At 45.9% G+C, this 71,848-nt stretch overlaps 3 long non-coding RNA genes across 5 annotated transcripts in view; 2 read left to right on the plus strand and 1 right to left on the minus strand.

The window, feature by feature from the left end:
* LOC132653174 (uncharacterized) overlaps positions 1–18,618 on the plus strand; it is a 20,900-nt gene extending 2,282 nt beyond the window's left edge. Inside the window, exons 2-3 of one of the 2 annotated variants that reach the window (XR_009590920.1) lie at positions 16,076–16,179; positions 18,323–18,618. This is a non-coding gene — a long non-coding RNA (uncharacterized LOC132653174). Of the gene's footprint in view, positions 1–16,075; positions 16,180–16,349; positions 16,465–18,322 lie in introns of those variants that run through there. The other variant, XR_009590921.1, reaches the window with a different exon arrangement.
* A 12,586-nt stretch (positions 18,619–31,204) lies between these two features.
* Positions 31,205–35,722, plus strand: LOC132653175 (uncharacterized). The gene is made up of 2 exons (XR_009590922.1): positions 31,205–33,496; positions 34,077–35,722. It is a non-coding gene; the product is annotated as an uncharacterized LOC132653175 (long non-coding RNA).
* A 568-nt stretch (positions 35,723–36,290) lies between these two features.
* On the minus strand, positions 36,291–44,376 carry LOC132653173 (uncharacterized). 2 transcript variants are annotated; one of them, XR_009590918.1, is made up of 3 exons: positions 43,794–44,376; positions 41,994–42,376; positions 36,291–37,016 (listed from the first exon to the last, which is right to left on the minus strand). It is a non-coding gene; the product is annotated as an uncharacterized LOC132653173 (long non-coding RNA). The 2 variants fall into 2 exon arrangements; XR_009590919.1 differs by lacking the exon at positions 36,291–37,016 and adding an exon at positions 37,877–39,374.
* Positions 44,377–71,848: the final 27,472 nt, after the last annotated feature.

Below are 71,848 nucleotides of genomic sequence, written 5' to 3' on the forward strand. Positions count from 1 at the left end.
GGCCTGGGAGTACAAGCATGTGCTACCATTCTTGGCTTCCAAAACCAAATATTAAAAGCTATGTTCTTCTGGGTGTGGTGGTATATGCCGATAATCCCAGCACTTGGGAGGTAAAGGCCAAAGGATCAAGGCCAGCCTGGGCTATACAAGAGCTTGCTTCAAGCGGGGGGAGGGAAACAAAGCTCATTCTTTCTACAGAAAAAGACTAGAATTTTTTTTTTTTTGGGGGGGGTAGAGGGTGATTTGAGACAGGGTTCTTCTGTATAGCCCTGGCTATCTGGCTAGTCTGGAACTTGCTCTGCAGACCAGCTGGCCTCCAACTCACAGAGATCTGCCTGTCTCGCCTCCTGAGTGCTGGCATCAAAGGTGTGGGCTACCACCTCCTGGTTAGACTTAAGAGACAAAGGTCATGCTCTTGACCATTAGAGTGTAGTATTTATTTCCTGCAGAGGTCTTTTTGCTTCTCTTGTCCCAAGGATTAAGACAAGTAGAGGGGACAGAAATTTAATAATCAGATTCTCTGCAAGCAAAGTGAGTTCCTAGATAAAAGGGCTAAATTTCATATATGAAGAGTAGAGGTCAGGACTGGACATGGGCAATGCCAAGTTCAGTGTTTTAAGAGACCAACAGACCAGGGAGGCAGTCTTTCATGGCCGTGACTGGAAGAGCTAAGACTAGGGATCCACTGGCTATCAATTTGTATAATCTTTTGTCCTTAGAGAAAGGATGAACTGGCCCAAGGCATTTTGGGGTTATGAACATCCTGAGCTATTTCACACCCTAAGTAGGAAGGAGCCAAGCACAGCCGCTTAATTTTCTGTCAGCCGGTGCCTTAGATAGCCAACGATCAGAGTGCAAAAGGGTATTTTCTACGCGGTTCTGGGGATTGGGCAGGTTAAGTATGAATTCATCACTTGTGCTATGACTTAGGTTAAAAAAAAAAAAATCACAAGGGTGCTTACTCTGCATGGAAGTGTCTCTTGGTCCAGCTGTGACTTCTTCCAGAAACTTTATGCAATGGCTTCTGTGCCGGCCTTAAAGGGCACAGAAGCAGATGGTCTGGGGTGTTTTTCTTTTCTATTTGTTTCCTGGAAGTTGCTCTGTAGACTAGGCTGTCCGAAACTCACAGAGATCCTCCTGCCTCTGACTCCTAGAGTCCTGAGATTTAAAGGCGTGCACACCACCGCCCTGCTGGTGTGTGTGTGTGTGTGTGTGTGTGTGTGTATGGTGGTGGTGGTGGTGGTGGTGGTGGTGGTTCTTTTGTTTCTCTTTAAGCGAACGTCAGCTACTGCCGCCGCTAAGGCAGGAGTGCTCAGGAACCCTTCAGCTATCTCGGTAGTCACGGAGATGGCCTGGGCCATTCCATTCGCTCCAAGCAAGGGATATACCTGCTGCTTGGAGCCGGCTGTGGCTGGCGGATCGCCCCAGTGGAGGCAGAGCAGCCGTCACGGCGCCGGGGATGGCCTACTCCTCCTTTCTGGTCTCCGGGAGCTGAGGGCGGGCAAAGCTCGAGAGGACACGGGGCTGTCCTGGCGCGCTACCTACGGGACACTCAAGGCCAAACCCTTGACCCTAAGGCCGAGGCCCCGAGCGAGGTACACTGTGACCGGAAACCGTGAAACCTGGTGGGGCGGGGCCGTAGACAGGCAGCCAATCCAAAGTAGAGCTCAGCTAGCATCCAGCCAATCCCAGAGAAGAATCGATTGCGCAGTTTCCGGGTCTGTCCATTGGCTGCCGGGACGTTCACCCCGCCTCTCCTCTTCCGGCTTTGTCTCCGCTCTGAGGAGAAGTCGGGCGTCCTGTGGAGTGTTTTTTTTGTGGATGCCCCACCGCCAAGCCGGATCAATCCGCTTCCCACTTAGGGTGTTGGTGGATTTGGCCCCCTCCGCGTGTCTTCCCGATTGCTCTGTTCGCACCTTTGCGCCTAGCGGAGGCGTTGAGTCCGGCCTCCCAGCTTCCGGAGGGTCTGTTTCTTAGGCCACTGAGCGCTGAGTTCCATCCTCAACACCACATAAACTAGTAGTAATGGTGCAAGTCTACAGGGTGGGCGGAGGCGGGAAGATCCTGAGTTCAAGGGACCCCTAGTCATGGCATCTTACCCATAGTTCTGATGCTTGGGAGGAAGAGACGGGGTCCTCGGGGTAAACTGGCTGGCTAGGTTGCATCTGTAAGCTCCGAGTTCAAATGACAGATGCTTTCTCGTGTCTTTTTGTTTGTAAGCCTAGCTTTAACGGCTAAACCATCACTCCAGGCCCCCACCCCCAAGTCTCCTCTCAATATATATGGTGGATAGTTACTAAAGACACCCAATATCAGTCTCTGGCTTCTATACACACATGCATACACACCGAAACTCCCTCCCCCCAAAATGGAGTAAGACCTGAAATGAGAGGCGTGTAATTATGAAATAAAGTAAAGGGGAGAAATGCCCTTTTCTGTAGAAGTGGCAGCATTGTGTTGGGATGTCAGTGCATTACACAGCATGTGGAAACATAGCAAATCAGCCTGACAGAGAACAGTGAAACAGAAGTCTGGCACATTGACCCAGGACTGTGACTGGGTGGACAGCTTGGAGGACAGACATGAATACAAACCCCTTTTTAAGGATGTAAAACTATCACTCAAACAAGAGATACAGGAAAATGGAGAGATGGCTAAGCGGTTAAGAGCACAACCTGCGCTCATTTTCCAGCACCCACGTGGCGGCTCACAACAACTCTAGTCCAGGGTCTAATGTCCTCTACTGGCTTCCTCGGGCAGCAGGCACTCACGTAGGGTACAGACTTATACATGCAGGCAACACACTAATGCACATAAGATAAATATACGTTAAGAGGTATCACAGCGAGGGTCAATGACACCCCCAAGCCTGAGAAGGAATGATTAAGTGGAAAACCGAAGATGAGTCTGTGAGGCAAAGGAGAGGAGCCTAGGAGTCTCCTTTCCAGTAGAGGGAAGACCAAGACAGACCATGCTCCAGGAAGGAGCTTCATACATTAGTGGAAGTGTAGAACAGATGCTGAACCTTCTGCACAAACAGCCAAGGGCTAGGCTAGCTGACGTGTGATGGAGTGTGAGGGTGGCTGAGATGCTAGGGTTGCCAGACTACACTCAACGTGGTTGAACATATTTAGAAATCTTCAGAAACAAAGCTGGCCAAGGCAGAACACTGCTATATGTAATGTCACTTGGAAGGCTGAGGCGGTAGGATTGATGAAAGTTCAGGCCAGCCCAGTCTACACAAGAAATTCTTAGCCAGCCAGGGCTACATATTAAGGCTCTGCTTCAAACAACATGCTCTTAAATGATGTTCAATCATAGTACGTGGCATAAAATACAGAGCAAGAAGACATTGGTACTTACATGACCAGGATATGTTCAGGCAAGCATATTAGATAGCAGTAGCTGATCTTTAGTGCATACTCATTATATGCTCTTTAGCAGCTCTTTGCAGATTATCTGGAGCTGGGCCTGGTGTCAGATACCATCCTAGCCTTTAGAAGACTGAATGTAAGAATGGAGAATTTCAGGCCACTCTGGGCTCCTTGATGAAAATTTGTCTCAGTCACAACAAAAATAAGTCAAGTGCAGCGCACGTGCCTGTAATCTTCATGAGACCTGATAGCTGGGCACAGGAGCTGGAATTCAAAGTCATCTTCCACCACGTAATGAGTTTGAGGTCAGCCTGTGCTACAAGAGACCTTGTCTCAAAAACAAACAAACAAACACAACAAAAAGTCCAGTGCTGATCACATTTATTCCACCAATTACTCTTCCCAGCATGAGAACTGAACTCATTTTAACCCGAGGACACATGTATTGCCAATATTTTGTGTAAGCGATTTGACTGCTTGGTTTGTGAACACAGTATGGATCCTAAGCACACACAATCAGCGAAGCAGACCAGCTTCGCTGATTGTGTGTGCTTAGGATCCATACTGTGTTCATTCCGCTTCTATACCTGCGCACTCACGTGTACAAACAGGAGCTTGGGAACTCTGAAATAGCAAGAAAGTAGGCACAGGGTGGAAGGCAGACAGCATGGGAACTCCCGTTCTTACACGGTCCGTACTGGTATACGCCATTGCTTTTCCGAGGGCTCCAACACCATGGCCAAGGCAGCTCATAGAAGAAAGAGTTTATTTGGGGCTTAAAGATCCAGAAGGTTAGAGTTCATGATGGTGGAGTGGAGGTAGCAGGTGGCCGGCAGGCATGGTGGCTGGCGCAGCAGCCGAAAGCTCACATCTTGAAGCACAACCAGGAAACTGAAAGAGGGTACTTCAAGTAGCATGAGTATTTTGGAAGCTCAAAGCCTGTCCTCCAATGACACACTTCTCCCAGCAAGGTCCCACCTCCTGTGCCTCCTCAATGGAAACCAACTATTCAAATGCCTGGAACTTGTGAGGGAAATCGTGTTCAAATCACCACACCATTGAAGATCTTTTGCTTAAGGGTGATCATAGGATAGAAATTAGAATCCCCCAAAATTAAGACTTCTATAAGGGTAGCCATGTTAGAAGTTGCCTGTTGACCAGATGGACCTAAGCCACATAGCTTCCTCTCTAGTACTCAATTATATTGGATTTGAATCTTGTTTATGTTTTTGAAGACCTTTCCTAAAATGATTGCTGACAATCCATTATGCCTAGCATCCAATGTACCCAGTGGTCTTATAATATTTGGCTGGTCAGTTAGGCTAATTAGCATAAAATAGCTGTTTGGTTAGGAAGAAATCATTTTTGTTGTTACTGTATTGAGAAGGAAGTCTTACATCTAGATAGAACCAGAGCTCGCTACGTAGTTGAAGACAACCTTGAACTCCTGATCTTACTTCTACTAAATGCTGAGATTATAGACATGTACCATCACACCTGGCTGAACTGCTTAATTCTGTAAAAGAAAAGTGAGTGACAGGAGAGATCTGATTCTTCTGTAATATGATTTAATGAGGCTGTTTGAGCCGAGAGCTGTTCTACATCAAACAAGGAACACAAGTCCCCCGGGGTTCTATTTCTGGCTCTACCGCAGATTTTGCTGTTATACCCCGAGCAAGATGGAACCTGTTAGTTCTTTTCCATCTGCAAGATGTAGGCGATGCTTTTAGCCTTTTTCATGGAGAAGCAGAATAAGGGAGCACCACGAGTGACCTTGCCCTATTTTGTAACTGCAAATGCATCTTTGTTGCTGTAATTTCATGAGAAATGAAAATCATCTCATGGCGGCGGGGGGGTGGGGGGGAGAGGGGATCTGACAAGTTAATATGAAGCTAAAGCTTTAAAATCCAGACCAGCTGCTCTTTAAAATTCCACTTTCCAAATGTGAATAAGAAAAAAGATAAATATATCTTTCCAGTAATGAAACTAAGATGGAAGCAAAAAGATGCCTTCTAACTTGGGGTCAACCTGTTTGGGGGAATGTATTCTATTTTTAGCAAGATTGGCAAGAGCATCTGAAATACATTATTAAATTTTAAATCAAATGAGGCTGACTTGGACAAAAATAGTGTCGTAGTGAATTTCTGTGTCCCTGGGGATGTACATGGGAAGTTAAAAGGTTATTCTCTAATCCCAGCCCTCAGGAGTTAGAGGCAGGCAGATCTCTGCGAATTTGAGGCTGTCCTCGTCTAATTGGTGAGTTCCAGGCTAGTCAGGGCTACATACAGATCATCTGTATCAGAAAGTTAGCCGAGAAGACTGTGGCAATGGGCTTTGGGGTGGCTTGATCGCTCTGAGATCTCCTCGGCAATCTCAGTTCTGAAGTGGGTAGTAATAGATAGGGCATGGCTACAGTCTCAGCTCTTGGAGGCTGTTGCAGGAGGACCGCTATGAGTTCTTGGCTAGCCTGAGCTCTAGAATGATTTTTCCAGCACAGCCTGGGCTATAGAGTAAGACCAACTTCAACAAAACAACAGAAAATGACAACCCTCCCTTGAGAAGACCATACCCATCCTCAGGGATGGTTCATTCTTTCCTGGAGTGTCTCTCAACACTTGGACTGTTGTTGTTTGCTTGTTAGACAGGGTCTCTCTACATAGCCTTGCTGTCCTGTAACTCACTAAGTAGACCAGGATAGCCTTAAACTCACAGAAATCTTCCTGCCTCTACCTCTGCTTCCCAATGTTGGGATTAAGAGTGTGTTCCACCACATCTGTTCCTTGTTCTTAAATGTGCTTAAGTATGTCTCTTAATGAACTTCAACTCTGGAAAAAAACGCTACCTTAACTCTGATACTGAGGATATGAGTACTAGAAGTAAGAAATGCTCTAAAATTGAGCCATTTTGCAGGGCTTGATTGATTCTTGGGTCTGGAGTCTAGAAAGGCACCAACATTTGCTCAGCTCTGGTGGGAGTACCACACTGCTTCCCTTGTGATAGGGAGAAGTGGGTGAGGGCACAAGGGCATGTGTGTAAAAAGATTAATAATAATCCATGAGTGAACATTTTCCACAACACATCTGTGCGTGGAAGTAACTGATAGCTCGGAAGATACCTGTCATATGTTGGAGATGGCTAACTCTGTCTCTCCTTTAAAGGGTATTCTTACCTTTACTTATGAGTCTGTGTGAGTGCATGCCACATGTTTGTGCCTTCAGAGATCAGAATTGAGATCAGATGCCCTGGACTGGAGTTAACAGTGAGCTGCCTGACACAAGCAGTAAGCACCCTTAAACCTCCCCCCAACACCCCCAGCCTTCTCCCCAGCCTCCAAAATTCCTTTTTTTTTTGGTAGCCCTCCCTAGCTTGGAACTTTGCTATGTATGCCAGATTGGACTCAAATTCCAGGAGATCCTTCTGCCTATGCCTTCAGAGTGCTGGGATTAAAAGCATGCACTGTAGCCCAACTTTGGCTACTTTATTGGGTTATTTTTCCTACCTCCCTACACCTCTCCACCCCTTCCACCACACAACACCAGATAGGAGAGGAAAAAAGGTTAGAGGGGAAAGGGTAGTTTATATCACTAGATTACTTCCTGCTTATTAGGGACATGGAGTTCCTTGGGGCAAGTTTAATCTTCATTGGCAGGATAGCTCCAACCAACAAATATCAATCCAGCAAACAGCAACAGCGGGAGCAGCAGTCGCCACTTCTCTTTGGGCTCTGGCATTTATATACCCTCTGAAGAGCCCCCAGAATTCCAATCATAAACTATTTTCAGCTAGCAAAATCACACCACTGCTAGAGCACTAGACAAATCATAGTCAGCTGCTGTGGATGATCTGAAGCAGCCCCATATCCCACACCTGGGATCAAAACAAAAACACATTCTCATAACATTTCGATATTTTTAAAAGAGACCAAAAATTCTCACTATAGTGGCTCATCACCCCCAGGCTCTAAGTCAGTCTCTAGGTAAAGACTTTAACCCATTCGTCAGAGTGCTGCCCCCATCAGGCCACCCAAAGGATACCACCACCTGAGAGACCATTTTCCACAAGAGTATGGGAGAGCTCAAGCAGAATCATTCTAAATGGCTGACAGGCCATATTGGTGAGGAGAAATCCACTCTTATGTCACCTGTGTGGTGTGACACACAGAGTAAGTTTACTTGGTCTTTGAAAGAGAGTTTAGGTTAGAATCAAAAGGGAGACATCAAATACTCTCAAATATTGAGTTTCAGCGGGGTGGTGGCTGCACACATCTTTAATCCCAGTACTGTGGAGGCAGAGGCAGGCAGATCTCTGTGAGTTTGAGGCCAGCCTGGTGTACAGTGTGTAAGTTCCAGGACAGACAGGCGTATGCAGAGAAAGCCTGTTTCAAACCCCCCCTAAAAAAAAAAAAGAAAATAAGGAAGGAAGACAGAAAGAAAGAAAAGAGAGAGAGAGAGAGACTAAAGGAAGGAAGGAAGCTGAGTTGCAGCACTGTAGAGACGGCTCAGTAGTTGAGAATACATGTTGATCCTGAAGAAGAACTGGGTTCTGTTCCCAATACCTACATGGTAGCTCAAAACAAGCCATAATTCTGGCTCTAGGGAATCCACTCAAGCACATGATACACATACATACATGTAGGCAATACCTCACACACATAAAATAAAATATCTAAATCTAAAGAAGAACTTTTGGGAATTTGAGATGGTATGTGGGCAGTGCCACTTTCCACGAGTGTGGGGATTTCAAGAGCCTTTTTCTCGTAGGAGACAAGTCAGCCTCTGCACCTTCCAGCTTCTTCCTGGGAAAGGAGGAGAGCTCCTCTGGAGAGTCTGAAGAAAGAACAGAGCAGGAGGCAACCTCTTTCCTGCCTCTGAGTAATGAATTGTTTTCTGTATTGGACAGCTTTCCCATGTACTCGCTTGATGCTCTGCCTTGTCCTGGCCACAATGTCGTTAGCATTCATTATTTGGACTCTGGGATGAGGTTTACAAAGAATGAAGATGGGAAAGCTGGAGAGCTGAGTCAGTGGTTTAGAGCACTGGCTCCTTTTCCAGATGGCCAGGTTTGATTCCCAGCACCCACATGGCAGTTCACATAGGGTTTACCTTAGACTTGAGACAATTCCTCCTCCTCCTCCTCCTTTGTAACTCCAGTTCCAAGAGATCTGACACAGACATACATGCAGACAGAACACCAATGCACATAAAATAAATATAAGTAAACCATTTAAAAAAGGAATGAAGATGGAGGCTATAGAGGGGGCTCAATGATTAAGAGCACTGGTTGCTCTTACAGAGGACCTGGATTTGGTTCCTAGCACCCACATGGTGGCTCACAACTGTCTAGTTCCAGGGGCTCTCATGCCCTCAAGAGCACCAAGCATACACACGGTACATGTGTAGCACACACATGCAGGCAAAATATGCACACACATAAAATAAACTTTTAAGAATGAAGATGATCTACAACCATACAGTTCCTCAAATCAGCACACTTTTATTCACTAACACAGAAGGGAAATCACCCTTTTTGTATACTGGACTTTAGATGTAATTAGAAAAAGAAATATCTGTATTTTTGCTCTTGCTTACAGCCTCCCAAACTTTTAATTCATATTATATTATATTATATTATATTATATTATATTATATTATATTATATTATATTATATATTATTCATTATACCATAGTATATTAATTTTTTGGTGTTTCGAGACAGGGTTTCTCTGTAGTCCCAGTTGTCCTGGAACTCACTCTGTAGACCAAGCTGGCCTCCAACTCAGAGACCTGCCTGCCTCTGCCTCCTAAATGCTGGCATTAAAGGCATGCCCCTCCACCCGGCCTCCCATACTTTTAAAGACAGATTTTCTCCCATGTGGGCAAGGCTAGCCTCACACTAATGATCCTCTTTCTCAGGTTTCTTCTGCACTATGGGTGGCAGTGTTTTAGAGGTCAGAGTGAATGGGAAAATATAGTGTTTTTACTATTTGAAACTAAACAAATATTTGTTGACTCTGAATTATTAAATTCAAATTTAAATATATATTTACTTTTTGAGATAGGTTCTCACTGTACAGCCTTGGCTGACCTTGTTGAATTCACTATGTAGTATGAATTCAATTATAATTAAAATATTTATTAATTAGCTGCTTGTAGGATGAATGACCTATGAGCCAAATTTGAGATTGCCCATGAGGATGGGTATGGGAAAGTACTTTTTTTTTTTTTTTTCATCAGTTACATTTTATTAACTCTGTATCCCAGCCGTGTCCCGATCTCTCATTCCCTCCCAGTCCCTCCCTCCCTCCCTCCCTCATCTCCACCGTGCCCCTTTCCAAGTCCACTGATGGGGGGGACCTCCTCCCCATTCATCTGATCCTGTTTTATCAGGTATCTTCAGGACTGGCTGCAAAGCCCTCCTCTGTGGCCTAACAGGACTGCTCCTCCCTGGGAAAGTACTTTTAAAGGGGGAAAAAAAACCACACGAACACCTTCAATAACTATGCAAGCAAGTGAAAACTGTTTTGTTCTACCAAATTAAGTGGTCATAGAAACTCAAAACAATATTTAGGTATCTGCATAAACAAGTTACAGAAGCAAAAAAGCAGTTATTCAAATCATAATAAGTAGGTAGTCATGGCTGTACATTTTTTAGTAGGGTCACTGAATCAGGATTACTGGGAACTTATCTCCCAGGGACTGGAGTCAGAGACAAAGAGTTGGTGGGTACCAACATGGATGCCTAGCCTAAAATGGAGCTTCTTTAGCCACAACAGTAGACCAGGCTGACCTTAAACTCACAGCGATCCACCTACCTCTGCCTCCCGAGTGCTAGGACTAAAGGCATGCACATCGTGCCCACCTTCATAAATCATTTTAAGGCACTTCATTACGCACTTAATCACATAGCAGTGGCAGAGTGTCAGCTCTCAGATAACCCATGTCTGATGGCCCTGCTTTCACAGTAAGGTAGCCCCAAGCACTGAGGGACACAGAGACAAGGCATCAGTCCAGCTTGTGGCAGAGCCAGAGAAAGGCTACCTTCCCTGAGTTGCTGGGTTCTAGAAGAACACCAGCAAGCCCTAGACTCCGACTTTGCAAAGATAACCTATTCCTGGGAGAGGCAGGGGTGGAGTGGGGTGGGTGGAGTTCCATGTGGGCTTTGGAAAGGAAGGACAGTTCTTAAGACATCACAAAGAACGTCAAATGGTGTCAAACAGACAAACACCACTCACATATATTTGTGGTCAGGACTCAGCATCATTTTAAAATTGCTCTGAGGAAATCCTGATGAGCGGGGGTGGGGATGTTCATTAGCTAAAATTTCTTGTAACACACCAGGATAAAAACAGTGGGGATGTGTGTATATGTGTGTATGTGTGTTGCAAGTATTTTTACACTACTTTAAAGGAGAAGACTTGTGGTTTCTTCACAAGTCTGCAGCCTCAAAAAGCACACACCTGTTTAGACAGGCTGAGGGGGGAAAAAGCCTGATTGACAGTAATCTCAAACTACTATGGCTGGAAAGGTGTTTTTCTTTGGTGGCTTTGAAGTAAAGATCAGAGGTGCCTTCTTTGTCACCCACAAAACTTTGATGTGTTCCTGCAGCTACCGTTCACAGCCAAAAGTCAAAGCCAACGTGCACCATCATTTCATGATTAGGTGGGAGATTTGTTAGGGAGAATACAATTTGTTAATGCTTAGTTGTGACTTTGAAATGCCGGTGGGATTCCAGGACGGAAGCTAGCTCAGGATCAGAATCATTCACATCATCCAGTAAAAGACTGCGAATGCCTTCATCCACTTGCCCGAGGCTGGAGAGGGAGCAGGGCTAAGCCAGGAGCTTGGAAATGCCGAACCCAACTTTGAATCCTGACTTTGGCACTGACTGGCTGTGTGCCCTCAAGCACACTCCATCCTTTCCAGGCTCTTCATAAACAACAAGAGGATAATAACATTCTGATTAAGGCGAAGCACAATTACACCTTTAAGGGGTGCAATATGTAAGATATATTATTAAGCTTGAGCAAAATTTTCGTTTCTTAAAAATCACAATGAAGTCTCAAATGAATGCTTTATTTCTTAATATTTATTTTTGTTTTTGTTTATGTTGCTACTGGTGATGAAACTGAGAGCTTTCAAGCCCTCTACTACTAAACTGTCCCCAGCCTTGTGTTTACTTAAAAAAAAATTTTTTTGAGAGTGATTCACCAAGTTAATCAGACTGGCCTTGAGCTTACTGTGTAGCACAAATAGGACTTGAATTTGGTTCTCTTCTATTAGCCTCAGAAGTAGCTGGGACTACAGACCTGCATTGCCAGGACCAGCTCAATTTTAATGTAAAAAAAAAAAAATTCCCCCAGTGCCTGATCTACTGAAGGATACATATGTGATATGACAGGCAAGTCTTCTTTTTATATTAATACAACAGTCTATGGTCATTGTTGGCCATGTCTCCTTAATTTATATACCATAATATACGTAAAGGATGCAAAACTAGTGCAATAATTTAATTAGCAGTATGCTCTCCCACCTGTAAGAAATCCACTGTGCCATGAAGCTTCTACCAGAAAAAAAAAAAAAAGGTGAGTGGTTAAGTAGGAAAGGCCATGCCTGGCTCGTTTGCCCAACCAGGTTCATCTCTCCACCCACTGTCCATCTCTCCATTCATCTATCTACCCATCCATATCTTTCCATTCACCCACTCACCCACCCACCTTGAGATCTTGATGAGGTTTGTGGGTTTGGCCAGTTAAAGAATTAAAAATCAGGATAAATCTTTACGTGCAACAATTAGCAGTAGGGAAAAAATCTCAGACATAGAAAACAGAATCAAGTGGTGAGGAGTGAGCAAACACACACAGAAAGCCCAGAGAGAGGAAGATCCTCAGAAAAGCAGAGTGAAGGACTCAGGAGGCCAGAGTTGAGCCTGTCCTCCGGGACCGGGTATCCTCCAGCTCTCTGAGGGATCTTTGGGCAGTCTAAACAGAGACATGGAGCCTGACAGGCCTACAGCTTTGTAGTAAATCTGGCCTTGTGGTAAATTTGTCCCAATCAGGTTTTGAACTTGTGAGATGGGTCCATTGGTAATGGGCCCTATTGGCAGGAAAATAAGCTTGCCAGACCTTTATCTTAGGTCAAGAGTGTGAGGAAGAAGCCAGAAGTTTACCATCCTGATTATCTCTGTGGCCCTGTCTACCTCTATTCCTGTCTACCAGGGATCTGTCTAACTCATAGTCCCTCAAAACCACTCATCCATCTGCTCGTTACACCCCTCTACCTACCTACACATTCACCCGTCCACCCATAGACCCACCCACCCATCCATCCATCCATCGACCCACAGACCCACCCATCCACCCACAGACCCACCCATCTACCCATCCATGTACCTACTTATGTATTCACCACCCATCCTTTACTAAGGCTAAGCAAATGAAGTCACAGTGTTAAACAGAGACTCGTCCTCACAGTTCATAGCCCGTAGATCTACAATAAAGGAAGGTTAGCAAGTAGCAATGCTTCTGCTGGTGAGCCAGGCTCCAGCTTTCTCAAGTCACTGGGAGAGGTGCTAACTGCTTCAGTCCTTTCAACCATGTGCTTGGCTTTTACGGGTTCCCCTCAAAGGTCATTTAGTTAAAGGAGTGGTGCCAGTGTTGTGCTTCTGGGAGGTGGTGAATCCTGTAGAAGGCGGTGAATCCTGTAGGAGGCAGGGCCCGAAGGGAGGACTTCAAGGTCATTGGGAGCATGAACTTGAAGGAGACACTTGCCAGCAACACGTGAGTGGTTTAGTTCCGCCTGTGTCTATGAGGTGCTCTTGCCCTAAAGTGCTGCCATAGGCCCAAAGCCATGGGGTCAACCAAACTCCCATTAGAACCTTTTACCTACTTCCTGGGACTTAAATGACAGGCATCCGACTAAAGCCATCAAATAGCTTTTCTATCTCCGTACTCCTATATCCAATAAAGTTTCATCACAATTTTTTACACAAATTATATATTACACAATCATAAATACATATTCAAAGTTTATTTCTATTTATCTTATTTATGTACCTTACTATGTACCTAATTACAGTGAGAACATTACAATTATGTCATGGTTGCAGAATCAGGTGATTTACCACAATCAATTTTTTGTTGTTGTTGTATAATTTTTTATCTTTCCCTTTGCCCCACGCCTGCCCTGGCTTCATTTCTTATACCTCTTTCTGTTTCTCGTAAGGCTACCAAGAGTAAAATCCCACGATAAGCAAAGCCAGGATCTACAAAATCTTCAAGCCAGTAGAGATATGAACTAGTCTCTTCCTGCTGAGACTACAAAGTTAAGGCTACGAAGAAAATTATTTGTTTCTACCACTACATTAAGTGGGGAAAAAAAATTCTCTTACGTAAAACTTACAACACCTCAACTCAAAGCGCTGAGATATAACATTGTGTAATTAGGGCAAGTCCAACTGGAGTCTTTCAAATAGTTTACCGTGGTCAGAGTGGACAGGTTTCCCGAACGTGGTGAAAACAAAGGCAGAGCCACGCAGAAGGGAAGCTTCCGGTCTGGCCAGCCAGACTTTCTGAAGATCAAGTGGGACAGACAAGAAGCACACAATCAAATATTAGCGAGCACACGAAGAGGACTCATTAAGAATAAAAGTAAAAAAAAAAAAATGATAAAGAGGAGTACATATACCAGACCAGTGAGATGTTTCAAGGGACGAGCCTTTGCCACGTGTCCTAGTTACTTTTCTATTGCCATGATAAGACACCATGTCTAAGACAACTTCTATAAGAAAACATTTTTTTTTATATAATAAAACATTTAACGGGGGAGCTTCCAGTTTCAGGGGTGAGTCCACTATCATCATGTCAGGGGGCATGGTGGCAGGCAGGCGGGCAGTCAGGCAAGCAGGCAGGCATGGCACGGCATTAGAGCAGTAGCTGAGAGCTCGTATCTTGAAACAACAGCCATGAAGCAGAGAGAGAAAAGCAGAGAGAGCTAACTGAGAACAGTGTGGGCTTTTAAAACTCCAAAGTCCACCCCCAGTGACATACCTCCAACAAGGCCCACTTGAAACCATTATTCAGACATGCCAGCCTATGGAAACTGTTATCATTCAAAGCACAGTACCAAGCAAGCCTGAAGCCCTGCACCCGCATGGTGGAAGGAGAGACCGCCATAAAGTTATCTCCTGACCTTTACGTGTGCACTGGGACATGCATACTTCATCTTACACATCACACACACACACACACTAATAAAATCTTAAAAAACTATGCGTACAAAACATGACGAAATAAAAATTGAGAAAGTAAGCCGGGTGCGCCGGCACACGCCTGTAATCCAAGCGCTCAGGGAGGCAAAGGCAGGCAGATCTCTATGAGTTCAAGGCCAGCCTGGTCTACAAAGTGAGTCCAGCACATCCAAGTCTACACAGAGAAAGCCCCTCTTGAAAAATCAAAAAAGAAAAAGAAATAGAAATCAAGAAAGTAACAGAAAATGTTAAAAATTTCTTTCTTTCTTTCCCTTGAGAAAGAACCAAGAAGTTCTAGAAAACATGACCACTGAAGTTAATTCTGTTTATCTCCTTCCCCGATCAGTGCATGCTTTCCTTGATGACACCGCTTGCCCTGTGGTCACTGCAGGACAGGCTCCTTCCTCCCATTGCTTCTCCCTCTGAGCTTGTAGATGGGTTACTGGCATTTGTGTTACCGGGGACATCACTTACAGAAGGGATTAAGGTTTTCAAAAGAATGAGATGTCCCATCGGCGACCCAGGCTGTGCCCTCTGCTTTCTGGCTTTTTGTCATATGATCACTATCTCTCATGCATGTTCTTGCTGTAATGCCATCCATGAAGTGACCCAGCTAGGGACACCATCCCCAGAGCCTGTGCCACAGCCAGAGAGACCATCCCCAGAGCCTGTACCACAGTGATTAAACATTCAGGTTCTCAAACTTATATATATATATATACTTTAAAGATATATATTTATTATATATTTATATATAAATATATTATATAAACATAATATTTATATATTTATTGTATTATAATATAAATATATTCTATAAATATATATTTATATATAATTTAAATATTTATTTAAGTATATATTTAAATTCTTCATTAAAAAGTATTTTAGCTCCCAATTCATTGTTACCTCTCCAGTACTACTCTTGTCTTAATTCATAATATATGAATATCTATTTGAACCATTATTTTTACATCATAGCCTATCAGTTCTTTTTCTTTTAAGATATTTTAGTTTTAGTTATGTGTACATATATGTGTCTTTGTGTTGGATATGTGCATGTGTGAGTACAGGTGTCGACAGAATCCAGAGGAGGGCTTTGAACCCTTTGGAGCTGGATTTACAGGTGGCTGTGAGCCACCTAACTTGAGCGCTGAGTCCTCTCTGTAAGAGCACTCACCCTCCCAGCCATCCAGCCCTCCAGCCCTCCTGCCCCTTTTCCCTTTCTCTCTTTCTCCTCTGACCCCATGACAGAGTCTCACATAGCCCAGGTTGGTTGCAAACTCCTTATGTTGCCAAGGACAGGCCTGAGCTCCGGATTTTCCTGACCCCATCTCCTTAGTGCTGCTGGGATTACAGGTCTGCCTCAGTATGCTCTGCTAGGGGCTGGCTTTTGATTGCTGGGTGGGATTTCACTGTACGGTTATACTATTATAGTTTATCTACTCACCTACAGGAATCTTCAGGCTGCTGCCAGTTGTTACGGCCATTTTAAACAAAGCTGCTACAGACCTTCATGTCAGTCTTGGTGGTTAGCTACAACCTCCAACAGGCCCTGAGGTATCTGTGGGATTCTGCTTTTCCTTCCCTCTTTGTTTCTAGCTCCTCATTTGATACCCAGCCCTGCTGACCACTAGTCCCTCCCTCAGCGCACTGCAACAGGCTTGGTCGTTACCCAGGGAGCAGCCTCCTGGGTCCCTCTGAGCTCTCACGGCAGGGTCCTATTTCAGAACCGAGCATGGGAGCTTCCCAGGCTTTGAAGATGTGTCACCCGTATTTGCGGGCAGAGCAGCCACTTCTTCTGATCGCCAGTTCCACCTTTAGTCTCTCCTCACCCAGCTCCCCCAAGTTCTGAGGAACTAAATCCTACGGTGAGTCTCCATCCCTTAGCACTGACAGTTGTTTCCCCGGACCAATGCCTCCCAACAAAACTAGAGCCCACTTCAGTTCTTTAGAATCAGGTTTATGAACATGGTAGAAGGAGGTAACTGACTCCCTATGCTTCGTTTGGCTTCCACACGTGTGTTACGGCACATGTGTGAGTATGTGTGTAAATATGTGCACACGCACACAGTAGAGTTTTAAAACTTTAAGTTAAAAAGCAGGCCTTGGAATGCCATCAAAATAATGACTTATCAAAATGAATGAGCACTGGTGAGACAGCCTAGCAGATTGTGGCTTGCTGCAGAGCCTGATGACCTGAGTTTGTCTGATCCTCAGGACCCACACGGTAGGAGAGAACCAACACATGACACACACATGCAAATCAAAGCAAATGAAGGCTTACGTTATGGTCATATCACAGTTGACAGAGTAGCTTTACAACCTCCATGCCCTGGGTTCTACCTGTGGGGCACACCCAGAATTGGATTCTGCACTTGGCTTACCAAGCAGGTCTGACAGCTTTTGAACTGAACTGGCCTAGACCCTGGTCAATGGGATTTGCCCACGGAGATGCCACAGCAATCTCAAGCTGCCATCGAGTTTCTAGGTGCTGGCTCTTTGTCTCGTGACTGGCATGAGCCAGGGCTGGTTGATGAGTGGTCACAGAAGTAGCCCTCCTCTAAAGGGCTGCTGATTTTGACAGCAGAGTGTAATGTAGGCCAGTGCTGAGGCTTGCAGGGTCAACTATATGGATGGCTAGTGTGGCAGGCAGACATGTGGGGACCACTCTCTCTCAGCTTCTTTCTCTCTCTTCCTTCCTTCCTTCCTTCCTTCCTTCCTTCCTTCCTTCCTTCCTTCCTTCCTTCCTTCCTTCCTTCCTTTCTCTCTCTCTCTCTCTCTCTCTCATGAGATTTTTTCCCTTTGATCCTTACCCTGCCTTTGAAGACATGATTTTATAAGTGTGTGTGTGTGTGTGTGTGTGTGTGTGTGTGTGTGTGTATCCTCTGGAGCTGGAGTTACAGGCAGCTCTGAGTCATGCACCTTAGGTGCTGGGAACTGAACTTCGGTCTTGTGCAGGAGCAGCTTGGTCCCTTAAGCGGTGAGCCATATCTTAATGTTCTTTCTGTGTTTACCCACCATATCTATGTCTTTGAACCTGGACAAATGCCAAGTTCATGAACTTAGACGAATCTGTTAGCTCAGTAACCAGATTGCCTGGGTTTTGTCAGACATTTAAGGAATGTACTTTAGCAGATAAAGATTCGTGGATGGTGCACAGAAGGGGCTTGGGCGCACCACCCAGCGGAGCATGCGCAGGGGGAAGGTGGCGCGTGATAAAAGATACTTGTGGAAGAAACCTTTAATTGCTTAAGGCAGAGACTTCCTAATTGGCTTGGTTAAGCTTAAACTTCACTTTACCATTAACACCGAGTTGCGCTCAGCTTACTTCTGCAGATGTCTTAGGTTACTATTGCTGTCATGAAGCACCATGACCAAAGCAAGTCAGGGAGGGAAGGGTTTATATGGCGTAGGCATCCACAGCACTGTTCATCATCAAAAGAAGTCAAGACAGGAACTCAAGCAGGGCAGGGACATGGAGAAAGGAGCATTCGCAGAGGTTTCGGAGGGGTGCTGATTACTGGCTTGCTCCTCGTGGTTTGCTCAGCCTGCTTTCTTACAGAGACACCAGCCAAGGGATGGAACCACCCACAATGGGCTGGGCCCTCCCCATCAATCATTAATTAAGAAAATGCCCTACAGGCTTGCCCACTGCCCAGTCTTATGAAACATTTCCTTAACTGAGGTTTCCTCCATTCAGATGCTTCAGCTTCTGTCAAGTTGACATAAAACTATCAAGCACAGCAGGGCACAACTGTCCAAGGCGCTGGAACTCTCCCAGGATGATGGCTTCCCAATTAATTTTGCCAGAAGCTCCAAGTTCTCACTGGGTCTGGGCAGCCTCGGCTAACACTACATGGCTTCTGCTGTGTATCTACGGAATGGGAGAACAGCAGTGGCTAATGCAGCTTATATCACTATGACATGGAATGTGCTTTGACAGGGTCCAGTTCATCATTAGCATTCAATAAATGTTGAACTTTTATTATGTAATGTAAGAATGCCTTTTTCTTGTGAGATGTTTAGCTTTTACTGGCAACTTGGCACAATCTTGAATCACCTGGGAAGGAGGTTTTCATGAGGAAGTGTGTAGATTAGGTAGGTCTGTGGGCCTGCCTGTGAGGGATTTTCTTTTCTTTTCTTTTTTTAGTTTGTTTTTGTTTTAGATGAATCTGTTAGCTCAGTAACCAGATTGCCTGAGTTTGTTAGACATTTACGCAGATAAAGATTCGTGGATGGTGCTACAAATCTTTTTTTCTGCCCCAAGGCTCTGTGTAGCCTTGGCTGTTCTGGACTCGCTTTGTAGACCAGGCTGGCCTCGAACTCACATCGATCTGCCTGCCTCTGCCTCCCTGAGTGCTGGGATCACAGGCCTGTGCCACCACTTCCAGATAAGAGATCGTCTTCATTGGATTGAGGTTGGAAGACCCTCTCTAAATGTGGGTAGTACCATTTAACTGGCTGGCACTGAACTAAACAAAAAGGAGAGAGTGAGCTGGGTACTAGTTTTCGTGGATTAACCCACTGCCCCCTGCTCTTCACTGTGATACAATGTGTGAACAGCTGCTTCAAGTTCCAACCACTCTCGCCGCCCTGCAATAATGACCGTAACTTGGAATTGTGAGCCAAATAAGCCTTTTCTCTCTCAAGCTGCCCTTTTCCAGGGTGTTTTATCAGAAACATGGAAACAAACAAACAAAACACCCAACTAAGACAAATATGATATCAAACCTCCAACCCTTGGAAAATTACTATCTATGGATTACATTTTAAGAATTATTTTGGTAACATCACCTGTTCTGAATCAAGTCGTTCCTTTCCTAGGAAGCAGTGATGGGGTGGGTATTGCTTTCTAGGGGTTAGGGAAGAACCATGGAGCACCTAACAGTGAGGATTTGGGGAACAAGATCATATAGGTTTAATATCTCCCAAAATATCCCCCTTTTGGGCTAGTTAGCTGTCTTGCTGCCATGCCTGACAACCTGAGTTCAGTCCCCGGAATCCGCACGGTAGAGGTAGAATGAGAACCAGTTTGTGAAGCTTGCCCTCTGACCTCTACACCTCACTCCCCCACCCCAGAATGAACCAACACCTGTAAACAACTCAAATGACAGGCTGCTTTGTTCATCTAAAATGCATCCATCTTTATGAAAATCTTTCTTCTGCTTCAGCAGGGACTAGTTCAACAAAACATTGCTTTAAGTTTTCACTCACGTATTTCTGTGGTACTCAGCGGTTGAGCTCAGGGAGACCCTCACACACTCGGGGCAGGGTAGTCTACTAACTGAGCTACACCTCCCTGCCCGCCAGCGAGAGCCGGAGAACAAGCTACGAGAAAAGCCTCCGACTCTCAGTCCAACTCGAAAATGAAAAGGCTGCTGCCAAGGTATTTACTAGGGGAGATTTCTCAAATGTCGGTGAGGAGAAATGCCTTTTTCTGGTGGCGTGAACTTGCTTCTGCGCCTCCTCGAAATGGTGCCAGTCGTTTGCTAACAAGCTTCCAAACTCCCAACTTCCTTAATAGGATCTCCCTGTGAAATCCCTGGATGGGTTCCTAACTCGCTCCCATCAGGGCTCTGATCTACAGGCTGTGTGCCTTGGCTCGTGGTTTTAAGAACTTGGCATTCATTCCGACCTCTTTTTTTACGGGTAACTGTTAATCTTTATGTTGACATTGTCTTCAAGCCCGTAGTGTGTTCTGGTGACATCGTAAGTCAGTGCATCTGTGATACACACTTCCACTAAGAGCATCACCAAATCATTATTCATTTTTACTTAGGTGCTTTTACTTTGTTTGTTTGAGAGGTGGGAGACAGGGGAGAGAATCTGGGTATATAGCCTTGGCTGTCCTTGAACTCGATATATAGACCAGGCTGGCTTTGAACCAACAGAGATGCCCTTGCCTCTGCCTTCCAAGTGTTAGGATTAAAGGCATGAGCCACCATGCTTGGCCTACTTTTGCTCTATATTGATATGGCCGAGCAAATAACTAGAATTTTATACTATGCCTGTATATATTGTTATGTGTAAGACACCTTGATGGGACAACAAGGTAGCCCAAGGTGTCTCTCCTCAGCTTTCCTTCAGTGAAGTCATCTTTTCAAATCCTGATTGCTTGGCTACGGTGCTGGGGAGCGAACCAGGCTAGGCAAGAGCTCTAGCAATGAGTCCCATCTCCAGCTTTACCACTGTGTGTGTGTGTGTGTGTGTGTGTGTGTGTGTGTGTGTATGCGAGTTGTCTGCCAGGTTCCCCAGAAAACCTTATTCCGGGGTGATACTGAAATGGTACTAAGTGTATGGATTAATGTAGAGAATGGAAACCTTCAGAACAATGTTATAATTGCTGTTTCGGCAAAAAAATCGCCCACGAACATGTCTGAACACGATGTAGATTGTTTTGAAAAGATTTGCTTGTTTTATTTCTCCGTGTGAGTGTTTTGTTCGCTTGTATGTGTGTGCACTGTGTGAGCAGGTGACGCGTGCTGAGCCACCGTGTGGGTGCTGGGACTGACCGCTGAGCCATCCCCTCCCCACCTCGCCCCACTCCAGAAGAAGAGATTTTAAAAATTCTTTAAATTTTACAGGTTATGGTGGATGCTGCCCTATGTTTTATTGTCCAGAATCTAAACCACCTTTGTGTTTGGGGAATTCCTTGTTTTACGGCGCTTGGCCCAAAGCAGAGCCTGTGTTGCGTCATGCTGACGGAAATGATCAAACACGTGGTCCTCCCTGCCAGCCCCGGCATCATGGTCATGGGAATGTTCTGTTGGCTCAGCTAATGAGATTTTTCCCTTGTAGAATTTTAAGGCTGGAACACAGCAGAGTAAAGGACATTACAGGTTTTTGTGTTTTGTTTCATTATTCGTTTCCTTATTTATTTATTTGGTTTTGTTTGAGACAGGGTTTCTCTGTGTAGCCTTGGCTGTCCTGGACTTGCTCTGTAGACCAGGCTGGCCTCGAACTCACAGCGACCCACCTGCCTCTGCCTCCCTGAGCGCTGGGATTAAAGGCGCACGCTACCGCACCCAGCTTGTTTCATTTTTATGTTATAAGAGACAGCATTATGAGAAAGCATAATTTTGCCTCTACAATTAAAAAACTTATCACCTCATTCCTTGAGCCCACGCGTCATTTTGTCTACTTGCACATATGTTCCTCAGACCACTGACACCTCCGCTTATTTTTGCGCAGCCGTGACAGAATGCTACAGCCTGGGTGGTTTCTAAGTGATGATACAAGCTTATTTTGGTTCATGGTTTTTGAGTCCAGGAAGATGGACCCGGTATCTGGCAAGAGCCTTCATGGTTATGTCACAAATGGGCAGAGGGACAATTAGAGCGTGTGAGGGACACACAGAAGAAATCAGGCTGACTTCCCCTTCGTGTTTTAAAGGCATTGGGGGTGGGGAGAACGAACCCACTCCTGATACAGCATCATTAGTGTAGGCCCGAGGGCAGGACTGGCAGACACTACCTGACAGAACCACAGACAGTAACTCTTCCTGCACTGTGCTCTTTTTCTGCGTTTGTGAAACCTGTCCAAGCGTTGGTGCTTCAACAGAAGACGCGTGGCCAGCGCCGGGTACGCCGTCCGTACTTTCATGCTGGGTACTTCTCCTTTTGGAAAGGGGTGAATCATCTTAAGGATACGCCTGCACCTGGGAGGCCCATAAAAACATGAGGCTCCTGGAAGCGTCAGCTGATTAAAGCTTATTCGGTACCCTGACTAGGGTGCAGGCCAGGGCCTTCCAAGGAAATCTTCATTCGTGTGCTCCAGAAAAATGATTCCACAGGGTTTCTGTCCTACTGGTATAACTTTGTTCAGAGAACACTTTCTCCCCGTCCAGTGTGGCTATACTTAGGATGTGTTTACAGCTCAGTATTTCTTACTTAAAGCTTTTTTAAAAATCCATGCTTCCGAGGGCTCATTTCAACTAAGACAAGCTCTGGGCTTCGGTTCTGTTCTTACTGACTCTCTCGGTCTAGGGCACACTCTTCCGTTGCTGACGTAACCTCCTGCTGCCTTTGCTCAGCCTCTGTGGGACTAGAAGGAAAGCTGCTAATTCAGACTCCTCCTGACTGCGTAGGCCTAGCCCCTGCTCGTCTCTGTGGCTAGGAAGGGCCGCTTCGTGCTGACCTCCTACAGAGTCTCTTCACTGGTTTTGACTATGGGCATGAGCTTTAAATAGATTGTAGAAGACATTTTGTCCAGGTGCCAGTGAAATGGCTCCGAGGGTAAAGCTGCCTGCTGCCAAGCCCGAGGACCCGAGTTCAATTCCTGGGTCTATAGGGACGAAGGCGAGAACCAACTCCACAGATTGTCCTCCGGCCTCCACCTGCATGCCGTAGCATAGGGGAACACTCCCTCATACACACAAAGAAAATAATGCTGGATCAGGGGTTTTTCAACCTTAATTCATTTTACTTAAATTAAAAAGATTTACTTACTCATTTTTATCTTATGTGTACAGGTGCTTTGTCAGCATGTATGTCTGGGTACCACACGTGTGCCTGGTGTCCTCGGAGGCCTGGAGAGGTTTTCAAATTTCTGAGACAGTTGTGAGTGGCTTTGTGGGTACCGGGAATCAAAATTGGGTCCTCTGGAGGAGGAGCAGCCAGCAATCTTCACCACTGAGCTATCACTCCAGCCGCCAGGATTTTGCTTGCCTGTTACCATGACCACCAAGGCTCTATGTCTGTGTGAGCGTGATATATGTGTAGTGATGTGAGTGTGTACTTATGGGGGTATGTATATATGTGTGTATGTTTGTAGAAGCGTGTGTAAACATGTGTATGTGTATATCTGTCTATGGGTGCATGCTTATGTGTATTTGTGTGTCTCTATATGTGTATGCATGTGTGTAAGCATATATGTGTATGCATGTGTGTAAGCATATATGTGCGCATGCATATGAGCATGTATGTTCAGATACATATGTGTGTGTGTGTGTGTGGATGCATGCATCCCTAATTGTGTTCATTTGCATGTATTTGTGTGTGTGGAGAGTCTATGTATGTGCGTGTGACTGGGTATGGCTGTGCTCTGTGTGTTAGAGGGTGTGTGAGTGTGAGGGTGTTTGATCTGTGCATACATGTTTATGCCTGTGTTCTTACCTCCACTTTCATTTTTCAGAATTAACTTGATAATGAATTTATTCATTCCTAAGCTGGTCATGGCGAACGCCTGTAATCCCAGTACTCAGAAGGCAGAGGCAGGCAGATCTCTGAGTTGGAGGCCAACCTGGTCTGCAAAGCTAGTTCCAGGACAGCCAGGGCTACGCAGAGAAACCTGTCTCAAAACAAAACAAACAAACAGAAGAATGAATTCCTGATTCAGTTCTGAAGAGAAGACAGTTTTTTGTCTATTTGTTGGTGCAGGTCTGTGACCCCAGTTACCTGGGAGGCAGAGCCAGCAGAACAGCCACCAGAACCGCCACTTTTTGCCAGGGCATTTTAGCGGGATCTGCTTCACAGTTGAACACTGAAAATAGGCTGACACTGTGACTTACCGTAGTGTACTTGGCAACTACACATACAACAACAATAAAATCTCAAAGTTTTTTGTTGGTTTTGTTTTGTTTTTTAAGTTTTCAAAACAGAGCGTCATTACATTTGCCAGGCTTGTCTCAAACCCCCATTCTCCTGCCTCAGCTTCTCTAGCCTCTGGGGTTATAGGCTCTGCCATCCTGCCCAGCTCCGACAGACGTTATGTGTGGCTAGCTCATCCGTGATTCCCAGCTACCCACAATTCCCTATACCAGGCAGAGATCCTCCCAGGGAGCTGGGAGTGCTCTGGCTTTAGGCCTCAGGACGCCTCTCTGGGATGGCTCCCATCGCACGGTGACTACGGGCAGAGCTGGGGTCTCGCTGGAAGGGACACCGGAGTCCCCTGTGGGTCACCTCCCCTGTGGGTCACCTCCCCTGTGGGTCACCTCCCCGAGACTCACCCGGTGAGTTTCCTTTTGGGCCTTTGCTTGGCCTATGTTCGAACACTCTTCGCCCTTCCTCTGGCTCCAAGGAGCTTTGATGTTCAAAGTAGAGAGAATGGGTGTGAAGGGAGAAAGCAGAAAACACAGGCTTCTGAGAAAGAAAAGCACCAAGGTTCAGATTCGGACAAGCAGAAGTACTGTTCCAACGTGAGCGCTGGGAGCTGAGACCACATAAAAACAGCGACTCAGGCCATAGACCAGATTATACTTTCTCCAACATTAATCATAACTCCAATTAATTTTCAACTTCTCTCTTTTCTTTTCTTTTCTTTTTTTTTAACTTTTTCTTTGAATGTGTTTAATGTTTAATTGGTCAGTGAGCCTGGCTTATATCTACTTTTTTACACTTGTATCGGCGCCTCCTTTATTTGCCTGGGTCGCTGATTTCTTATCTTGCCTAGCTGGGTTTATTCTCTCTCCCACACCGGGGACTTCTTTAGTTTGGGGGCAGGGCGGTACACCTTGAGGGGACTGAAAGCCGACAGCTTTTCTTTAACTGGGTGACACTTTTTATATTAGGCCAGGCTCAAAACCCACTCGGCACGGGGCTCAGGGGGCAGCGCAGGCGCAGAGCCCTTGCATGGCGTGCAAAGGCATGGTTGCGTAATTGTAGGCGTGGTGGCGGCTCATAGCCGAAGGGGGTTGGTGCCAGGACCCTGTAGCTAGCAGAATGTTCCTTATTGGGAAAATATTGGTGTATAATTCTGCACACCCTCAAGAATACTTTCAATTATAATAGCCCATATAACAACTGGCTAGATTGGAGTCAGGGACCTCTGGGAATCTGCTGGTTTCTGAATGACCCCTGACACTGGATTATAGTCCTCTGTTTCAGGGTATAGACCTTTGTCCCAGCCACCACGGGTTTTTACGCAGGTTCTGGAATTTGAACTCAGGTCCTTGTGCTTGAATAGCAAGGGTTTCCCCAACCCCCAGCCATCTCCCCCAACCCCCTGCCCTTAGGGTGAGTTCTGGCTAACCAGGAAGCTTCCTTCCATCTGGCTGCGACTTTGTACAAACGAATTTTTGTTTTGTAGGCCGCTGGTTCTACTCGGTGTTTATCTCAGAGGCAGCCAAATCTTGACCTAAAGATAAATATGCCAGATATGCAAATATGTATTTGTTTATGTACTGAAATGTTACGTTGTTTTTTTTTTATGCACACTCTTTGACCTTTTGACCTTCATAGAATGTGGCAGCATAGTTACAGAGTGAGTAATCAGATAACTGCTTAGGAAGACAAACTGCGAGGGAGGACAGCCATGTTTAACAATGCTGAAAAGGAGTCCATTCCTCCAACAGAAACCGGATATTGCTCAGATATGTACTACACGCCGGGATTGGTTACTTTTCTATGGCATGGTGTTTTCTAAAACGCCACGACAAGGCAATGTCTAAGGTTTTAACTGGGCTTACAGTTTCAGAGGGTTAGCATCTACGATGGTGGAGGGACGGCACGGTACAGCTGGTTGGAAAGGCAGCTGAGAAGTCTCTATTCCTGTCCTTGTGGTAGTGTGTATATACACACATATACATATATATATATATATACATCTATATATATTTTTTCATTTGTTTGAGACTGGTCCTTACTATGTCACCCACCCAATCTGGCCTTAAACTTCTAGTCTCTACCTCCCAAGTATTTTTTTAAAAATTAATTATTTTTATTTTATGTATATGTTTAGCCTGCATGTATGTCTGTGTGAGAGTGTCAGCTCTTGGAGTTTCAGACAGTTGTGAGCTGTCCTGTGGGTGCTGGGAATTGAACCAGGGTCACTCTGGAAGAGCAGTCAGTGCTCTTAACCACTGAGCCATCTCCCCAGCACACGAAGTATTGACATTACAGGCATGAGTCTCCATACTCAGCTTAATACATGTATGCTTAAGTGAATTCCATTCTATGACATGACATAAGAATGAAAATGTAACAGCCTACAACTCACATTTCTCCACTCCTGAGGCTGGAGTTACAGTTGCCCAATCATGTCCAAGCTAGTCAGACTCTAGACAGACACTTGGCTGCTACTAGTGGAATGTGAGCAGAATTAACTAGCTGAGCGCAGAAAACCTCATGGAAACACAGGCTGAGGAAACTATGGCTCAGAAGGGACTCAGCTCTGGACGAGACGGGGGAGGGGGGGAGACACTGTCTCTGGCTTGGTAACATTATTACTCCAACAGCTGCCTGAGTGAGCTATGAACCTCAGTTGTGTGATGTCATAAAAACTGGGCTGTCACAGCCCATAGCATTACTGTCTTAGCTGCACTGTGAAGAGACGCCATGACCAAGGCAACTCTTAGAAAGGAAAATATTTAACTGGGGCTGGCCTACAGTTTCAGAACTTCAGTCCATCATCATCGTGGCGGGAAGCACGGCTGTGTGCAGGCAGGCGTGGTGCTGGAGAAGGAGCTGAGGGGTCTACTTCTTGATCCTAAGGGCAGGAGACTGTGTTCCACACTGCCAGAGCTTAAGCACAGGAGACTTCAAAGCCTGCCTCCACAGTGACACACTTCCTCCAACAAGGCCACGCCTTCCAGCAGTACCACTCCCGTGGCCGAGCATTCTGACGCATGAGTCTCTGGGGGCCAAACCCATCCAAACCACCACAGTTACTCTACCTAACACTGATGACAGCTTCTTTGATTTCCTTTTATAGCTGTGTGGTTTAGTTTGATAATAAAATGACAGCTGCAGGAGTCAGAGCTGTAGCTCTCAGAAGGGACATCTCTCCTGCTTTAGAACTCTTCAAACCTCCAAGGCCCACAGAAGTTTGCAGAGCTCCACAGAGGTGGAGAACATTTCCTCTTATGCTGGAGTAAGACCAGTGTAGTTGTCACCTGAATATCTCCACACTGTTACTGTGTTAGAGAAACAGATTTGGGGACCAGCTGCTAAGAATTTTCCTTTAATCCATCAGTATTTTTTAGTACAATAATTATGTGTAAGCATGGGAAGGCAGGTTGCAAAATACTCATAAGGGCATTAAAGAAGTTGAATAAAAAACTTCCCAGTCTTCATCATGACACCTTTTATGAACAAAGGAAGCTGAATTGAATAGTGCACAAACTACCAGAAATCACAAGTTTTTAGAAAAGCTGAGCCGTTCTTTGGGTTTAATTTCCAGTGAGCTATAGTGATATTCCAAACCCATCAACTCATAATGAATTATGGGAGCTCAACCCAGTGGCAGTGAGAGGCCAATTGAATGAACCACAGGGCTTGATCAGAACCCGGAAGCATGCAATCGGCCCTGGGGAGGAACTTAGTGGCCAGTGTAGAGGTATACACCGGTAATTTCAGCAATCAGGGAGCCAAGGCAGAAGGATCATGAATTTAAGGTCAGCCTGGGCTACGTGGCAAGTTCCAAAGCAGGTATAGAATGAAACCATTTCTAAAAAGGAAAAAAAAAAAAAAAAGACAAGCCTTGTAATTCATTGCTCGGAATGACCTGAGGGTGAAATGGCAGGCGTTCTTGGTCTCTCCTGGCTCATACTCTCTGAGTTCTTCCATTTAGTGTCTGTGTGGCAACTGGACCAAACTGTGTGCACAAACACTTTATTTCAAACAGACCATTCACGTGCTGCCTGATGATGTCCACACAAAACCAAATATCTCTATAAGGGCTATATACAAAGCCAAGGATGAGACCAAGGCTTCCGATGCCTCCAAAGGTCTGAGGGCTTGTACAGATGTGTCCAAATATCTAGAAGTACATGTCAGTTTAGTTGACAAATCTCAGATAAGTACTGGAATTTTTATTTTTAGACTAGCTATTTTTAGTACAAAATCCTACCAGTGTTCAGGAATAGCTGATGGGGCAACTGCTTCAAATTCTTGACCCTGGGAAGGGCCCACATGCTCTGAGAGTTCTTTGGAGGGCTGTGTATCCTTCCAGGCATCCACGGTACCACTTCCCTTGTCGCCTGAGACGCAGTCACTCCTATCAGCAGCACCGAGGAGCGATAGCTGCACCAGATAAGCAAAAGTCATGTGAAAGCCAGGGAGAAGCTGGCACGGGCTCATGGGCCTCTCAGAGTGCGAGAGAGCATCCGACAGCCAGCAGACATTTACAGATTCCCTTCCTACCTTTGCTGCACGCCAGTATCTGGAGCCACATCCTAACAGCGGGATGCCAGCGTCTGGTTGGCTCACCCTTCCAGGAATTAATTAACCCTGCAAGGTCAGCATTAACCCCTCCCAAGTGCGGGGTCTGCATGACCTTACTACCTTAGACTAGGCTGTGCCTTTAAGGGCTCCATCACCTCTCAGCACCACCACACTAAGAACTTAAGGTTGCAACCCAGAACCCCCTGGGGGACACCCAGTCGGATCCCATCACATCAGCATGTCTCCAGCTACTTTCTGCTGTAGGGAGTCATGGTAAGATGTCTGTGAAGGAAGCAATCGCTGAATCTACTGGAACCTTAATCTCAAACTCTCCTTGTTGACCATGTGCAAAACGGCATTACGTGGTTTGTTTGTGATCTACCCGTTGTGAGGCTTTCTACCACAGCATCCTGACGAGCCTGGGAACATCATAGATCTAAGACACCCATGCTATGCCAGTGACTGCTGGAGCCATGATGTTATTCGAGCCCTCTCTCAGACTCCAGGAGACTGGCCATCTACCTGACTGCCTCCTAGCTGGGCTTGTGTGAGTGTCCGGTAGACACAGCCACTTCCTCACGATCCCTGTGTTAGGTTCTTACTCTGTGACAGAATACCTGGCCGGGACAGTGTAAGGAACGATTTGTTGCGGTACCACCAATATAACCCAGTGAGGAAGGCTTGGAGGCTCTATAAGGACACGGACATCTGGACGCGTATTGGCAGAAGTCAAGCAGCTGAGACTCAGAGACCCTCAGCTCCCCAGGACCCACTTCCCACTTTCTCAGCTGGAACTCACCTTCAAGGGATTCTACCACCTCTCAAAACGGTGCTAACCACTTGAGCCAATGGGGAACATTTCACAGTCGAAACCTCTCATAGTCCCAGCACTCGGGAGGTAGAGGCAGGTAGATCTCTATGAGTATGAGGCCAGCCAGGGGCTATATCATGAGACCCTGACACACACACACACACACACACACACACACACACACACACACACGCACAGCAACTCCTGGACTCCTGATCCTCTCCCACCCACATCTGCTTCACACGAGTCACACAGAAGCTCCTTGAAGAGCGCATCTGGCATGAGACAGCTTTCACGTGTTCACAGGTCCACCCTGACTGGGTCGCCATCACATTCCCCCATAGAGGTCCCTGGCCCGGCTCTCAGTTTCTACCCTTGCTTCCCGAAGTCTACCGTGGTACATCCTTCAGAGGGCTCTCACAGAACCTACGTCACGTTGCTCACCTGCTCGGATCCTGTGGGAGTGGGTCACGCCACACTGTCGCATTCTGGTCTGTTCCCTCTGTGTGTTCTGTTCTCCACCTGCAGAATCCCTGTGTCCCCCGGAGGTTCACCACCTCTGTCCCCTCTCCCTGCATCCTTGCTCCTGTCCCACTGTCCCTGTCTGCCTCTGAGGCTCCAGGCTCACCCCTGCTCTCTGCCCCCAGGCTGTCTCACTCTTTCACCCCTTCACACTGGCACCTCTTCCGACTGTCCTTCTTAAAGTCCACCCTGTGGCCCCTGAATTCTGGGAGCTTTACAGACAGGTGTGCTTACACTCCTTATCCCAGAGGAACGAACGGCTGGGCATAAAGGTCTGTCAAGACCATCTGTGCTATTTGCTGTTTTTGTTGGTGTGGGGAGGTACTGAGGGGAGAGCCTATGGCCTTACCTTCTTTCTACCAAGTTCTGTATCACTGAGAAACACCCTCAGCCCCTTTTAATTGTGACTGGAACAGTCCCACCAAGCTATCTGAGCATGCCTCAGGCTGCCTTTCCAAAAACCGGGACCACAGGCGTGTGCCACCGTGTCTGGCTGTGGGGACTAGCCTTCACTGTCAGGTTGAATTATGTCTCGGTGATTCATCAGGTACCGTTCAGCGAGTGTCTGTGAAGGTGTTTCCAGGGGTGATTGACGTGTAAGCCACAACGGAGGGGGCAGGCCTGCTCTGAGTGCGGGCAGCACAGTCAATAGGGCAAGGTCCTGGCTATGCCCAAAGCAGTTGTTAAGTTCCACTTGTGTTTGGAGCACTTTGTGTTTGGTTCTCTTAATGAGGGAGCAAATATCTCATTCCACAGCACGGGGCACCCCAGAAGTTGTTTGAAGAACACTGCAAATAAGATACATTTGCCCTGTGTCATCACACCGAAGTGACTCTGTTAAGTGGCACATTCCTACGCAACAATTACTTACATTAAGTTTCTCTTTTAACTCCATTGCTGGAGAATTACCTTCTTTACTTGAAAACATCACTTTTTTCTTTCTTTCTTTCTTTCTTTCTTTCTTTCTTTCTTTCTTTCTTTCTTTCTTTCTTTCTTTCTTTCTTTTTTTTTTCTTAACCCTGATTATAAGCCTTTCTGAGAAACCTATGTGGCATCAATAAATACTGTAGGGATTTCCCTTCACATCCAAAATAAGGACAATGCCAAAAAGATTAGTTAACTTACTAAACAAAGAAAGAACAGGACACATTTAACTTTGCCAATGGAACAACTTGACAGACTCAAAAAGGTTAATGTTCCAAGATTGATGGCCCTGAAGTGACTTTTAGAGCGTATAATTCCTCAAGTCCAGATAGAATCTTATAACACATTCTTGTGGGTTTAAAGGAGAAATGCCTCTAGGCCGGAGGGGTGGTTCAGCAGTTAAGAGCCTGTACTGCTTTTGCACAAGAGCCGTTATGGAACTCCAGTTCCAGGGGATCTGACACTCTCTTCTGGCTTCCACAGACCCCTGCACTCATGTACACACACACACACACACACACACAGACTCTCACACTAAAAATAAAAGCACAATCTTTAAAAGGAAGAAATGTTTCAAAAGACTGGGAAGGAATTCATTCACAGAGAGGACTCAAGGGGACTGCGCAAGCCGACAGATGTGTGCATGGGAGGGGAACATGCGGGCACACACTTGTATACTCAAAAAAACACACTCGGGTGTGCAAATGATCAGAGTCTGCATGCTCAGCTGTTCTCACAGGCCCTGCAGCTACCTGCAGTCAGACAACGAGGGATCCCTTTGATCATGGAGGTGAGCTCAGCACAGAGACGGTGACACTGACTGAAGACGCAACACGAGAACCTTCCACTCAAACGGCCTAGACCTGAACCTTACGTCTACCACATAAGATATAAATGATGGGGAAGTGCATTGCCTTCCAGGGCACCACAGGCCTGGAACACAACATGTGAATCTTCATTGCCATCTTAACAGGATCTGCAGTCACCTAGTAGAGACACCGTTGGGAGTGGCTAAGGGAGTTTCCAGAGAGGTTTAATGGTGGAGAAAGGAAAACCCACCCTGGATGTGAGTGGCAATCCTGACCATGGGTGTCATGTGACCGCAGCCCGCTTGCTTCTGCCGTCACACCTTCCCCACCGGGATGGACTGCACCTTTAAACGGAGAGCCAACCCGAACCCTTCCTCCCTCAAGTGGCTTTCCCTGGCTATTTTGTCACAGAAGCCAGAAAAAGTAACTAATGGATGCAGGGATAGGTGGCGTGTCTGTCCACACGAACCTGAGAGCTTCGTGTGCACCTCTCATCATTCCCCGCTACCCAGAACCTGGGCCAGTCTCTCCTCCAGCTCTCATCAGCAATAGAAATGTCCTTCTCTTGCTGTGTCTTGACCTGCAGTCCAGCCAGGCCATTATTGTCCTTTTATTATTTATTTCTTACTTATTTCTTCACTTTTATTTTACTTTTCAAGAAAGGATTTCTCTGTGTAGCCTTGGCTGTCCTGGGCTCACTTTGTAGAGCAGGCTAGCCTCAAACTCACAGAAATCCAAATGCCTCTGCCTCCCAGAGTGCTGGGATTACAAGCCTGGGCCACTGTACCCAGCTTGGGCCATCATTTTCTTATCCCACAGTAGAACAGAAAACCTGCCAATGTCCTGCACAGCCCTTAGCTGGAGCCTACATAGGCCATTTTTGCCTGATACCCATTTCTACGCATGAGTTATGCCAGGCTTGTCTTTGGCCTCTTGGCTAAGACACAGCAGCAATGCAATCTAAAACCACTCTGCTTTCCCCCAAATGTCAGGTTCTTTTAATGCACCATAATTCAATGGGAAAGTTTCAGGCTCGCTGCTTAAATATTCTCACCAACTGTGGGTTGACTTTAGACCTTTAAGATCTGCTGATAGAAGCTGCCTTTAGGAACCCCAGTTCTTAGGTTCCCTCTTTCTGAGTCTTTCCCCTCCCCCACTCCCTGTTCTTCTCTGATCCAATCTTTATCCTTTCTTTCTTTGGGTTTAAGGCAAAGCTCTAGCCCTGCCCCTTGCTACTCAGCCAGCTAAATCTTTGATGTACACAGTGGAATTTCTGTCTGTCTCATCAATACAAGGCCTCACAGGGGTTCCCTGGGCCCTTACTTTAGCTCTTGATAGCCTCAAGGTGGTGGTATCCTTGGAGAAGATGTATGGCTACATAGAGGAGGTTTGTGTACCTGTGTCAAAGACCATCCAAATATCTGATGTGCCTGGCCAGGGGAGGCAGCAGACCCAGCTACCCCTGCCCCTCCTGTGCTTCTGTGATCTTTGCCATGTGTGGGTTCCTGGCTTCCTACTCTTCTTGTCCTCCACAAAAAGAAAGAGCAAGAAGGTCTGGATCCATGTGAGTCGGGGACCCTCCACCTGAGGGACTGGAAACGGAACGCGTGCTTTGATTTTTTTTTTCCAGTGTCAGCTCTTAAGTTTTCCAAGAGAGTACAAAAGTTCTTTTGCAGAAACAACAAGTGTGTGCATAACAGCAAGGAGAGGTAAGTAGCAGGGAAGTAGAACTGACTCGGCACCACCAAGGGATGTCAGGGGGTTTGCTGCTAATCTCCCTCATGCTCCGGTGCTTGGGCGCTTCCATAAGATTCCAGACCCCCGAGACACCTCCCCAATAAAACAGATGGACTGAGGTTCTGGAAGGCCCACCAGCCTCTGCCACAAGGGCAAGTGCAGCTGTGCGAAGCATGCTTGCTATTCATGGCCACGTTCCTGTGGCCGTGAACCAGGGCCTTTAGGTTTTGTCTGGCAGCAGCTCCTCCGAGAAGCCTTCTCTGATTGCTTCTGGAACCATCTCTGGGGATGGCGGCTCTCCCTTGCTCAGCGCAGTTCAATCTACCCAGCCACGCATGTATTTGCTTTGCTCACATTATTTTCTCACCCTTCTGGGGGCCTATAAGTTCTTTATCACACCATCATTCAGCCCACAGCCTGGGGGGTGTTTAAGAATGATGACCTGGATGGTCATGGCTGCATTAAGCCTGGGGGGTGTTTAAGAATGATGACCTGAATGATCATGGCTGCATCACGCTGTTGTGAGACTCTAATCTTGCATATACCCCACAGGCAAACCAAGGAGACCAACACCAGAAGGCCTGCTAACGCTCCCATGCCCGCCCATTCCTTCAGATGATTCATGGCTGCAGCAATCCATGGTGATAATCCTGTGGCTAGTCCTGCGTCCACTCTGGTAGAATTTACTGTGACAATGGCCACTCTCAGCTGCTCCATCGTAGTATCGAATTCTCCAGTCCAATTACCTAAAATATAGCTCGACAATTGTTTAGACAGATTTGCAGCACAGGGAAAATTCTCATGTTGTATGCTAGTGACTCAAAGTCCAGCATACTTTCATTGACAGCCCAGTTGAGCGATTTGCCATAGGGTATCAATTTGCTCCTGCCATTGAAGCAGGACAGTCTCCCCAAGCATGGTTGGCTACCATAAAAAGCTAAAATGTTACGCTCAGGATGCGAGGCTAAGCACTGCACTCAGGGTCAACCGCTTTGGACCCAGAGAAGAGCATGTCTGATTGCATGCCGGTTGATGCCCCAGGTCCCGCCTCTGAGAAAAAGGTATCGGTCGGGTCTGATGCTCTTTGGGTGGATGACACCTAAATGAACATCAGTACAAAGTCCCAATTTATTTCTAATATCAGAGATCAGACCTCTACTCTTGCCTGATGTGTCTAAAACAAAAAGGGGGAACTGCAGAGAGCTGCGTAATGCCGCGCCTTAAAGATGGAGCTGGTTTCCGCCTTCCACCTTCCCGATGGTGAGTGCTCTCTGTCACGAACAACTCCACATTTGGCTAAGGCTGAGGATCTGGCTTGCTTCCATGTATGTGGACCTATCTGCATTGCCCACGTGGCATGCTAGGGTTGGCTACCCAGAGGCTATTTAAGCTGTGGGCTGGCTTTCCCCAGGGTCAGATGATTGTTCAAGGTTCCTGAATAAACTGCATTGAAAAAAAAAAAAAAAAAAAAAAAAAGAATGATGACCTGGAAGTGAGGCATGGAAGGCTTTGGGTAGGTGGAGGCAGAGAATGAGTGAGCCATGTTCAAGAGCAAGGGAGCCACACTTCTTGGGGTTGAATCCTGCCACTGGCCTGTAGAAACTATGGGTTTTGGAGCCTCAATTTCCCCATCTGTTCCATGAAAGTGTGATTATACCCACTGTTCAAGTTTTGGAAATGTTGAACGATGGAAGGGTTTAGTCAGAGAGCCTGACGCTTAACTTAGGAGGGCATCCATGCACAAGAGCCTGTCAGAGCTGGGACCTGAGGCTTGGGCTGCCGACAGTCATGGTGTAAGCGTGGCATTCCTGATAATTTTAATGACACCAATTCTATCTGCCCACCGAAAACTATGTGACATCAGACATCATCGCCAGTGTCCACTTGTGGCTGTTTGGCATGTTCTGGGGGGGGGAACACGGGGAGACAGTTTGCTGTTTCTTGGTACTTCCAAGGCTCCAGATTGCTCTCAAGATGAACCACCTCACTGAAAAGAATGGCTAATGTCTTTGTATCACCTTACTCTATCAGTTCAGAACCTGCTGATGAGATAGAGAAGGTGTCTTCCTCTAGACAGGACCTGGAACCCCAGAGAAATTACACAAATTAGCAAAAATACCCAGAGAGGAGTAATCTGTCTGGTATTTACTGTGAAACTTGAGACATTGGTGATGAAATCAATATTCTGTTTAACAACATGTTCTGGGTGTCTGCATCCTATGTCCGTTGGGAAAGTATTCATAGTCACTGGCCTGTGGAGACATTCTAATTTGCGTACATCAATGGGCAAATGGAAAAGAAGATATGCTATAGATCCATACTACTGAGAACTGGGCAGTCTTCCAGGAGAAAGGATCACTGTGACTGAACAATCTGGATGAGCCTAGGAGTCATCGTGCTCAGCAAAATCAGCCAGGCCCAGGAAGGCACTCACACGTGGGATCTAAAAGAATCAAATTCCCAACAGTAGAGGGGAACTGTTGGGTCGTGGGGGCTGGTGAGAGTGGTGATGGGTAAAGAGAGATCACCTGGTTCAGCCTGAATGAGACAGAGGAGTAAGTTTTAGAGACAGAGCACACAGCACAGTGATAGCAGGTAACCATAGCTCACTCTGTAATGCAGAATGGTCAAAGGTAGATTCTGTGTTCTTACAAAGAACAGCAAGTGTGAAGCCTAAGAGGCAAAAGTGTTGGTGTTACGGCATGGCTGTATATCCGATACACACAGAGAATTGTCTTTCAGTTAAGATGAAACAATAAAAATATTTTAAAATTAGGCTTTCACCAGCTTTTCCAGTTTTTTTTTTTTTTTTCACTTGGAGGAAGGGCTGGTGGTGGGATGGGGGTCTTACTTTGTAGCCCAGGCTGTGAAATCAAGCAAGGGGCGGGACTGGAAGATGTCCGTTGGAGCTATAGAATTTCCCCTTCCTCAAGCTCTTTTTTCTAGTTGTGTTTTCATCTTGAGTTCACTTGTAGTCAAGCTATCTTTGAGGTCACGGTGCTCTCGCAGCCTCGGACTCCTATATACCGGGATTACAGGGTTAAGCCACCCTGCATGGACTTTCTTTCAATCCTGAGGGCTGACGTTTTGAGGAAAGAAAGAGAGGGAGAGGGAGAGAGAACCTGTGCTGCCTCCCCCCCCCCCCAGCTTTTTGCTGGGCAAAAGAGCTTATAAAGCGCACAGCAGGCACCAGCAGGGGTTGGCAGCTGCCTGGCAGTCAGGGATCCCTCTTTATTTATGCCCGCAGCGCCAAGGACTCACCATGCTCTGGAGGGTAACTACGCGCATTAAGCTGATCGTTGGAGGTGATTTGGAGGCATGCTCGTTGATAAGATTAATTCGGCGCTATGAAGAGGCCAGTGTGAATTCTGTGAGAGAGTAAGCCTTTTAATTTGGAGGAAGAGATTTTTTATCTCTGCCAGCTTAGGGACTCTTTGACACCCGAATCAACCATCCGGGTACTCCCTATGTCGGCAGCTCAGAATCTCAAATCTGTTGAAGAAGCAAAAAGAAAGAAAGAAAAATAAATCCAGGAGGGAACAACTCCATAGCTCCAATGGGGAGCGCTCAGATGGGCGCTGACAACTCTGCCATCTCATTTGATGCTCCAGGTGTTCCTGACTTCTGTCCTAAATCAGGACCCTTTTCGGGCCCTGAACCTCCATGTCACATGACATTGATCCACTCAGCAAGAACGTAGCAAACATCTATTACGCACCTACCATTGTTCTAGGTGCACTGAGTCTTGAATTGTGGCCAAGCAGAAAACAAAGCTTAGATTCTAATTAAATGTAAGATAGCAACAGATACACATGCAAAGCCAAGTAGAGTTATGTGCAAAGTGCCATGTGCTATGGGATTCATAACTGACTTGGACAAGCTAGGGGATATTGGAGACTGTGTGTGTGTGAGAGAGAGCATGATTGTGTGCAACTGCCTCCCCCCACAGTGCCCTTGAAAATAAAAGATATGTCCCAGTCTTGAGCCCTAGAAACATACAATTGTGAAGCTCTAGAGGAAGAGTTCAAAGCCTCCAACCCTAAAGAAATGGTAGCAAAAGGGAAATGCTAATTTCCCTGATTCCCAAATGCATGTATGTGCTGAAATACCATCTTATGTCTAATGCATATTATTACAAACATTATTATGATAAAATTTTAACTTAGTTTTAGGTGTGTTATTGTTTAAACCATTGTTATTTTTTTAATTTTTATTTTTTTGCTATATTTTATTTTATTATTTTTATTTTATTTTTTTATTTTATTTTATTTTATTTTATTTTATTTTATTTTAAGACTGGGTTTACTGTGTAGTCGTAACAGGCCTGGAACTTACTACGTACATCAGGCCTCAAACTCAGTAGAGATCCACCTGCTTCTGCTTCTTGAACTCTGGGATTCAGGGCGTGTGTCATCACCCTTGGAGACTGTGATATGTGTGTGTGTTAATGTTGGATTGGCTTGTATGTCATGCCCTAGTGCAACAATGGCTGTCTGCACACTGGCTGCTTCTTAGTTCATGAAGCTGGGTATCTCAGCCAGTCTCACTCTGTGCCTGAAGCCCTAGAGGACTCCTGGACTTCAGTTCATGTTGGAAGGCAGAGCAGGCTAGATTATGACATGAGTGAAGGACATGAGTGAAAGCAACAGCAGCAAGGACATACACACCAGCAACCATCAAAGGCTGGAGATGGGTAAGGGGAGGTTACATTTTAAAATTACTCATAGAAATATTCCTAGGCAGCACAGCAGCTCTGTATTTGAGTTCCTCACTATTCTAAAATTTCCCAGGAACTACATCCTAATTCTTCCTGCTACAAATATGTGATTGGTGGGTCTTGTCAAACTTTGGCTACTCATCCTCCATCTCAGGGGACGAATTTGCTGGTCTTTAGCTATAACAGTAGTGATGCTGCTGTCCCCTACCAAACTCTGGTGGCTTTGTGTGGTCTCCAGGTGCCAAGGAGAGGGCTTAGCAGCTGTCACTGGAGGAAGTAGGCAGGTGACATGTGCCTTGATGTTTGCATTTTTATTAGTAACTATCTATCTATCTATCTATCTATCTATCTATCTATCTATCTAATCTCTGTGTATCCCTGGCTGGCCTGGAACTCACAGGGATTCACCTTCCTCTATTTCTTCCATTCACCTCAATGAGTAGAACACCAACCATCTCCCCTAGTTACCACTCCCCCATAGGGGACACTCAAGCAGCTTGTGATGTTGCACAGTTCCTCCAGAAGCAAAGGTGGAAACACAGTCAGATTAGCCACAATGACAGTGCCTTGATAATTAATGTGGGTAGGTGTCATTCTGGAAGGTTCTGTGAGGTTGCTCTGGGATGACATTAGTCAGGAAGCCTTTGATAAAGTCCTTGGTGCTCCCTAATGTGGACCCCACCAATCACTGGAAAGCCTGCATAAAGAAGACTGGCATGTGTCAAACATGAGAGAATTCTCTATTTGATGGCCTTAAAACTCCTGTTCCTCCAGCTTGCTAACCATCCTGCAGATTGGGAATGTCTAGCCTCTGTATTTGTGTGAGCCAATTCCTTTACATCTCTCAATCTTCCCCTCCCACACATATGTCAAAGCTATTTTTTTTATAAAACTGTATTTGTTTCTCAGTTTCTCTCTCAACCTGGTTATCACACAAATAATTGAGACTCTTTTCTATTTTTTTAATAATAAGCTTCACAACACAATAACTGAGCAGTTATTACCCTCTCAGTTAATTTGGCTTCCTTCTAGCATACATCCCAGAGATACTTACACTTTGTAGATTTCCTGCTCCAGCTCCTTCTCCTGATGTCTCTTGAACCTCTTACTTTATCTTCAAACTCCTCCCTTAGCTGGCAAAAAATACAGCTTTATTCTCTTCCCTACTTAGTGATTGGCTGTAAGGTACTTCATTGGCATATCAGGGGACAATTGTGGAGCAGTGTTTTCTCCACACTGAGACAGGAGATTCTCAGAACAAGGATTGCACTAGATATGGGGTGGGGGGCTAGAGAATTCAGTGTTTGAATTTTTAATAACTGTATGCCCACACACATATAACTCCCAACCCATCATGCATTGAGGATGCATGCCAAGACCTCCAGTAGAGGCATGGGAATTGGAGAGCACTGAACAGTTCATATACGGGTATGCCTCAGTATCCACAGTGAATTCCTTCCAGAACCCTCACAAACACCAAACCCTGAAGATTCTGCACCATTTATATAAAATGATGCCATTTACACACGACCTATGCACATCTCCCAGTGTAGTTTAAATCACCTGTAAATTAATTATAAACCCCAAAGTAAATCCTGTATAAACAGCTGCTATACTATATTATTTAGAGAATAACAGCAACAACAAAAATTCTACACATATTTAGTGCAGACATAATTCCCCCCTCCACCTCAGATATTTTAAATCTCTAGTTGGTCGAATCTATGGATGTCAGACATGCTACCTGGAAAAAAAAAAGCCTGGTGGTTTTTACATATGTGTATGTATGTGTGTGTACGCATATGATAAAATTTATATGTAAAGCACAGTAAGATATTCACATAATAAACAGCATGATTACAGTAAACTATAATAAAAGTTATAAGAATATGGTCTTTCTCTAAAAGTATGTTTTTGTAGTGTCGTCACCTTTTTTTTTTTCCTGATGATGCAATACCTGCGTTATGAGACGGAACGAGGTCAATGATGGAGACACTGTGAGTAGCAGTAGGACAGTACATGAAAGTTACTTAAGTGCAGCACTGTGACAAGTGCTCTGTGATAACCAAGGTGCCTAAGACTAGATGACTAACAGGTGGATAGCACATACAACGTGGATACAGTGGGCGAGGAGATCATTCATATCCCAGGCTATATGGAGAACAATGGCATGAAATTTCAGGCAGTGTACAATCTCAAACTTAAGAATTACTTACTTCTTACATTTTCCATTTGATATTTTTTTTGTATCACAGTTGGCTTGTGGGTGACCCAATTTTGGAAAGGGTAATCACAATATTCAACTTATATGAATATTTTTTTTCCTCTGGAACATCTTGAGAGTTACAGTGATATAAGCTATTTTTGTGTTTTTTAAGGCTTTGTAGTGTGGTAATTTGCAAGCGATACTGAAATAAACAAAGTAATATAAATCCTCACATTCTAAGCACTTAGCTTCAATGATGATTAACCTATGATCTTGACTTTTTATATGTGTCTACCCACTTAATAACCACCTGTATTCTTTTTAAGACAACCCTAGGCATTCTACCATTCTATCCAGACATATTTCAGTATGCATCTCCAGGTGATAATGACTTAAAAACACAACCACAAGACCATTAGCACACTTGAAAATAAAGCCAATTTCCTGATACCATCAAAGATTCAGTCCTACCCAATTTCCTAGTACTTATCTTTTGAAAATTGATTATTTTGTGAGTCCTCTAAAAATTAACACAAACATAGTACCTACGCTTTGGAAAACACAGGAAAGCAGATAGGAGAGAAATTCGAGCCAGCCACAATTATTGGGGCTGTTGCCAGCCTATATGGTGCCATTTCATAAATAGAAAAGGAAAAAAAAAAGGCTCATTTCAGGAAGGCAGCCTGTGCCAAAATGCCCCCCACTCTTCTCTCCAGCAGATGCCCAAGTGCTGTGCACAACTGAGCATTTTATGCTCAAGCCCTTGAGGGTTCCCCCACTGTTTACATTTTGGAGAAAAGCCTTTCAGATTTTCTATGGATATATACATATTTTTTGCATAATTGTTTTCATATGGTGCATTCAGTTTTGCAAGCAGCTTCCCCCCCCCCACTACATAGCAGACTGTGAATGCTTTTCCGTGTTGTGTAATGTGCCTCTCAAACATGACATTCTGTGGCGCACTGTGTGTTTGTCCTGTGTGTGGCTGTCCTCTGTGGGATCAGCAATGGCCCAGTTGTTTAGATCTACAGCCCTTGGAGTGCACAGTCTGTCTTTGGAAGACAGAACACAGGCAAGAACAGTATGTCCTTCACGGTAGGAAAACATGACATGTAGGGGATCTTCTGCACACGCACTTGTGTGATCACAGAGGTTGTAAATTGGTTCCTCGTGGTTGGTTTGGAAAGACAGCTAAGGTATGGTTCTATTTAGTTCAAGTCATGCCTTGGGGAGCAGGAAGAGCTGTCCCTCAACATGTTTAGACTCTTAGCTTTTTCATAGTAAACAAGAAGCTTTAGCTAAGAGCCATGAGGCAAGAAAGAGTGGACCATGGTTGCAGGGACGGTTATTCCCAGAGTTATGCAAGCAAGAGATGTGGGTTTTGAAAACCAACCTCCATTGACGTGTGAGGCAAACAAGACAACAGAGGGGAGAGAAGTGGGGGGAGGTTGTCCCATGAGCGGTCCTTTTTGGGTGTTAGTGCACCAGCACAGCCATTTCTAGATGAAAAACAAAAAGTAAAAACAAAACAAAACAAAAAACTTACCAAATGGTCTCGTAAGAAATACCATCACAGACTCAGGAGCTGGCTAATGGATTCTCGGAAAATTGCCAGCATACAATCTCCATCTTTTGAGAACGAGGATAAACATTGAGGTCAATTGCAAAGCACCCATTTGCTCAAACCCACAGCCCACAGTCGGCCCAGAGCCTGAGCTGCTGTTTTCCGTGCCAGTCCTTATCATCTGCAGGGAGTCCGCAGGACTGAGTGACTCAGTTTAATGGAGTCGTTGCGACAGGGTGAGGTCACAGGGCAGATGTTAACCAGGAATTCCTAACTTCGGAGGCCACTCTGAAGGGTAGTAGAGTTTCAACTCTGTAAAGCCTCGCTGAGTGAGAAGGCCACTTCCATGCAAGCCTGGGAGCTACCTAAAAAAAAAGCATAAAGTGGGAATTGCACTGGGTTTCTATCAATCCATAAATTAAGGTTGGAGAGTGGGTAGGAGGCCCACGTCATTGTAGAGGGGTTTTCATAGGGTAAGAGGAGGTAGGCAGCGCTGGGTCCCTTTTAAAGGTGACTTGTACGCTAAACAGGACCAGGGAAGTAGCCCTGAGCCCCCAGGCTGCCATGAGCCACCTCTCCTTACTGCCCCAAACAGCATTTTTTTTTTGTTTGTTTGTTTGTTTGTTTTAAATTGATTCCACCCAGGATTTTATCAACAGCTTTTTTGGGTGGCATGTGAGTCACACAACATGATAGTATCAAACATCAGGAACTTTTCTTGGATCGAGAGGGTAGAAATGGGAAATCAAGGTGTTGACAGGTCCCTCCAAGTACTCTAGGTGGGAAATTTTTCTCACCACCTTCAGAAGACAGTGGCTTTATCCAGGTGGCCCTTGGCTGTTGTAACTGATCTCTGCCCCTTCATTCTTCTCCTCCTTCTTGTAAGGACACTGGCTCTTCTATATTAGGACCTACCCTAATGGTCTTATCATTATGCTCACAGTAACTGTAGTTACAGGCCACATCTGTAAAGATCAAGGGGAAGGGCTTTCTTGTGGTTTTTTTTGGCGGGGGAGAAGAGGAACACAACGAAACATAATAATTTGAGAGTAAAAAAATTTTAAATTGAGTAGGCATGATGGCATTTGTCTTTAATCCTAGCACTGGAGGGACAGAGGCAGGCAGATCTCTGTGAGTTCAAGGCCAGCTGTTTTTACATAGCGAGTTCGAGGCAGGCTAGGGCTACAGAGTAAGATCTCTCTCTCTCTCTAATGGGGGATGGGAGGATTCTGGAATCATATATCCACATGTTTCACTTATTTTTGTGTGATCGTCAATCACTCACTTATCAACCCTCAGCTCCATGGCCCCTTCCCTGTCCATTCAATGCTGTTCCCACCTATTTTGTCTCTAAAATATTGAATAAGGGGAAAGAGTTCTGACTGGGAACAGCCTCCCTACTGTGAAAGGCAGTGCAGGGGTCAGCCAGGAGGGGACAAGTGAGAGAACTCCCTAGAGAGACTTCTTTTGTGTGTGTGTGTATTTTGCTTTTGGAGAGAGAGAGAATACACACACACACACACACACACACACACACACACACACACACGTATATGTAGCCCAGGTTAACCCTGAACTCACTATATAGTCCAATATCCTCCTGCGTAAGCCCCCAGTAGTGGAGTTCTGGGTAGACTTGGCAATAGCTAGGCTGTAGACTTATGAGCAGCCGGACCAATTGCCCAATTCTTTTCCCAGCTCCCCAGGCTACCACACCCCGGGACAGCACTCTGGACAAGTTCCAAGGCCCACTACAGACATTCAAGGACTCTTGGCTCTCACCGTGGAGCTGGTTCTTGGCAGGTGGAGCCTAGTTGGCCCAGACTCCGTGGCTGCACTCAACCCAGCTTCAATATTTGGACAGGCGCAAGGCATGTGTGCAGAGGCAGCGAGCGAGTTGAGAGAGTTTCAGCTCCGGGTGAGACTGAAGGGATTTGACATGTTATTGAATCCGGGTGCAGAAGGTGAACTCTGGGCCGCCACGCATTCCAGGAATGCGGAAGTAGAGCTCTCAGCGCATATCTGAAGCTGACAGGGGCTGACAGTCCCCATCTGGGAACAATAAGCCAAGCTGCACGCTCAGCCTGGGCAGGGGCTGTTTCCCTCCACCCCTGCCCTCCCCTCCACTCTAACAAGGTGAGCTCCAGGAGGGAGCTTCGCCTCTCCTGCAGTCCCCTGAGTCCTGGGGACCGCTGAGTGGGGCAGCGTCTCGGATGCTTGCCATTCCGGGAGCAGCGGGCTGCGACACGGTCCATTTCTCCCCCGGGAGAGACCAGAGTGGAACGCCACGGGGAGGCAATTTGGGATGCCGACTGATCACCCAGCCAGCTGCGGGTCTCCTCGCTTCAGGGAAGCCGGGGCAGCGATGTGTTTGTGTCACGGTGAATACTCCGGGCTTTCTTTGTTCGCTTGGGGCGGGGCTTCCACAGTGAAGTTCAAAGCACCGGTTCACAAGCCACGCATCCTAATCCTCTCTCTCTGATCTGGATTTTGTCCCCGTTTGTCCTGTAACTAAACTGATTACAAGATTTTGGCCTTCGGGCTAGGCGGGGTCTTTGGGATAGCCTTCCGTAGGCTTTGCTGTCAGATGGTGCACGAGCTGGGGAGTTCGTGGTGCAGAGTTCTGGAACAGGAAGAAACCCGAAATCTCACAGCATGAGCCTACTGCCCTTGCTACTCACTGCGGCATCTGTCACCGTCCCTAGCCCTTGAATAACAGCATCTCAGACCATCCACGGCACCTCTCCAGATTCTGCCTTGTCCAACAGCACTGCTCTAGATCTGGGAACCCATCCTCGCTGGGGCACCTGGAGATGCCCAGCCCCATCTCTTTGATTTCTGGCCCTCCCCATAGCGGCAGCTCTTCCCAAGGAGAATGTCGTCCCAGAGATCAAGCTTCTGTCCCGGGACCCAGAATCCCATACCTCTGCTACCTGTCTATAAGACACCACACAGGAGAGGTCCTGGAGCGGGCCCTGTGCAGGTTGGAGGGCCCTGTGCCAGGCTCCTGTAGAGGGTGTGGCTTTGAACTCACTACTCCCCCTCAGCGCCAAAGTCTCAGGCTTTGGCCCATCTTCCTGCCTGACCTCTCTCGGTGACCTCACCATACAGTTACAAATCGAGAAACCAACCTCCATTTTCAGGTTCTTTGTCTTTGCTATTATAGTCACCAAGTCTCCATGTGATCTCTAAGCTAATCCTACGTGTCTTTCCTTCTCCCCATCCAAACTGCCTTCTGCTCTCTTGGGGAAAGCAACAGTTTCACTGCAGGCTTTTCTGCCTGCACCCCACCCCACACCCACCCAACAGTGCCTGCTTCTACTGGACTTTCAGCTCTCAACTTGTAGGTCAAGGACTTGCCAGTGAGCTGCTGACCAGCCTCACTCTCACTCTCCCACTGTGAATAAATATGCAATTCCTATAATCTCTGCTAGGCATTGATGGGGTCGGTCCTTGGATGCCGAGTGAGCAGTGTATCGGGCAGGCAGCTGCGGGACAAGTTCTTGCTGAATGAATGAAGGATCCAATACACAGTGTCACTCACTATAAGGACAGAACCCACGTCTTCAAGCCAGAGGCAAATGTGAGTGGTTCAGACAGGAACTGCTCAGGCCACCAGCCTTTAGGAGACTTTGGACTCTGCTGTGAAGGTCGAGCACCCTTGGAAATGTGCTAGCATGGCACTGCCAGAATGTCCCCTATGGGAGATATATTTGACCGTATTTACACCCATTACCCTCTGTTATCCCCTCTGTCTTCTGATGAAGCTCCATTTCTTTCCAACAAGCCCTGCCTCCTATTTCTGTGTCTTTCCCCTTTTCTTTTATGTGGCATTCTGAGTTTAATTAGGATTGTTTTCCTGAACGTGGGTGAGGGTGTATCATCAGCAACAAGGGCAACATCCAGTTGAGGAAAATAAGGGTGGATCTTTTGACATTCGGCCGGAACATTTTAGTAACAAGATAAAAACGAACAGCTGCTCGAGTCATTTCTTCTTCTTCTTCTTCTTCTTCTTCTTCTTCTTCTTCTTCTTCCTCTCTCTCTCTCTCTCTCTCTCTCTCTCTCTCTCTATTTCTAGAGGTCACGAAGGTTTAGGACCAGAGTAGAATTGTTAAGGACAGTAACTTGGATCCCAAACTGCTCCGGAAATCCCCCATGTTCTCCCTTGTCTTAGACTCCTCTCAGTGCCTCTGCACTTACTCACCCTTTTCTGCTGGGTGTCGAGGCTTTTGTCCTAAATATATGGGATTCAAAGCCAGGTGTGGTGTCACACACTTTTAATCCCAGCACTTAGGAGCAGAGGCGGGCAGATCTCTGTGAGTATGAGGCCAGCCTGGTCTATAAAGTGAGTCCACGACAGCCAAGGTGACACAGAGAAATCCTGTCTTCAAAAACAAGACAAAACAAAACAAATGAACAAAAAAAATAGGATTCATACTAGTATGGTAGCATTTGAGTTTAATCCCAGCTCTCGGGAGGCAGAAGCAGGAGGATCTCTGAGTTTGAGGTCAGTCTGGTCTATAGACTGAGTTCCAGGACAGCCAGAGAAACCTTGTCTTAAAAAACCAAGCCAAGCCAAACCAAACAAGTCAGAGAGAGGAAAAAAAAAAAAGTATTCTTAGATTCTTAGAAATTTATATAGAGGATAAAAGGCATGAACCTCTTCTGCATTTTCTTTACACCCTTTTCATGTTTCCTGGAATGTAAATGTAGTGGGTGGAGTTTCTGACAGCCCTGCTGGTTCATGAGGCAACTTTGGGAGCAAAAGAAAGAAAGAAAGAAAGAAAGAAAGAAAGAAAGAAAGAAAGAAAGATTTCAGATCAGAGAACGTAGGGAAGCTTGGCTCCCTGATAAATTTATGGAGACACACACACACACACACACACACACACACACACACACACATATATATATATATTGGAGATATATTATGGAGATTCGTTTTATTCGGGGAGGATTGGGAGACTATACCTCCCACCGAAGGCACCACAGGTAGAATTCTTGTACTTGCAACTAAATACAACCCTGTAAATGAATAGCTTGCCTGGGGTCCTGCGTGCCAAAGTGGGGTCCCTTAGCCCAGGACTCTTGTTTTCCTCCTTCTTTCTCAGCTTCTCTCTTCCTGTGTTGGCACAGCCAGGGCACCCAGTGTCCTCTGCAAGCTGCACATGGTCACCTGCCTCTCATGTTGACAAGATGTACCAACCAGTGACTGGTACAGGGAACTCAAAGCTAAGAAAGAGCCTGCCAGTGCTGGATGCAGTCACCCATTCTCGGAATGTGAGCATTTGTGCTTGGTCTGGAGCCTGTTCCTGGAAAAAGTTAACGAATTGTGATGGTTTTCTTGAAATTGTACCCATGGATGCCAGCAGCATAAGGTGCATAGGGTGTTCCGAGCGCCCTGTACAGTTCTTCTAGGATCTAGGGTGGTGTAGCTCTTCCTTGGAGAGAAGAAGACAGGGCAGAAGAAGCAAAAGCCAATCCCACCGCCACGTTCTATTTCTGACAGTGCCATCCTGACTCCCATTGTGTGACTTTGTCTGTTGCCAGTGGCTGTGGCCTCCTGAATGTGCTCCTGCAGATTTGTGCCCTAGCTTGGAGTCGGAGCCAGAAAAGGCACTCTCCTCAGCCATTGTGGTTTGACAGAAGTATCTCGGAGGGCAGGGGCCACCATCTCCGAGGTCCTGAAGCCAGCACAGAAAACATTTTGAGACAATTTGCAGCAATAACAGTGGCAGCCAAGAGCCACTGTTTTTGTACTGCAAAAGAAACTCACTCTGTGAAGGACATTCTCTGGTAGCTTGCACACTCCAGCTCTTTCACCCTCAGAACAACCTCTTGGGGCATTTCAGTCCCTATGTTGTGAGAGAAGAGACTGAGACTCAGGTAGGTTTACCACGTGCCCAAAGTCACCGGAAGTTCATGGTAGCCTCTTTTGTACAAGTCAGTCCTTGCCTTGGCTGAGACTCCACTTCCTGACTCCGCCCCTTCCTCCCTTGGTCACCCAAGCAGCCCCTCACTTCCTTTACAAGATTTCTGAACAGACCTTTGAAGAGCCGAGGTCTCCTTGGCCACTCTAACCGAAACGTCACTTCCCACCAGCGCTCTATACCTCTTCCTCCCAAGGTAGACGTGGATGATGACCTTTCTAGATCCTTTTCCAGCCAACGTGCCCACTCCAATTTCTGTGACTCTGTGACTATCTGCTCTCCCTACCTCCCTATAAATGCCCCTCCTGGCTGGAGAATTGCCCCTGACTCCGAAGCAGGGCCTTTCATTTGAGAACTCTTTTGTGTGAACAAAATGAAACAGCAACAACAACAAAATCAAACCAAAAAAACACCAGTCTGGACTCTCCCCACCTGAAGCTCTGTGCCTACAGTACATAACCAAAAATTATTTGGTTATTTTTGTTTGTTTGTTTTTTAGTGCTTTGCCTAATATAGTACATAGTATTGAACTTTGTCCTTCCCTCACTAACGCCTCAGCTGCTGGTTTGTTTATTGCAGTGTCCTCAGTATCTAGTATTTGATATGTAGTACATGCGCAGTAAAGCTGTGTTTCAAATCATGTATTTAGGAGTGTGTGTGTGTGTGTGTGTGTGTGTGTGTGAGAGAGAGAGAGAGAGAGAGAGAGAGAGAGAGAGAGAGAGAGAGAGACTAAAGAAAAAGAGGTCATGAATTTAAAACCAGGATCTATGGGATAGATTGGAGGGAGAAAAAGGAAGAGTGATATAAACATAATTTCAAAAAAAATTTTTTTAAAAAGGAATGAATTAACGAGCCTTCAACCTTCGAGGTCCTGGAATTTGCACAGACTCTGATTTTGTTGATCAGGCTGGGGTGCTGGGTTCCTAGCCCTGTCACTCGCAAACACACTGGCTTTCTCTTCCATTGCTTCCAGTCCATTGAGGTTGCCTGTGCTTACTGCGTCCTGGGTCATTTCCCAGGAACACATACCACCCGGTTCTTTGTCCAAAAGCACCTACCAGATTCCTTTTGGACCTTGGCCTGTCCACCCCAGGCTCAGTGAAATCGTGACGTGAGCAGAGGACTCTGTCTTTATTCAGGTATGATGTGCAAATGAGGAGGAGTAAGGGGTGGAGTGCACCAGGGAGGCCGCTGAGATCAGTGTGTGTGCTGAAGACAGGGGTGGCCACAGGCAGAAAAGAGCCATTTTTCTCAGTTGTAGCCTAACAAAGCAAAAAGAGAGCTATTGCCTGACTCATGCTCAAGGCTGGCCTTGCACAAGGTTCAGCGTGTGTCTTAGGGCTGCCTCCAGCAGGCCTGGACGACATCACCCAGGACTGACTTAGGGCTGGAGATGTGGGTTTAGACCACACACACAGACAGAGCCAACAGCCATGCGGATTACTGAGGGCTGGCGAGATAGCTCAGCGAGCAGACAGACTTGCTACAGAAGCCTGACCAATTGAATTCCATCGCTGGGACCCACAGCGGAGGAAGAGACTCCCAGAGTTCTCCTTTGACCTCTGCACACAGGCCACCTGTTAACGACAGTCAACTCTTAGACACCAGGAACTCAGCTTCTCCATGAAGGCTTGATGGACGTGACCTCACGCAACCTGCCAGGTTCAGGAAAGAAGGGGACACAGGCCTCCGGCAACTTGCCCAGCACCATGAAACTGCTTAGTGGTGGACCAAGACTTTGGATCTGGTCTTCTCTTGCCAAATGTGTGCATCACTAAAGCAAAGGGAGCCTTACTAAAGGATGTTTGGTGCTTTTTTACTTCCTGGGACTCAGGAATACTAGACTCCTGTCCTCACTGAGAACACAGCAGCAGAACTTCAGCAGACCATGGAGGCACATCTGGGATGGACCAGCCCGGGCATTCTCACTTTGATTGGCTCAGCTCTGGCCACATGTCTTCTGGTAACCCAAGAGAAGAAAAGCAGCCCCCTGTATTTCTCTATTTCTGTATAACAAAATACCCCAAAACATAGTTTCTTAAGAAGAAAGCAAATACTGACATGATGGCTTCCATGGCTGGGGTACTTGGAACAACAGCTTGGCTGAACAATTCTGGCCTTGAGTTTTCTGTGAGGTCACAAGCTGCTCACTGTAGCTACAGTCACCTGAAGGTTTGGCTGGGCTTCTTGCTCTTCATCCTCTGCTTTGAAGCTTCACTCAACTGTTGCCCGCTGTCAGCCAGAGGTCTCAGCTCAGCTTCTGCAAGTGTTTCTTGAGATCCACGTGACAGGATAGCTTGCGCCTCAGGATAAGCCATCCAAAAATAAGCCAGGGGACACTGCCTTCACTTTTATGATATAGGGCCCTTAATCCCTCAATTTATTTTGTCATATAGGTCATCCCTATATGACACACACACACACAGAGTGAGAGAGAGAGAGAGAGAGAGAGAGAGAGAGCACCTATTAGTTCTCTTCATCTGAAATAGAAAACAATACTGTCTCGTTCACAGGGTTGTCTTGGCTGGACGCTTTCCCCACTGTAAGCAAGAAACAGATGCTAACTGTTGAGATTGTCTGCCATAGTCAACTTGCTAGTTGCCTTCCGGGCTCATAAAATGTACCCAGGCAAGTTCCTCTCGTTTCCCCACCATGTCCCTCTCTCTCTCTCTCTGTCTCTCTTGTGTCTCCTTCTGTTTCCTCTTTTTGAGGACTCAACACTACATCATGGTGTCTCTCTAGACCTCAGCTCCAACATGTCCCACTCAAAGAATCACTTGCTTGCAAGAAGGGCAGTACATAGTTATTAATTGTGTCCCCTCTATATGTGCTCTGTACATGCATGTAAGTGTGTGGGTATAATCACTCATGTCTGGAGTGCACATGGAGGCAGAGGAGGTCAGGGGTCCTGCCCTATCCCTCTCCATCTTATTTCCTTAAGACAGGATATAGTTTCTTTGCTGCTTTTGAAAATCTGTGTGAGCCTCTGTTTCAATTCCTTGAAAACAAGACAAAGAACCTAGAAACGCCTGACCCAGGCTCCAAATACCTTTAACATTAGGATTGCAAGTATGTGTGTGTGTATGTGTGTGTGTGTGTGTGTGTGTGTGTGTGTGTGTGTGTGTCCGCTCCTAGCTTTTTATGTGGGTACTGGAAATTCAAACTCAGGCTTTCAGGTTTACACAGCAAGGGTTTTGCCCACCGAGCCACTCCCACCCCCTCCACCCCACATATTCAATTATTTGCAATAAATAGTTCTATCTATGTATACATCCTTTACTCTTTTTTTTTTTTTTTTTTTTCCATTTTGCACTCTGCTGGGGTTGGAGCCCTGGATTTGGCACATGTTGGATAGGTGCCTTACCACTGAGTTCCACCCCTAGTCCTTTAAACAAATATTTCTAAAGAATCATCAATAAATCAAGCAGACTCCTTCTTTGCTCCTAATGGAACCTAGACTTCTCAGGGCTGAGAGGATAGCTGGGGACTGAGAAAGAAATGTTAAACAGCCATTCTAAGAAGATTTCATCCTGTGATGAGGCCGCTGTTGTTGCTGAGAGGCAAGCATGGCTCGCCAGGAGAGTGTTCTGTAGAATACGTGGGCTGATCTCTCTGACTCACTTGCCCCAGCTTGTCCGGACAGGCAGACAGACCCCCAGTTTCCCAGGTTTTTGCAGCAGCCACCTGGTTCCACCTTATGGGACTCAGCCAATGGGAGTCGCTGACTGGCCACTGGAAGGTGGGGTAGAGGAAAAAGAGGCCCAGCCCAGTACGCTCCCTGCCTCTCAGCATTGCATTGCCAGAGAGCATCTCCTTTTTTGTTTCTCCAGCCTTGGGGTTGTAGCTGTTTCTGCCTGGTGACCCTGGTCCAGGTGGTCCCACCAACTTCTTCATGTCTCAGCTCTTCCATTTTTTTGGTCACAGTCCCTGGACTGGATTCCCTGTTTTAAACACAGAGGACTCATTTCCCTGGCTGGCCTCCGATGGCTGTAATCACCCTTCGCTTTTTCAAGCCCCGACCACTGCCTTTGCTGGTGGCTTGTTCCTGTGACTAAGCTGGGCTGTGACCTCCTAACACACAGCGTCTGGCTGTTCCCTGTCTTAGGTCATGGCAAAAATATGCAGCCTAAGGCTGAAGGCAGCGATGGCTGACAGCTTGGACCGCAAGGGACTCAGGAGGAATAATGATGCAGAGAGCTTTGGAGAGAGGACTTTCTCCAAGAACCTCATGTTTCTGTTTCCGATTTCTGATTCTGAGCTCATTTCCTTTCAGCGATGGCCTGCTGTCTCCAGAGTCCAACCCATTACCAGAGCCCTCGGGGTCCCCTACTCCAAGCTCGCCTTCAGGGCCAAGCTAGCAAGGTCTACCTCAACTCCCACCCCTGCCAGAGCTTCCAGAGAACCCTAGGCGGGCTGAGAGGACATGGGTGAACTGTTCTAACAGTAAAACAGATTTTCCAAGGGGATGGACCTCAAAGTGCTTACAAGCTGGGGCTGACGTGGGAGGACCAGAGAAGGAGAGGGTGGTCCCAGAGCGGCTGTTTTCCGGGGACTCTTCCCTCTCCGAGGCCAAGACCCTGATGGTCCATCACTCATTAAAGAGCTGGTGGTGGCGCATGCCTTTAATGCTAGCACCTGGAAAGCGGAGGCAGGCGAATCTCTATGCGTTCAAGGCCAGTCTGGTCTACAGACTGAGTTCCAGGACAGCCAGGGCTCTCCACAGAGAAACCCTTTCTCAAAAAAAACAAAAATGAAAAACAACATTGTAAATTTTGAAAATAAACTTTATTATTAAAAACCTTGCAAATGAGTTAAAACATCACACCCCAAATGAACCAGGCTCAACTTCCACACATCGCTCCTTTATACCAAAAGGGTGGCACCGTGGGTTTTGGTTCCTTGGTCTGGCACAATGTGCAGGATCAGGACCAGTCAGCGTTTTCAGTGGAAACAAATGTTACTCTCATCTAGCCCTCCTTACAGAAAGCCCAGCCTCCTTAGAATGGCAGCCAGAAAACTCCACACTCCCCTAATCCTACAGTTCCCTGCTAATCAGACGTCTAGACAAGAATGGTCTCTGCTCCCTTTCCTGTTAGCAAATCCGCCCCGACAAGTCACAGCCTCCTCCAATGCCATTGAAATGTTCTCTGTTTGCTCTGCGGGCCTCCTGGGACTTGGCTCTGAAAACGCTATCAGTTCCTGGATCAGCTCGATTCTCTTAAAATCACATTTGGATATTCCTCCCCTTAGATTCCATTTCTCTCGAGAGGTGCTCTCTGTTCACAGGGCGGTTAGAATAGCTCTGAATGGCAGTAGAGTACTACAGGGTTTGTGGCCAGTGGTCAGAGAGCCAACCTTCATTCATGGGTCTTGAGAATTCAGAGAGAACACCATTTAGCATGGGCACATTTAGACAACACAGCGTGCTGCCTTAATCTGACGTGGAAAATGGGGTGAAGATGTTTCCGTTCCGTCCGTCTACTGGAAATGGGACTGATTATTGCTTGGTTTCCCTCTAGCAAGGGCTGCAAAGATCATGTCTGAGTGGTTTAAAGCAAATGTTAATCTATGTATTTTAAAATGAGCACCAAAATAACGGGGATCGAAGGCTATCAGAGGAGTTGGGGAGCCCCGACACTGGCTAAGAGAGATCTTTCTACTTCTACCTTTCTCTCCCTCTGAGTGCTTTGCAGCCCACCCTCACAGCACATCATTTGGAACCAGGCCAGCCTATTTAAAAGATAGCCTGTTCCGAAAAAGTAGTGCATACGTATGAGACAGTTGCTTCCCCCATCTGCGGCTTTCATTTCCATAGTTTCCTTTTCCCACGGTCAACTTCAGTCCGAAAGTATTAGATGGAAAAATAAAAGTCCCCCAGATAAATAATTCATTCATTTTACCACATTTGTCATAACACGCTAGAACAGTTCTATTTTATTGTTAGCTGTTGTCACTAATCCCATACTGTGCATAATTTATAAGTTAGACTCTATCTGGACACAGACGTATAGGAGAAAACAGTGACTCCAGGGGCTGGTACTACCTCATCGCTCAGGATGGAGGGTCTGGAGACTTCCCTCCCACACAGGGCAGGATCCTGGCTCCCTGAGTCACACTGACGAGATGCACTGTAGATCAAAACAGAATAAGAATGTCGTCCCTCACCGAGACCTGGGGACACAGCTTTTCCTTCGTGCCCTTCGAGGCGGGTGCCAAGTGACTGACGGACTCCTGCCATTGTCTGAGTGGACTTTGCGCCCTGCCCGCCGGGCTGCTTCCTCCCCTCTGTGCTGCTTTTCTCATCTATGGGAGACCAGTGTTTCATCTAGCCCCCTGGAAGTAGGGCAGCACCCCGCCCTCCACTCTAGTCTCATCACTAGGCACTCTGAAGCAACCCAGGAAGCATCTTGCAGCAGAGTGAGCCCAGATGGGGGCCCTGAAGTCCATGAGAGAGGAACTCCTGTCAGCGCACTTGAGCCCTCGGGGTTGACTGCACTAAAGCTTATTGGGTTTGCATATGCTGTTCAAGTATCCTTGCGTCTTTTTAGGAGCCATTCCAAGAAGGCAAGTTTCAGTGCATAGGTTAAGACAGGCATTTGCCTATTGAGCATGTTTTTGTTTGTTTGTTTGTTTTGTTGTTGTTTTATTTTTGTCTTTGGAAACACACTGGGTAGGCCTTTATAAACTGCTGCTCTGAAAAATGTTAACTTTTCACACCACAGTGATGATCATTCTGGAATATAGTCATCCTCCACAGCCGTACCCAATGGGCCTTGAACTACGGTAATTTTAGGCAGAAACAACAATGACACGCTAGACTATTATCCAACAGTCTAGCAATGTCACAAAGAGAGGGTTACATCTCAATTTCTTTCTCTAATGGGAAAGTAAGCTGCAGGCAGAGTTTTGAATGTTTCTAAGCTTGTTTGAAATGATCCAAAGGTCATCTGGGAGGCAGCTCTGTGAGGATAAAGATCAAAATATTCATTTGTCTTCTCCTGCGTTTGACATCTCGCTGGTGGAAATACCAGTCATCGGTAGCATCGCATAGGCTACTTGACTTCCATCAGCCTCAATGACATCACCTCTGAAATGGGAGTAAGGTAGGCCATGAGGACCAAGTGACAGCAACAAGAGTTCTGGGAACAAGGCCTGCAGCAGAAGCCCAATGCACACTTACCCCTCACCGTGCCTAATGCCTTCGGAAACACATGGCTGCCGGGAAAAGGGCTGGCTGCCTTCCTTGTCTCTCTTTCCGTTTTCATTTTGTCTCCACAGAATGGGAGAGAGGGAGGGAGCCAGGTCTGGAGCTTCACAAAAGGCCAGTGTCTGCGGGCCGGTGATGTCTGGGAGGCCCATTAGGCTAAAAGGCAGCCCTGCCAAGTTTACATATGGTTTTCATATCACCAGGCTTGTTGTTTTGACTCCTGTGGGGTTTCTCTGCAACGGTTCCTCTGGAGGAAAGGAAGTGCAGGCACTCTGAAGGCCAGGGCTGCAATTGCAGAGGCAACTAGGGTACAGAGAAAACAAGATAGCTCTGGGGTGTGTGTGTGTGTGTGTGTGTGTGTGTGTGTGTGTGTGTGTGTGTGCAAGATCCCTGAGAACTGTCCCTTTTGTAGCCACCACTTTACGTTTCTTTCAAGGCTTCCAGCTTCTGGTATGTTCTGGCTTCCAGAGGACTCAGCCATGTCTGAGCTCTCTTCCCAGAGGAGGACAGGCAGGCAGAAGAATTTGGCAGATGGACAAAAGCCATTAGCAGTGTCTGGTCTGGTGTAGGTGGCAGCATTTGTAGGCCACAGGCTCTGGTGAGCCGGCGTGGGCCGAGCCTTCCGTTAGCTGCCTCACAAGCACACTCCAGCTCAGCTGGCCAGAAGTGGAGCCGGGTCAAATAAATGAGCTCTTTTGAGGTATCGCACAGAGCAGGCTTCTGATGGGGTGTGGGCACACCACCCATCAGGGAATTGTGCTTATCTGTCCGTGTGTGTGGCCACATATATGACACAGCACACATGTGGAGGTCAGAGAACACCCTTAGGGTGCTGTTAACCACTTTCCACCTCTACAAGGTACTTTACTTAATGTTTATACGTGGATATGATGTATCCAGATACAATCCACCTTTATTCATCCCCACCAGTTCCTCACCCAGCTCCCCGTTCTTTTTCCTATCAGCTTCACATTCTCTCTCTTTTTAAATACCTACTGTGTCCATTTAGTGTTGTCCAATTGATTTTAAGTTGACAACTATTTCTTGAGACCCTTACCATAGACCTAGCACCGTGCTATTCCTGAGAGAAACAAACAGCAGCAGCTGCCGTTTATCACATCAGCAGGGCACACTTATCTTAATCCATCAGCTCATTTGCCGCATGAGGTAAATGTTGTAATCACCCCTATTCTCCAAACAAGGAAGCTGAAGCCCAGCAAGATTAAACACATTTTTTAGTTTTGTTTTGTTTTGAGATAGGTTCTTGCCATATAGTTCCGTGTGTTCGAGAGCTCACCATTCTCCTGCCGCAGCTTTCTGAGTACTGTGATTATAGGTGTGAAGCAACAGCTAAGGGTAAGCTTGCTCCAGATAAATTTACTAGAATAAGAGCCACACATAAGGCTGATGTATGTGAATGAAGCCGGCAACCACACTGTGGTGTATACTCGGACCACAGCCTGAGTCCTCCACAGGAGGACTTCTGTGTCTAACATTAATGAGTGGTCTGCCCAGCTCCGTCTGGCTGTGAAATCCTGACTATAATAAGCACAGCATCTTATGGAGCTTTCAAACTTTGGTCCTGTAACCTTTGCAGCTTTCAGTTTTACCTTCTCTGAGGCTTTCCCCAGGCCAAGCAAAAGGAAGGTATCTCCAGACCTCAGGATATCAGTCTCAGGCAGCAGTCCCCCAGAGCCAGAGAGCCACTGTCTCATTGCTAAGCCCCTGTCTCCTCTGCGGCTAATTCACCATTTCACAATGACTCTTCTGCCGGGCTTGTCTGGCTTCTCTGGTTTCCTTGAGACTTTCTGCATGGAGTCTGCCCTTAGGGATAGGGAAGGAAGAAGACTGAGGCTTAGGGATTGCTCCGATGGCTGGCTCCATTAGGCAGTGAGAAGGCAATAGAAGGCTAGAGTAATGGTGGTTCTGGCTTTACGACTGGTTTTTATCTCAGTTCGAGTAGCATAGATTCTTCCAGTTCAAGAAGCATAGATTCTTTGACTCCCCCCCTCCCCGCCCCCACCACACTTGTCAACTGGTCATTTGTATTCTTATTGTAATCTGATAATCACTATGATAATTCATATCATCTGTATCCCAGCTTAGACTCAGCTTCACAATTCCTCCCTCACATTAGTGCCTTTAGGCTTTCCCAACTCATAGCCTTTAGTAGCTCAACTCACATTCCTCAGCCCTGGTGGGTAAAATCCATCAAGACTGATGTTCCCTCTGACCCAACTATCTCACCTATCTCACCATAAGCTCGAATCTAGAATCTGTTTTTTTTTTTTTTTTTTTTTTTTTGCAAAGAACTTCTACCTCTTTATCTCTTTTCTTCTGCTAAGTATGCTTTCCAGGCAGAACACAAAACTATTCCTCCCATTCAGTTTTATACCTGCAGGCTGATGAAGAGGACAGAAACCAGACCCTAGGGCCAGCCTTACTCTTGACCACTACTCTCAGCTCAGTTGTGAATAGGCCTCATGACCTCAGTGTATGTCCCTAAATACCTTTCCTGTCCCCAACGCAGCCGCTGGCCTGAGTGAATAAGCCGATCGGATGAGAAATGCCACAGCCGCCCACCACGCCTACCCTCCTCCTGCCTCAGCGTACCCACACGGCCCTTGTCTCTTAGTAGGGCAGCACTGGCTAATGTCTTCAACTAATGTCCACTTGCTCTGTTTTGTTGGCTAGAAGAGTGTTTTCAGCCAGTTCTTGGGAAGCAAGATCAGGAAGTGACGGTTCACTTGAGATGATCAAGACCAGGGAACAGATTGGGTATTGGATCAGACAGGGGGTGGCATCTGCCACAAACAGCCTCATTCATTCATATCAAGAATCTGGTTTCTGGCCAGGAGCGGTGGTGCTCGTCTGTAATCCCAGCACTCAGGGAGGCAGAAGCAGGCAGATTGATATGAGTTTGAGGCCAGTCTGGTCTGCAAAGCAAGTCCAGGACAGCCAAGACTACACAGAGAAACTTTGTCTCAAAAAACAAAATGAAAGAAAACAAAAATGACAGACAAACAAACAGACAAAAAGAATCTGGCTTCCTACTTTTATATTGTGTTCTTGGGGTTCCCTCCCATGTTGAAGTGTGGGACCCTTGTACACCTAGTTGTCCTGGGAATATTTTTCAACCAGTCTAAAAGGAAGGATACAGTTCTAAGAGGAAGGATACAGTTGTTCATTGTTCTAAGACTTTTGACTTCTTTCCTCCTCCAACTCCAACTATTTTATTTTTGAGTTCAGTACTCATATATCTCCAGGATGACATTGAACTCCTTATGTATTTGAAGATGATCTTGAACTTCCAACCCTCCTGCCTCTACCTCCCAAATATTAAAGTTATGGGTTTGAGCCACCACGCCTGGATTTATGTAGTTTTGGAGATCAAACCCAGGGTTTTCTTCATGCTAGACAAATACTCTACCAAGTTGAGCTACATCTCCAGATTCCACCCTCTTACCCCTTAACCTTATCACTATCACTTTAGTGAAGGGATCAGACAAAATTCTATAACCTAAGCATGGCTGCGTGCCTGTGGGTTAATATTTCTTTCCTTAGAATTTGTAGATATTTCCTCTTTGTGGCTCCAGTTCCTCATTTATATTGGAACTGGGATTAGTTTAGAAAGAATCAGCTGTAGTGAACTGTACACTAAAAACAATAAAAAACAAAAACAAAATCAAAGGCTTAGTGACGAGTGTGAACTAGTCATTCCAGAGTATGAAAACTAATGGCTTTGCCTTCAGCAAGGCCCACATCCTAGATGTGTGCTTCATGAGAAATGGCATGTATGTGCTTGTTGTAGTTTGAATGAGAAATATCCCCTACTTTCTCAGACATGTGAATGCTTGGCCAACAGTTGATGGCACTGTTTGGGAAGGCCCAGGAGGTGTGGCCTAGTTGGAGGAAGTATGTCACCGGAAGCGGGCTTTAAGAGTTCAGACATTTGTGCAATTTAAGTTCTGTCTCTCTGCTTCATGTTTATGTTTAAGATGTGAACTCTCAGGGCTACTCCAGATGACAATGCCCTGGTTCATCTACCATGGATGCTCACCTTCTGGAAACCCAAAGAAACACTTTCTTCTGAGTTGCCTTGGTCATAGTGCTTTATCCCAAGGATAGAAAAGTAATTACTATGTTATGGGACTGATGGGAAAGAATGTAAAATTGTCTTACCAGTCTCTTGACCTGGAGGCTAAAGCAGGCAGCCCTGAGGGCCGAGTTCTGGTTACCTCCTTTCTGTCACAGCACATGGAGAAATGAGCTCTGTTTGTTTCTTTACTTATCAAAGGAACTTGTGCTCTACGGACCATATTCTATCCAACTCCTCCACCTGATTGACTGCCCCCTGCCAACATCCAGCTTGATGACCTGGAATGGAATAGCTGATCCCTTTCCCCTTTCCTTCATTTCTTGTAAAACTAGCCAACCTTGAAAGACTGTGAGGTTGGACCCCAGCCAATGGGAGAAAAAGAAACAGTCATTATCACCTGAGTTAGAATAAAAACCAGGTGAAGTTCCTGCCCTTGTGTCCTTGCTAGCCTGGTTTGGGTTCTGGCACATTGTTTTAGCAAAAGGAAATTGCCTATCTGAGTTACTTTTTCTTCTTTTGTGTGTTCCTTTGTAGAACGCAGAGATTATGCTTTGCTTATAGCATCTGCAAGTGTCACTCTCATGTTTGTTTGGGGTGTAGAAATCAGATGTTTGGGAAGTTTTCTCATTGGATGGATCCTTCAGCTTGGGGATGACCAATTTGGAGGCTGTAGAGACGTTGCGAACAACCAGGAATGCTTACCAAGTGTCAGGCATGGCAAGTACTAAGCACTCCAGGGATGTTGTATTTGTCACTGATGCACGTGGTGGTGGTTAAGAAAGCGAGTAGAGATGGGAATGATGGAAGTGGCACAGCTGTGTCACTGCGGACAAAATGGAAGTACTCACAGATGCAAAGCCACACAAAGCGGATGAACAGTGGTTCTCAACCCTCCAAGTGCTGTGACCCTTTAATGCTGTTAATCATGTTGTGGTGACTCCCAGCCATTCAATTATTTATGTTGTAACTTTATAACTGTGATTTTGCTACTATTAGGAATTGTGATGTAAATATCTGATATGCACGATATCTGATATCAGACCCTTAAAAGGGTCACAGCCAATGGGTTGAGAACCACTACTTTGGAGGGAGATAATGAAGGTCATCTCAAGAGAGTAGTATCAAACAAAAATTCAACTGGGTAAAGGTCTTGACTAAGAAAAACACCAAAGAATATCTTCCAAGAGGTTATGTTGAACATCATGAAAGGCTCACAGAGATGAAGGTCCTGAGAGAGACATAGTTTGGTAACCTTCAGTGACAAGGCCTCTGTGGAAACAACTGTTATTCACAATGGCAACCACAGCCTCTGAGTCATGAAGCATTGTATAAGTCCAGTCGACCAGTGTATCATTCAACCCAAGGTACATTCTTTGGTGGTAGATGAGATTTGGTCGATGGTATCCACCTTGCTGGTTGACAAATGTTTTAGTGGTTGAGGAGGTTTTGATGGTAGCAGTGGCAAAGATAAGTTATGGTGGTACTGGAGGTGACCAGACATGACAGTGATGGAGACAGCAATTATAAAAATTAATCTTAAGGTTTGTTTGAAGAGGGTTGTAGAGATGAATCAGAGGGTAAGAGGACTGGATGTTCTTGCGGAGGACCCAGGTTCAGTTCTTGGTATCCACACAGGACTTACAACAGTCCTTAACCCCAGTTCCAGGAGATCTGATGCCCTCTTTTGGTCTTCTAGGGCACCAGATAGTGCACATACGTTCATGTAGGAAAACATATAAATAAAAACAAGTCATTTTCTTCTCTTGAAGAAAGGACTAAAATGTTGGAGTCAGAAGTTCTGGATTTTATGGGAGCAGAGGCCATTCTTTAGGCAAACCACAGCCCAAGGAAGCAGAGGCAGCTACAAGTGCTTTAACCAACATTGGAAAATAAGCACAGACAACAGTATAGTTGTGACAGGGAGGCTACAGCTTCAAGCCAAAAAGGTTTGAGTTCAGATTCTAGCTCTACTTCATGCTGGCAGGATGACTGTGGCTCGTCCCTTGGCTTCTCTGGGACTTGTTTTTCTCAACACTAAAACACGAATAATATGAACCATGTATATATTACCCAGCTCACAGGAGGGGCTTAGTATATTAAGTTATAATTATTCCTACTAATACTCCATTAAGCCTTTCCTTCTTTTTTTTTTTTTTTTTTTTTTTAAGACAGGGTTTATCTGTCTAGCCCTGAATGTCCTGAACTCACTTTGTAGATTAGAGTGGCCTCAAACTCACAGTGATCTGCCTGCCTCTGCCTCCTTGAGTGCTGGGATCAAAGGTGTGTGCCATCATGTTCAGCTCATCAAGTCTTTTTTTTTTTTTTATCATTCCGATTCTTCATGGCCTAACTAGTCATAGAGTTAGGAAGCATACTGCGATTCAGTCTCACCAAAGGTGAAACAGAATTTCAGGAAAAATTGGCTGATGTGAAGATTATACGAGAAGCAAGTGGTAGAAGTGGGACTCATGCCTAAAGGCACAAACATCTCCACCCTACTCTACCTCTGCAGAAAGTGTTATGTGCATCTCTTGCAGCTGTAAACTCTTTAATGAATGCCTGCTAAATGAATACCTGCACTCCCCCTCCTGCCTTCCAGAAAAACATAGTAAATGTGAACATGAGAAGTGAAGAGCTCTCCTAAATCCTCCAGGACTGGGTACCCTGCTGTATTTCAACATTCCGAGGCCAGCGCCCCCCCCCCCAAAGAGATTGTTAATTGTTTCAGTTGCTTTTCTAGTTGCAGAACCAGAAGTAGATTGAGGAGGGATTTATCTGCTCTCACAGTCTATTGAGCTCACAGTCTGAGGGAATACTGTCTATCATGGTGGAGAAAGCCTGTTGAACTTTGAACTCATTGCCTTCTCACATCTCTGGGAATGCAAAGCAAAGACCGGAAGGCTATTGGTCCAGGCTGTAAAACTCAAGACCATCCTCCAGTGGCCTACTTCTTCTAGAAAGGCTACACCCTTTGGAGCCTACAGAGGACATTTCATTTTTGAACCATAGCATTCACTTAAACGCGGAGTAAGTTGGAGAGCTCCTTTTACCCACCTGGCATCCATTTCTCACTTATAACCAGATTGTTCTCGTTTCTAATCCAAGGGCATCGCTAAAGTATCTCTCACCTGCTGTTCTCCAAGACTGGGAATGTGACCTAGGCCTAGCCAACAAAATCTTTCCATCCTTTCAGCCAAAAAAATCAGCCTCATTTGGGAATGCACATACCTCCCAAGCAGGGCTCATCAGATTGATTCTGAAACTTTTGGTGAAGGAACTGGGAAAGGGGGCTTGTCTTCTCTTTGAGCTGCAGATCATTGCCTCTGAGGCTGATCCAGTCCTGGAGCTTCCAGGGAAATAACGTGACAGGAGAAAAAGACAGATGTAAAATGAGCAGGCCGAAGGCCTGTAAATCCATGGATGTCACTGCGGCCTGTAGACCCAGCCATGTTCAAAGCCAGCAAATTCACTTTTAACTTTTCTCATTAAACAGGCTCACAGATTCATCATCTTGATCCTCTTCTGCCACTCCCATCCCAGTCCCCGAAGTAGCTCATTTCATTTGAAAAGAGATTCTGTTCCTATCTTGCCTAGAAAGCCATTTGTCTACCTGGTAAAAATAAAATTGCTCCCGTCAGCCTCCTCGCTTAGCTAATGGCACCAGGCAATTGTGTCGAGCACCAAAGACCGACACTGTAGCTGACACCGTCTCCAACAATGACCTAGGATTTAGGGATTTAAGTTTGAGTGAGAGACAGCAGTGAGCAGAGACGGTCACCAATTCAGCCTTTCCGTGTCTGTTCATGGTCTTAAGCAATTAGACATCTGCTGTGATAGTATGGACAGCTTGACACCGTAAGGCCACTGATGTGACATTAATATTGACTTCCCCAGAGCATCCTGTGGTCACTGGGCAATGGGGTTGTAATTGTTAGATAATGCTCCCTAAGTCATGTTCACAACAAGAAATAAAAGAAACTAGGGGCAAGAAAGAAAAGAAATTGGGCCAAGGCAGTCTAAAAATTTTTCACTGATTTCACCTTTCTCACTCCAGTAAGTGTTGAATGAGGTCAAAAAAGGTGTCATCACAGGTTTGAAATTATTCCCCACCGCCAGCCAGCCTTCCAGAGGGAGCACAGCAGCTCATTAAATATTCCCTCACCCGAGGTTATGAATCTCAGCCACTTCAGACGTCCAGCCTGTCTCCAACGGGGACAACCTTTTCCCATGACCGGCACACTGCCCACCCAGGGGCTTACAGAGTGCGCTTTATAAACCTGCTCTCTGTCTCTGACTGCACGTCGATTTCTAGCTCCCGGCCAATATAAACACCCTCTTTAGTTTTCATCATGTCTGTTCTGAGCTGAGGGATGGGGATGAACTGTACACATAAGTACCGGCCAAGATCCCCGCTGGCTGCCAAGTCTGGCATGCACACCTCATCCTTCGGTTTTTCTATACCCCTCTACCTCCCAACCGCATCTGTTGGCTGTCGCTTAGCCGTGGACCCAGCTGAACCCAATCTGTATCATAACAGTACCTGATGCATGTGGCTTGTCCTCTGGGCCATTCTGCACCACCGCTCCAAAAGCCCCGTTCACGTCTTTTCAACACAATGCACCAAAGTGGTCCTTTATAAGGAAGAGTATAAATGATGGCACCCGGAATTGGGCGGTTTGGTGGCTTTATGAATAGATGAGCACCCGAAAGATAGCATGAATGGTTCCATCAAGGAGATCCTGAATGAATGTGCTTTTTTCTCCCTGCAATTCAGATTTCTCCCTTTCTGTGAGCTGTCTATTCCAGCCTGTCTTCTCCTAACAGAACCCAGCATATGGCTGGCACTCCAAAGGTACTGCCTGGACTTGCACTGGCCTCTGGATTAATTCTATTCCCATGTCTATCTACTTCCTACCTGGGCACATTTCACATTAACATTAGCTTGTGGGTACATTCTCCTCAGAGACAGTTCTTTAGAGTTCCATCCCTCTTCCTCTTCCTTCAGATTTGTGGTCAGGTTTGGTCCTTCACACCCCACACAGGACTTCCGTTTCTGGAACATTTGCTGTGCTTCGTGCCTTCTGGAGCTCCTGTTGATTGCGTTCCAAGCGCGGTGGCATTGGGAGCTTGGAAGAGGTGGGAGCTTGAAGAGAGACTAGGGTAGTGATGAGAGATGGGTATCCGTCTCATAGGAGTTCTCACTCTCCGGATCGGTGAGTGACAGCCACAGCAGGTTGTCACAAAGTGAGACTGCGCTTTTCCTTGGGCTCCTTTGCATGCATCTGCTTCACTTTCTGTTCTCCTATTATGTTACAATTGAGCATGAGGGCCATTAAAAAAATGCTACACCACACTCTTAAACATGTCCATTAGACTTGAGTGGCATTATTTTTTTGTTCTGTCACTGATGCCCCATTTGTAGTGACTAAATGTTATTTTACGTCTCTCCAGGAACATAATGCTGGTCAGGGCCACAGTGTTTCCTGTCTGACTGTATTTGGCCCTTCACATCTTCTAATTCTCGTAGACTCTCTGCTGTTGGTTTTGAGACAGGCTCTGACTATGGAGTCCTGGTTGGCCTGGAATTCACTATGTAGACCAGGCTGGCTTTGAACCCACAGCGATCAGCTGGGATTAAGGCATGCTCCACAATGCCCGGTACTTCTAGCAGATTCTGAAGTGGATCTGTTTTGCCAAAAGAAAGGCCTTTTGTATGGGTTGGAACATTGGGTTTCCAACTGTGTCTGGGCTAGGCACCAACACTTGAGCCTGAACTGTTTGCCTCCAGGTCTCTCCATAACTGAGTAACATCGGCAGTATTGGGGTCAAAGGTCCCACTCCTTCTAGTACAGTTCCTCTGTCAGTGGAGTCTCCGTCTCCCATTATCAAAATGCCTCACCCACCCATCCTTCAAATACACCCTTCCACTCAAACCTTAGCAACCCTTCAGGGTCCAGTTCAATTAAAAAAAAAAAAAAGATTTATGTTTGCATATGCCTATGTGCATGTATGTCTGTTTGAATGTATGACACATGTGTTTAAGTGCCTGTGAGATCAGAAGAGTGTGTCAGACTCCTGGAGCTGGAATTACAGTTGATTGTGAGCTCCCTAACATAGGTACTAGGACCAAACTCGAATCCCGAGGAAAGGTGTCTTCTTTCCAGCCCTCAGCTCACTTTCTAGCTCCTTGAAAAAACATCGCATGGCCACTCTAGCACTTGCTGGCCTTTATTTCTCTCCTCACATTTGATGGTTTAGGAACTGCAGTGTATATCATTGATTCTTATGTATATCATTGATTCTTATGGAACTGCAGTGTATATCATTGATTCTTATGTAACACTTTCTTATGTAAGTGTTGCATTCCTTGGACTGTAAATTCCCCAGGCAAGAGACAGCCTGTCAAGTTTGTGTTTGCTTGTTTGTTTGTTTTTCAGTAGCCTGCCTATTGGGCAAACCAAGCACATGGTGATTTAAACACAAAAGCTTTGCTGATTCTACCTCATTGTTAAATACATACTATTTTAGGAAAATTAATTTTTTTAATACTTAGAAAAAAAAACCCCAGCAACCTTTTAATTTTGGAGAATCATATTGACAAGGAGACTTGCCAGGAAATGAACTTTCTGCCCTATAAACTGGCTTCCTAAGAAATAGAAATAGAATCCTGTCCTCCACACCACTGCTGGAGCCTGTTGCCTATACATACCTGTCACATGGGCAGGACATATGAAGCGATCAAAGGTTCTGTTGATGATTAAAAACTCAAGTGGAGCTGTGGCATTTGTCAATAGCCACCAGCGTTTGGCAAATGTGTTCCACGTCATTGGGCTCCAGCCCCATTGTGAAGCGTTATTTCTCTTCTGAATGGGCTGGCATTATGTAACAGAAGAACAGAAGGTGCAAAAAAGCAAAACAAGAAATAGATTAATGCCACCTTTCCCTTTTTTAAGCACCTTGCTGAGTGCCTGGCTAAGAGTTGGATTAAATTGAATTCCATTCCTCAGACTCAGCTCTGAGTAGCTGCCTTTTCAGATCTTGAGATTTCAGCACAAAAGGAGGAAACAAACAAATGCTTAAGTTACATACAAGAGATTACTTTTTTTTTTATGAAGCCTGTCCTACACTTTATGTGTCTGTGTGTGTTTATATGTATGTTTATGTATGTGTGTGAAGGTGAAAGGTCAGTGTTGGTATCATTCCTCAGAAACAGTGTTCGTCTTGTTTGAGGCAGGGTTCCCCAATGGCCTGGAACTCGAAGGTTCTCTACATAAACTTCCTGTTTACAAGCAAATTCTCTATTGACTGCTCCATCTCCACAGGTCTAGCCTGTGCTAAAGTGTGCATACTATGAGCCTTGATCAGAAAAAAATAACAACCCAGGTCAACTCTATTTTGGGTCCACATGGCTCAAGGAGGAAATATATTAAAAAGTTGTTTTTTTTGTTTTTTTTTTTTTTTGTTTTAACAGCTGCAGCCTGTGATCTTACACACACACACACACACACACACACACACACACAGAGCCTTTTTCCTAACCTACTCTTTTCATCCCTGCATTTTACACATTCCATTCCAAATACATACCTCCTCCAAGGCCTGAGCTGAAGAAAAGATAAAAAGGGAAGATAAAGGCGGAGGATAAAGGGTGCTTTGCCCTGGGAAGCTAGACAGTGGAGTCTATTGAGAGGTAGGCCTCAAGTTCTGAGTTGCGAATTGCCGGAGCCAAGCCGTCTGCCTTCAAAAGGTGCTGCCTCTGCTGTGTCCTGCCTGCACCACCTTAGGAAGACTGCCTAACTCTTCTGGCCTAGATGTCACATCTGTTAAACAGGGGAGGACATCTCATCGACATCGACCTTGTCATGTGGGTTTTGCTATGGCACGGTCATGAGGCAATACGCCTCCTGGAGTTTGAGGAGCAGTGCTAACACATGGCCTGTGGGCAGCTGGTGAGTCTCCACTGCAGGTAGAGGTGGGTAAGGCCCGTAAAAACTTAGGACAAGACACTCAGGAGGAAGCCTGGGACAGAAGGGGACAGAGTAAACGGCACTTTTCATCCGTCGCTGGATACTGAGGGTCTTTTGTATATGAGGGGGTGGAGAATACAGAGGTGAAAAGCCCTGTGCAATCCCTGTCCTGTGAGCCTGGAGACAAACAGAAAAGCCTATTCCCAGCCGCCCCTACCCTGCTTCGCATGAGATGCTCTCTGCAGGTCTACAGTGCCTGGCCTTCGGGAAGGCGCCTACTGTGGCTCTTTGCATAGGTTCCCTGTGGACATCCTTGATGTACTACCTATTTTAATTCCGTATTAGCTACTCACCCCTTGGTTCTCTGGAATGGCCCCCTTTCCGAGCTTCTTTTTTCCCTAGGGAAAGCCATGTACTCTCTGCTTTTTTTTTTTTTTTTTTTTCTACTGCAGTATCAGTAGCAGGTTCTGCCTGCCTGCCTGCCTGTTTCTCCAATTGCTCTGCCATTTTATCTCCCATTCTGCGCCAACGACCTTGATCTCCCTGCCTGAGCTCGCTATCGCCAGGATTCTGTCAATCTTTTGCAAGCACCCTCTTCTTCCTGGAGTGACGGCTGAGTGAGCCAAGACTGAGTAAGGGACTAGAGCAGCCTGAACTAGAGCACCTTCGAAGCCAGTCTCTGCCTATCTCTCATCCTTCTCCCTCTTCTCTGTCACTCAATCTACAAGCCTAACCTCCTCAGACTCTATCTGATCTCTCTTTTCCTCAGTATACTCAAAATGTACAGGTCCATCCACACACAGACTCATAAATACACCCGTTATTTGATAGTCTGGGGCTCTGTGGTTTGGGGGATAGAGCAATGAACTCACAGAGCTTACTACATTCTAGAGCCCAAAGCCGATGATAAGAATGTGGTAGATGGTGAATTAGTGAGTAGGATTCTCTGGGTTACATGAGGGTTCATGTAACCAAGAATTGAAAATATGTCTGTACTGAAGACATACAGACTTTTTGGTCACTATTCCCTAAATAACAATACAGCTAAGTAACTACTTAAACTGCACTGATATTCTTTTAGGGATGCTAAGTAATCTGGAGATGACTGAAAGAAAGCCTTTGAGAAGATACATGGAGGTTATATGCAAATAGCATGTCAACTTCATATGAGACTTCAGTGTCAAAGGGATTGGGGGAATATATTAGCTGTCCCGGAAGTGCAGATGCTGAAGGCCAGAGGAACAACAGGAGTGGACCGTGAATCTAAGTGGTTCTGGGCCTGGCACTAACTGTGGACAAAGGATGGGGAAGGATAGGTCCTGTCATAAAAGGGGCTGCTGGTGGCTCAAGCTAGTTTGTTATGTGAGGGGGAAGCTGCTGAAGGACCCCTCGCTGGGAGAAGCTGTTGAAAAACTTCTAGGGCCCCTGCTGAGCTCTGTAACAATCTGGCCATTGTTCTTTCTAGCGTTCTGGGGCTGGCATGTGTTGTACCTGCAAGAAGCTAGCCCTAAATTCACAAAAAAAGCTCTGCCTGACAGTCCACTGCAACAGCTATCCAAAAGCAATCATCCTATCTTTTACTTGGGATGGAGAACAGAGGAATGCCTCTTGGCTGCCCTGAAACTTTGGCCAATGAATACAAGAAGAGCTTTAGCATGGGCTTTCCTTCTATCTCCTCATCTAAGCCTAGGTAATGAGGAATCAGGGAGAGAATTTGACATGCTATAATTAACTCCCTCTCAACCACTGATAAAAGGACAGCATAGGCTTGAGAAATGGCTGTCTGTTTCACCCTCGTCATGAAAATACAAGGATGTTAAACTTGCATATTTTGTCAGTCTCTTTTATACAATGGTCTCACTAGATATTAGACATACCTGTGATACCCAAATCAGCCATAACTTATTTAGCATGGAGTTACAAATACATCTTCCAGTTAGCATGTGGGGTGACACGTTCATTAAGGATAGATATTTGGTTGCTGCTTGCTTTGAGGGTCAGTTAGGAACCAGCTTGAACAATCCTGGAGTTTCTCTACCTGGTAGATAGCTTCATGTTCCCAGTGAATCAATAATAATTAATAATGAGCTGTACGCAAAGTTCCTGGCAGAGATAGCCCAGCATAGCAACCTGCGAACTCCTTGGAATGTCCGGTTCTTCTCCCAGCTCCATTCTGCTGCGCCCAGCTTCTCTCGTGGAGACAAGTTGTTTCTTTATATAGAAGCCAGTCTCCTTGTTAAATTGAGCACATGAGTCATTCGTACATTTCCTAAAAAACCATCCCATCACATTCTTCTCATCTGCTATCTGCTTTCTTCTGGAACCAGGAGAAAAATGTACTAATAATGACAATATCTTGGTGAAAGTCCTAAATGATCATGGACTAGGTAGAAGGAACATTTTTCCTGGCAGTGACTGAATTTAAAGCTCGTCACATCTCCATTTGGCTTGTCACCAACTAGGTAACTCCTGTGTCCCTGTTGATTTGGATATCAACAGGGTTCAGGTACATTAGAAAGGACGGAGGTAGAGGCATGAATGAGGAATTGGGTAGTATTTGATGGCTACTGCAATCTTGATAATGCAATGAGAGTCAGTGGCTTGGGCCCCAAACACAGCTTGATAGTTCATTCTCCTGATGACACAAGAAATAGGGTGCTGGCTTGTTCTTTCCCTGGTTTACAGGCAGATGCAAAATGCTTTCGTTTCCTTTTAGCTTAGCATGCTCATGCTTAGTTGCTGAGGTTTGATGGAAGGTTATTGGCTCCCATGCAAAGACAATAGGATACCTAAAAATGTCCTCAGGCAGTTTGCACTCCTAAGGGCAGGAGGAAGGCAAATATTAGGTATGTCCAATGTACTTAGGAATTAGAAGCCAACATAGTATGTTAAACAATCACCTCAATTGTCTGAGCGTTTCTGAATCTTTCTGCCTTGTCTGTGTGTGTTCTGATCATAAAATCCTGTCAAGTATCTTGATGTTCTTATTCCCAGGGACCCAAGGCTGACGTTTATTTCTTTTTTTGTTTCATAATCTTCTAGATAAATGATGCGCTAGTGAGACAAGTGCAGATGGACATGCTCAGCAGATTCTTCCTGAGAGAGAAGGGAGGAAAATGGTCTCAATGACACTGTCACTTTCTGTGTGCCGTGCAGTTCTCAGGCTTTTCATTTCACTAGAACTCCTAAAAACAGCCCTGTTAATAATGCAGTCCTGTCAGTTCCTGGCACTCAGTCCTCCCACAGCCTGGGAACTCCTCCTCCTCCTCCCCGTGAAAGCACAGTGAGAACTCACCGTCCCATAACGTTTAAAACGAGCTTATTCTCAACTGCTATCACCAGGCTGCTTGTCAAATGGATGTTCTCTGTTCCCAGGGGGAAAAGGGGGAGTGACTTGGGCTACGGTTGCAGAGGTCATGCACAAGTGGAAGATAGATTTCAGGTGCCTAAATGAAAAGAATTACTTCTACCTTCCCAACATCGTATTGGAGGGAAAAGGAAATCTCCCTGAAGAGATACAAGATCTGACTGTGAACCCAGAGACTGGAGTTATAGAACACTCTTGAAAGAGGAGAACGAACGAGGACCGTTCTGCTGCCATAGAAACCAAGCAAAGCAGGAGGGGAGGGAAGAGCCTCCTTGAGGCCAGTCCTGCTTCCTAGAATTGAAGACTTTAGTGTGTGGTTTTTTTTGCCCCTTAATGTTACAGTTTTCTAGGACGAGACGCTCATGTGTAAGCATGTGTGTGCATGTAGGGGCCATGTCCCTTTGTATTTATTTAATTTCACTCTCTTTTGTGTTGGTCCCTAACTTGTTTTTGTTGTTGTTGCTGTTGTTTGTTTGTTTTTTGTTTTCCCACTCTAGGGGATCTGGCTTTCTTTCAGTTGTGAGTAAATCAAAAGGAAGGCTGGGGTCTTAAAGGGAAGATCCTCACTGATACCTCACTGTACATTGGCCCAGCCCCCGTGTGAAGTGCACAGGCCCGTATGTACCTGCACATACATGGTGGGATGGCAAGAGTAACTCTCCCTACCCTTCCCGCTTTGTCGTGTCCATCCTGTTCTTATTGGCTTACTCAAACATCTCTCAGAAGCTCCAAGGTGACAGAACAAAGTTTCTGACCTCCTTAATCCAGGGACCGGTCCTAAGCCATGGTTCGCTTTAGTTAAAATATTTGAATACATAAACTCTGGTTGCACATCATGTTGTCTCAGCCCTAGGGCTGGAGACACACCCCCACACTTGTTCCTTCAGGATTTCGTGTCACGGAGTGCCACTGTCCCCCAGTTGTAGTATTTCCCAAACAATATGAGAAATGAAGGGCGAAAATGGCCAGGCATCCAGAAAGCCACCAAAGTCAGTCAGTCTCTCTAGGAGGAGGCTATAGGCAAGAAGGCGCCGTGTCAGTGTGGACATACTGCTGTGGATGCCGGGAAGAGTTAGAACTCAAGACTCCCTTGGAAGATCTCTTGGAGGGGTGTTAGCCAAGGATAAGGGATTCCAAAGCACAGCCAGGAGTTGGACCAATGCACTATAGTATTTTTCCCCCCTAATAAGAGAAAGTAGGCTTTCTGGGTTCCTTTGTGATGGCTTTACTTTTCATTTCGTTGTGTTTTTTTTTTTGTTTTTTTTTT

The sequence above is a fragment of the Meriones unguiculatus genome, chromosome 3, assembly GCF_030254825.1.
Source record: "Meriones unguiculatus strain TT.TT164.6M chromosome 3, Bangor_MerUng_6.1, whole genome shotgun sequence".
Classification (NCBI taxonomy): Eukaryota; Metazoa; Chordata; class Mammalia; order Rodentia; family Muridae; genus Meriones; species Meriones unguiculatus.